This window comes from Lynx canadensis, chromosome A2 (assembly GCF_007474595.2).
Source record: "Lynx canadensis isolate LIC74 chromosome A2, mLynCan4.pri.v2, whole genome shotgun sequence".
NCBI lineage: Eukaryota > Metazoa > Chordata > Mammalia > Carnivora > Felidae > Lynx > Lynx canadensis.
This window is the reverse complement of record NC_044304.2, coordinates 162,839,027-162,907,428: the sequence shown is the minus strand read 5'-3', so window position 1 is coordinate 162,907,428 and position 68,402 is coordinate 162,839,027. Positions and strand designations below refer to the sequence as shown.

At 57.2% G+C, this 68,402-nt stretch overlaps 2 protein-coding genes across 2 annotated transcripts in view; one reads left to right on the top strand and one right to left on the bottom strand.

The window, feature by feature from the left end:
• The window catches only part of NOS3 (nitric oxide synthase 3), an 18,355-nt gene extending 13,271 nt beyond the window's left edge, over window positions 1-5,084 (bottom strand). The window contains exons 1-8 of the mRNA XM_030308823.1: window positions 4,885-5,084; window positions 3,477-3,579; window positions 2,982-3,130; window positions 2,610-2,772; window positions 1,247-1,338; window positions 1,005-1,146; window positions 668-807; window positions 386-560 (exon numbers count right to left, since the gene is read on the bottom strand). Of these exons, the coding sequence (XP_030164683.1) occupies window positions 386-560; window positions 668-807; window positions 1,005-1,146; window positions 1,247-1,338; window positions 2,610-2,772; window positions 2,982-3,130; window positions 3,477-3,579; window positions 4,885-5,048 (1,128 nt within the window). The 5' untranslated portion in view covers window positions 5,049-5,084. The remainder of the gene's footprint in view (window positions 1-385; window positions 561-667; window positions 808-1,004; window positions 1,147-1,246; window positions 1,339-2,609; window positions 2,773-2,981; window positions 3,131-3,476; window positions 3,580-4,884) is intronic.
• Window positions 5,085-17,854: 12,770 nt separating this feature from the next.
• Window positions 17,855-49,796, top strand: KCNH2 (potassium voltage-gated channel subfamily H member 2). The gene is made up of 15 exons (XM_030308824.1): window positions 17,855-17,955; window positions 20,720-20,950; window positions 35,304-35,468; window positions 36,556-36,999; window positions 37,562-37,773; window positions 42,147-42,575; window positions 43,030-43,417; window positions 43,714-43,913; window positions 44,356-44,608; window positions 45,743-45,936; window positions 46,215-46,314; window positions 46,920-47,192; window positions 47,267-47,453; window positions 47,768-47,945; window positions 49,243-49,796. The coding sequence occupies exons 1-15, from the start codon at window positions 17,880-17,882 to the stop codon at window positions 49,390-49,392; spliced, it is 3,480 nt and encodes a 1,159-aa protein (XP_030164684.1). The 5' UTR covers window positions 17,855-17,879; the 3' UTR covers window positions 49,393-49,796.
• The last annotated feature ends 18,606 nt before the right edge of the window (window positions 49,797-68,402 follow it).

Sequence of the window (68,402 nt, the reverse complement as noted above, 5' to 3'; positions counted from 1 at the left end):
CAGGTCCTTGCCTGCAAAGGCACCCCAAAACATAGAGGGACCCTGGGTCAGTTACTTCTCTGCCCCGGGTCTTAACTTCTCGTCTCTAAAATGGGTCTTCACGTTGTTTTGCAAGATCTGCTTTGAGAATCTGACGAAAGCTATAGAGCCATAGGTCCTATTCCCGGAAACACAATTCCATATTTGTGCCAATACGCATGCATTCCTTTGCCCCAAACTTGTGGTCCCAGAGCCTCCAAAGTCCTAATCTGAGAGGCAGCTGGGACCTTAGATCCTCCTCCCAGCTGCTGACAGTCTGTGGATCCGTTTGCGCGTCAAAGGCTCCAGCCCGGAGGGGATGGGGCGGGCAGCCCCCCGCACCCCCTCCCCACCCTCTGGTCCTCACCTCCAGGATGTTGTATCGGTGCGGGTCACACAGGTTCCGCGTGCCGATCTCAGTGCTCATGTACCAGCCGCTGAAAGGGGCCGCGGGGAACTCCAGCCCCCCGATTTCCAGCAACATGTTGCTCACCGCCGGGAGGGCGTACCAGCGCAGGCCCAGGGCCGCAAACCACTCCAGCCTGGGGGTGTCGGGGTGGGGATCAAGCTGCCCGTGGAGCCTCGGTGCCTGGCCACCCCACCCCCGGGCAGCCCCTCCACCACCTGACCCAGGCCCTGCCACGCTCACGTGGGGTGCTCCAGGGGCACCTCGAGGACCAGCTCGGGGGGCAGGGCAAAGAGTTCCGGGGGCTCGTCCGGGGCCTGGAGCAGTAGGGGCAGTACGTCAAAGCGGCCGTTTCCCGGGGTCCAGCCGTGCTGGATGCAGAGCTGCGGGGAGCGGGGCCAGAGGGGCGTCTGAGGGGCCCAACCCCCCACTCTCCTCAGGGACCCCCTTCATCGGCATCTCCCCCCGTCATCTCAGTGAGGGTCCCCCCTCCCTGCTTCATCGCCCACCCTTTGGACCCCGTGCCCCATCGCAGAGCCCTCACTGGCCGGCCTCCACTTCTCCGCCTCTCTGTGCCCACCTCAGTGATCTCCACGTTGGCTGGGTCCCCCCGCACGGAGCCGTCCTGCTGCCTGTACCCCGCGTAGCGCACCAGTTGGCTGTTCCAGATTCGGAAGTCTCCGCGGCCCGGGGCGCGCTGGGGGAACACTGTGATGGCCGAGCTGACATGGGGACGACAGCTGTCAGAGCCCCACCTCTGCTGGCACCTAGGGGAGGGATGCCATCTGGCACGGCGTTGGCGGGGGGGGGGGGCCCACTCACCGGAGGTTGCCCCGGTTGGTGGCGTACTTGATGTGGTTGCAGATGTAGGTGAACATCTCCTGGGCAGAGTTGCAATCCCGGGCATCAAACACCTGAGCCAGCCAAGGCAGGGGGACAGGGGGACACAGGGGTCTTGAGTATCAGCTCTAGGAGAAGGTAAGGAGGCAGGGGAGGGTGTCGCCACCTCCTGAGAAGCCTCCAAAGGCTGGAGGTGTTACTCGTCATGGTTCTTTCTCCTCCAAGGAGCCTCCCTGACCGCGTGCACGCACACTGAGCCCTTCCTGCCCTGTGCCCCACACACCCAACTCAGCCTTGTCTGCCTTTATCTCCTTGCTGGGACATCTCCCCACCCCTGCAGAAGCTGACTCAGTACCCGCCACAGAGGAGGGACCCAGTCATTACCAACCCGACGGCCAGGGAGGGGTGCCAACTGACGGGGAGGCCACCTAAGGGTGTGGGTGGTGAGTTCCCCGTTACCTCATGGTGCTCAAGCAAAGGCGGGTGACCCCAGCCAGTCATCAGACTGTCCCTGAGCACACTGCTGATGGGAAGGGGGGTTGGCTGCACGAGGTGGCCGTCCGGGAGTCTGCCTGTCCTGATACTCCTATGCTAGTAGAAGCCATCTTGACTGGCTGAGGGTGGGGGTGGGGGGGCCCGCAGGGGGCCGGGAGATCCCTTTCCTGCTTGTGTTAGTGACCGAAGCAGGGGGTGGCAGTGGCTGGCCTGGGGCCACGGGAGGGATGTAGCAGTGAGTGTGATCACATTTGGAAGGTCTGATGGGTTCAAAGCTCAGCTTTGAACAACTTCAAGGGTATGCAAGGTTCAGACAGGATGGTTCTTTTATTCGAGACTTCTTTGGCATTTGCTGAGCATGTGGCTTTATTCCAAATTCTTTGGTGGCCAGTTACAGCTGAGGAGGCCAAGGTCATGGGTTAAGTTCCCCTGCAGGTCAGCTCGTTTCTCTTAGGCTGTTCCAGTGGTGGGAGCGTGAAGGAGTCTGTGGGGCCCAGGCAGGCACTAGAGGGCTGGGCTGGGCAGGTGAGGCTGGCACGGAAGAAACAGCCAGGGGCCTCTTCCAGAAGACTGCTTCTGTTGAACTGATGATACCGCCCAGGGACCACGGCTCAGCTGTCCTCACTGACCCAGTGTATCTGGGTGTTTCTCCTCGCAGCCAGTCAAGACACTGCCTCTGGACTTAACAACCAGGTGGTGGCTACTGGACTGGGGGCTCCCCAGGGGTACCGATCTCTAAGTCCCCACTGCTTGGGACCCCCCCAGGGAAGCCTCAGGGGCTGCCCTCACTGCTCCTTTCCTTTCTCGTGTCCCCCAGTCCCCATTCTGGGTGCTTGCTAGCCAGCCACACCTGCAGCTTCCCCCACTGGATCCGGCCCACGCAGCGGGGTGCATTTCTCCAAGCCTGCTTAGCCCCGAACACCAGCTCGCTCTCCCGAAGCTGGTATGTGCCTGCGGCTGCTATCTCGGCTTCCACCTCCTGAAGCCTCTGCTCGTGGGCCTGGGAGCCACTCCTGTGGTGGAGAAGAAGGAAGTCGAGTCAGCGAGGGGTGGGGGGAGAGGTTCCCCAGGCTTTGTGTGGGTGTTGGGGGGAGGCTGGTGTCAGGGTGTGGGATAGGGGGCAGCTCCTGGGGAAGGTGATCATCATTTCGAGGCCTCGGCAGGACCAGGGCCCCAGGTCAGAGGACAAGGGTGGGCCGTGGGTCTCAAGGCACGGTGTCACCTCTTGATGGAGCTGTAGTACTGGTTGATGAAGTCCCTGGCCTGGCTCAGCAGCTGCTCAGTGGGTGGTGGGTCCTGGGAGGGCCGGCTCTGCAGTTTCCGTGGAAAAACCAGGGAGCCCAGGCAGCGTCTAGGGGTGCAGGGCCCCTCCTGGGTTGGGGTGGAGGGCAGAGGCAGAGAGAGCAGGGAGCACAAAGGTGAGGACCTGGTCAGGGTGCAGAGGCAGGGGAGGGGGCAGAGGGAGGGTGGGTCTGGGCAGGTGTGGGTTCAGGGCTGGGACCGAGACTGGAAGTAGGGGTGAGGTTGTGCCAGGTTATGGTAGGACTTGGGGCAAGGGCGGGAGGCCGGGAGTCACCAAAGTCCCCTGGGCGTCCCTTATCTCCTCTGGCTCTTCCCCAGTCTCTCTTGTCTTTGGAGACCAAAGGGCGAGTTCTAGAGGGGACTGGCCTTCGCCCCCCTGATCCTGACAGGGGACGGGGTGGGCTCCTGGCCTTACCTGCTGTGCCTGGGCACTCAGGGTGTCGTAAGTGATGCTCCCCACCTCCCAGTTCTTCACACGAGGGAACTTGGGCCCCTCCGGGGGCTTGGTGAGCGGGGGACTGCTGGGACCCAGGGGAGGGGTCATGGGGGAGGAACTTTTTTCCCCCAGAGACCCCTCCGACAACATTCAGAACCGCAGTGATTGATTGCTTGCCTGCCATGTGCTTTCCTACACTTTCTCTGTCAGCCCCCTCGAAAACCTTAGGAGGTAGATAATATATTTGTGTCCTCATTTACAGACGAGGAGGGACCTGAGGCTCAGAAAAGTTAGGAATCTTGCCAGGGGCCACATGGGAAGAACCGGTCCCTTTAAAACCCAGGCCCACCTGTCTCCCAAGTCGTCAGACCCTGGGCTGCCCAGGGCTGCGAGCACTGAGCTCCCGAGCCCCTGGCCCAAGGCTGAGTCTCATCCCTGTTCAGGGCCCACCTCACCCCTTCTGGACAGGGGGGTCCAACCCCCCCGGAGCTGTGATGAACCCTACCTGGAGGGGCATGGAACCCACCCTTGAGCTGAGGGAAACCCTGGGATTCCTCAGCCCAGATTTTCCTCCCCAGTCACCCCCTGCTGACAGTAACTGTTGTGTGAAAGGAGGCCTCAGAGGCCTTATCACTTCCTCCCAGAGGCTGAGGCCAGCCGAGGGGAGGAAGGGAGGGCCTCGGACCTTGGGTGCGCCAGTGCGGAGCCTTCCCCGTGGAGCTGCCTCCGGCCCTGCCACCCTGCTTGGCCTGGCACCCCACCTGGCCTTCAGCCGCCCTCTCTCTCTTCTCGGGGCTGAAGGTACCACGTTAGTTTGGGGGTGACAGCCGCTAGGAGGTGGGGCCTGGAGGAGAGGAATGCGGCCTGTTTGCTCTCTTCTCAGCCTCCCATGCCAAGGTCCTGAGTCTCCCGGGGGCCGACTCTCTCCCCTTCTAGACTGCCTTCTCACTCCCCTGTAACTACCCTCCCCGGCCCCTTTCTTCTCTTAAATAATCCTCACCGTTTGTTGGAGGCTTGTCGCGAGCCAGAAACCCGCACCAATCCCATGGAGTAATTACTGCTATATCCCTATTGTGTATAAACGCTCAGAGAGGTGAAGTAACTTGCTCAAAGTCAAACAGCTCTTGGCGGCAGAGTAGCAATTCAAACCTGGTAAACTGGCACCTTTACCTCCCGCTCTCACCTGTTGCCTGCTGGTCCTGACCCTGGTCTCTTCTCCGAACCTCCCTGATTGTCCTGTTCTATCCACACCGGTAGGTAGCCCTTTTGTGCGGGCGACTTGGTCCTCCTGGCCGGGCTACAGGCTCTAGCCCTTCCCAGCCTGGGGCTTTAGGGCTTGACACCCTCCTGCCTGCCCCCTGCTTCTCGCCGCCTCCAGGGCCCTTACCTGCGGTCTGGCGCGGGTGGGGGTGGGGGTGCGGGTGCCGGTGCCCTGCCGGGCTCTGCTGTCGGGGAGGCTGGGCCCTGCTTGCCGCACAGGCCCAGGCCCAGCCCCAGCCCCAGGCCGCAGGGAGGCCCCGGCTCCTGGCCCACACTCTTCAAATTGCCCATGTCAGCCTCGCCTCCGCTCTGGCACTCTGAGCAGAGCCCAGGCCTTTTCCTTAGGAAGGGGAGGGGGCAGTGGGAGGGGGCTCTCCGGTGCTGGCCCTTGCCCCGCCCCTGCCCCACACACAATGGGACAGGAACAAGGCAGGCTGGGAGGCTCTAAAGCCTTGGGCTCCAAGCCCGCCCAGAGGGTGGGGGGCCGGACGCCTGGGTTCCGCTCAAAGGACTAGGACTGATAAGTGGGAAGCCAGGTGTTCTTGGAGCCCTGGGGCAGGGTGGGAGTGAGGGAGGGGGTAGGGGTTAGGGGAGGAGTCGGCAGGGTGGACAACCAGAGGGTCAGAGAGGCCTGTCAGTGTTGTCTGGCCAGAGTGGAGGACTTGGCCCTTGCCCTTGCTGGCCTTGCCCCGAGGACTTGGGTGGGAGGCGAACGCTGTGTCAGTAGCAGGGGACGATTCCCGGACTCCTAGTGACCACGGGCACCCCTAGGGTCCCTCCGGGTGCTCTTCTTCCCCACTCTGTCTACAGCTAAGCCCTCCTGGACCCCCACCTTTGAGTGCCTTTGGCTCCTTGGGGATACAGGCTCAACAAGGATTCAGTGACCCTTTGTCCTTGAGTCTGGCATTAGGGTATCCCTTCCCCTCCCAGCCCCAATTTCCTGGAACCCCCGCCCCCCATGACTCAAATGGGGGACACAAAAGAGCAGGAAGCTGCCATCCAGGGCCTCCACCCCCACCCTGTCATCCAGTGACGCACGCTTCCCCGGGGGTGGTAGGTCAGCGGATAGGCCCAGCGGTCAGTGCTGAGGCAGGGCCTGCCCACCGGGAAGATCTCGCAAGAGTGCAGGGACGGGGAAACTACAATACCCAGGGTGCAGGAGGTGCACAGCAGCCCTCTTCAGGCACCTCGGGCCGTCGTGCAAACTGGGGTTTGTAGTTCTAAGCCACGGGGTTGGCGGGGGGCTGGAGAGAGGCTTTGAGCTGGGGCACTCCGGTCTAGGGGTCAGAGCCTCGTGGCTATGAGACCACAGAGACTCACAGAAGCTGTGGGAAAGAAACGGAAGGTGAGAGACCGGGAGAGGCAGAGACTGGGAGAGGCAGACAGGCAGACAAACAAACACGGAGATTTGTGTTGGCTGGGCTCCTCTGAAAAGCAGTGGAGGGTAAGGTTGGGGTGGGCCTGGGTGGGGGCCGGGCAGGCGGATCAGCCGGAAGGAACAGGCTGTACCGTGAGCTCTGGGGTCACACCAGGAAGGTAGGGTCTGCCAGCCTGGGGGGAGGTGGGTGAGGGGACCTTGTAAACACAAAGTGGCCTCAGCTCCTGAACACCTGGAGGGTTTGCTCCCGCTCTCTTGCAAAGGGGCAAGTGGGAGGCAGACGCACAAGGCCCAAGCCCAATCCAGACCCGCCCCCGAGGGCCCCGGAGCCCGAGGCGCCACCCCACTCGCCCCCTTCTCCCAGCAAGGCAGGAGGTGGATTCAGGCCCCTTTCCACTTCTGCTTCCCATTCTGCTGGGTCTTCACTATGCAGAGCCCCCGCTGGCCTGGCAGAGAGCCTCCCAGAGCTCACTGTGGTCTGAGCCTCTTCCTGGCTGATCCTTGTTCCTTCTCTCCATTCACAGATATCAGACCTGCATCTTGTTCTGGAAGCTTCCATTGCCTTCCCTTTCTTTTTCACAGACGTGACTCCCAATGGATGTCTTTGACTTCTAGCTCCTTCTTGCTGTGCTTCCTGAAGGACCTGACCACCACACAGCCCCAGTATGTTTCCTCTGTGAGGCCTCCCTCAGCACCCCCTCTCTCTGTGCTGCCCCACCCCCCCAGGCCACTCTTTGTCTCCCCTGCCTCCAGGCCCTGGGGATATCTCTTGCTCTGGTTCCTCCCAGGGGTGGCTCTTGGGCAGCTTTGCTGTCTGTCTTTGACTTCTCTCCCCCATGAACGTGTGTGCTCCGGAAGACCCAGGTCAAGTTCTTCTCATCTGGGATCCTGTTGGGCCTGAGTGCACTGTACCAGGTATATGCTTCACGAACATTGGTTGTTTAGCTGTGAGCGTGGGCAGCCATCTAGAGACTGGAAGCTGTGTTCCGGAGGCAGGGGAGAGGGGCCACCGAGAAAGGGGTCGGCTGAGGCAGGACAGGTTTGGATGAACCGAAATAAAGCGTCAGTCTTGTGAAAGGTGATGGGTCCCAAGGAGGGGCATTTTCTGGTCACGAGGCGCGGTGGCGCTGATGGCTACATTGACGTTGATCCGGGCAGAGGGAGCCATGGCAGAGGTTTTAGGAAGAGGAGACAGCGTCAAAGGAAAGACAGAGAAAGGCTTTATCTTTCGCCACAGGGAAGTTTTTCCTCTCCCACTCTTCCTGGGGCTGTGGCCAGTACTGGCCTGTGGGTCCTAACTTCCGGTGAGGGACTCTGGCCTTCCCGAATTTTCCACCCGTGGGCTGGGGCCTTTCTCTTCCCTCCTCAGGGCCCTGCCCAGTCATGTCTTTTTCCACTTTGCTCTTTGTCAGTCATCCCTGCTAGGGCATTAAGGCTTATGCGGCTCAGTGGACCGTTGCTCTTATTAGCAGGTGCATTTTAAAGAGTAATTTCTGAAAAGACAAAAATTTTAAGACCTGCAGGCTTGAAGTTCCACTGATAGGAAAGTTTTTAATTTTGGATTGTGGGACTTTAAGCTGGAAGGTCTTTGAAGAGAATCTGTTTGGGAGCCCAACCCCTGGATCCCTGGCAGTGGCTGTGTTTTCTGCCATTGAGAAGGCTGGTCCAGACCCCACCCCCATCTGCCCTGGTCCGTGCAGGTGACAGACCCTTCTTAGGTAGGTAGCCAGGCCTGTGGCTCCTCCTGCTCCCTGAGAAGGATGCAAACCTTGTTCTTGCCTTCCCTTGAGAGCAGAGCAATGGGCAGGGCTTGAGATGGGATGCCCTGACCTTGGGGGAGGGAGGGCTCTGGCCTTGAGGGGGGGTGTGTAGGGCTGCGGGGGCTGTTGAGGGTGGCGGGTGACGGGAGCGGAAGGCCCTGACTCTTTATAGCCCAACCCGGAGTTGTTCAGTGTGAGCTGGAAGTGCCCCACCCTCCCCACTATGAGCAGCTTCCTTCCTGCCTGCTGGCAAGGCCTGGGTGGGGAACGGAGGGGAAAGGAGGGAAGGGAAGGGAAGGGGGCCAACCCAGCAGAGGGAGGGGAGCACCCTTCTTCGGCTAGGAGCCTCCGTTTGATGTAACTCATGCTGGCTGGGTTGGGAGCAGAGAGGTTTGCTCAGCTTCCAGATTATACGGTGGAGGCTGGATGCTTGGCGGAGGGGCTTTGGGCCGGGTCTGGGGTGTTTAGGGCTCAAGCAGTGGGAGATGTTGCCAGTCTAAAGGGGGCTCCTGTGCTGGCACTGTGGAGCCATCGTGCCGCCCCAGCCCTTCTTGAGGGAGCCACATGAGGGCAGCAGAGAGCTGAAGAGAAGAGGTTGGAGAAACCGCCTGGACTCAGGCACCCCTGGTCAATGATACCCAGGATGAGCAAGGGCCAGGGGCACACACCTCTGGGCCCATCTGGGGTGCACGTCCACATCAATCTTCTGGAATCTTGAAGTGGTTTGTTTGCATAAAGCCTGAAGTTCCGGATGACGGCTCTGTGACCAGCCCACCCTGGGAGAACAGGGGTATCTTCTCTTGGGAAACCTCCCTGCTTCTGCACAGGCCATCCCAGTATGGGGAACTGAAGGTGCAGGGAGCCACGCTTAGCACAACTGGAGGCATGAACATCAGGTGCCAGGGCTCCTGAGAGAGGAGGCAATTCTAGCAGCTGTGAGAGTTGGGGGAAGGAGTTTGGGGCCTCCCGTCGTAGACGCTTGTAGATGCTGCCTCAGTTGCACAGGTGGGCTCCCTAGGGCACATTGACCCTGTTATGGATACTCTCATGTCTCTTGGCTTTCAGACTAATAGGAAAGTCAGGGGGTGGAGAGACCTTTGAGACTCCTAAGACCTTACTCTGGGAGTGACCCGTGACGGTCAGCTTTTGGGAGCTCCTGGGGAGTTGGCACTATCTTTGTGAGGGAAACCTGGGTATCTCCAGGCTTTGATTCTCTCTGAGGTTTAGACAGTTTCTTCTGAACCACAGACCTGAAAAGATTGTGTGTGTGTGTTTGTGTGTGTGTGCATGTGTGTAAGCAGGAGTGTGTATGTACGTGAGTGTGTATATGTATGTGTATGTGTACGTGTGTATATGTGTAAACACACATATGCATGTGCCCTTGGGCAAGTGTTTCCTGGAACTTCCTCCTTGACCTGCCTCCTCTTCTGGTCCTTGCCCCTTCAACGCTAATTTGGACTAAGAACATCAAGATGAATATGAATGTTTTCACATCCACGGGGACTTGAAATTGCCCTTTGTTCCTGGGATCCAGAGTGAAAATGAAGAGTTTTTAAGGGTCAAGCTGAGGAAGGCTGAATGACGATCATGGGGGCCCCTGATTCAGGCCATAGGGCCTCCACATAGGAGGCCACGGTTGTCAGGGACTGGTCTGACAGGCCTGCCCTCTTGCCCCCACCCTCCTCCTCTCTGTCTCCTCCAATCCTTCAGCCTGGCCCAGTTTCCTGGTGTGGTTGCTGTGGTGCTGGGTCTCTTGGGAACTGTGGCTTTGAACATCAAGTGTGCCCAGCATGGAAATTCCGTAGCAACCATCACGAGGATTGGCTAGGCGGAACCCCTTCTCCCTGCCTCTAAGGTGCTCTAGGGAGGGACCAGGCCCTCTCTCCAACCCAGGATGAGACGAGAAGCTTATGGATCCTGTAGCCTGATTTGTGAAATACAGAGACCCTGATCCCAAACCCTGAGACTCCTTTCTTTAGACATTATGTTGTCTTCCTGCCCTCCCAACTGGATTATAAGTCCCTTGACTCCCCATGATTATAGAACTAGACATTCCTGCTGTTGATGATGATCCAGTCCTTTCTTGGGGTTCCCATTCTGTTGTCTGGCTTCCTAAATTCCAGCCTAGGCTGCTGTAGGAACTGGCCAACCTCAGTTCCTGGAGGATCCGAATTTAGATATTGTTCTGCCCTGAGCATCCAGAAGAGGGAGCACCTGATCCCTTTCTTTTTCAGGGGAGAAAAACTGAATCCTCTCTTGCTGGACATTTGGGGCCCCGGCGCATAATCGGCCTCTGCTATCACCTTCACACCCTCATCAGCTCTATCTTCCTACAACAAGGCCCCACTCTGGACTGCTAATTACCCAGAGGGACAGCTATGAGGTGTCCTGAGCCCTCAGCCAAATTCTCCCTAACCCCTGCTTTGTAAAGCCTTCCCTTCCCTTCCCTTTCTAGCCTTAAAACCATATCTCCTTACTCTGAAGTCAAAGCATTCGTTGTTTGTACCACTTCTTGCCACATGGGATCTAGGACCATGTGAGTTCTCTTGTTGGATGCCATTAATTGTATTTAGTTCCTGTAATATATAATCTATTCACATGTGAGCATGTTTTCTTCCCAACTAATTGCAAACTTTTCAAGATCCAGGGGCTGGGTTGTATGTTCGGCATTTCTCTAGGGCTTTCTCACAGCATGGAACACATGAAAAGTGAGGGGTAATTATTTGTGAGTAGACTGGGGAGATGATGGAGAGGAAGACCTGGTGGGACCTGAGTTCTCTTTTCTAGTCCTTCATGTTGGTTGATGACTCATGGGATGGGGTAGCTACCCTTCAGGATGTGGAGTTAGTTTGGGGTTAGCATTCTCATGCTCATTCTCCCACCCAAGCTGGGGTAGGCTCTGAATTCTGCCTGATGAGATTGGCAGAATGAACAGGGAATAGTTATGAAGAACTGACAAAGCCACCTCTGTATCTGGAGTTGTTTGGGTCTTGTATCTTCTCTGTCAGTCTGTCTCTCTCATACACATACCCCCCAACACACACCCTCCCACCCACGCAAAGACATCTTGAATTCTTGATTTCTTTCAGCTCTTGTTATATGTGGTGTATAATCCCTGACCTGGTCTGGTGTCGGGGGTGGGAAATCACTTAACTAAGAACCAGGAGAGCTGCTTCTTGTAAAGCTCTGTTTCTAACTTGTGGCACATTCCTGAGAAAAAATCTGCACTGCTCTGAATCTGTTTTCTCATCTAAAGTATGAAAGTGTTCCCTTCTGGCTCTAATATTTCATAAGGCAACACAAACCCCAAGGGAAAGCCAAGGAATTTCAAATGTAAAGTTCAGGGGAGGATTCATATGTTTTCCTTGATGACTTGGGTGGAGATGAGGAAGGCACTTTCTGGACATACGTGAGACTGGAAGTGGTGCTTCTTAGCACCAATTGGCAAAGCCAGCTCTTGCTTCACCGTATGCTGCCTCCTGGAACTACTGGCCAGTTACTGAAGCATTTTCATGGTTTGGGGTGACTGTCTTATTCACTGTGTCCGTAGAAGGGCCCCTCTTTTGCTCACCTGAGCTGCCCTCCCTGGTTTCCTGCTGAATCTGGCATGGAAGGCTTTCAGCACCTTGGACAGAGACAGAGCTCCCGCCCAGCTGGACCTGTGCAGCCAAGAGAGCTTGGGATCTCTTGCCAGGCCAGCTTCCCTGGCAGGGTGGCATCAAAGCGTGATATGCTCCTTAATATTTTTTAGTCCTTCAGAACACCCAAAAATAACCCCCAATCTATGTCAAACAGTGCACTGGTTCTGCAAACTCTGAGGGCATTATTTAAAAACAACAACAATGAGATGCCTGGGTGGCTCGGTTGGTTAAGCGTCCAACTCTTGATTTCGGCTCAGATCATGATCTCATGGTTCGTGAGTTTGAGCCCTGCCTTGGGCTTGCACTGACAGGGCCAAGCCTGCTTGAGATTCTCTCTCTCTCTCTGCCCCTCTCCTGCTCTCTCTCTCTCTCTCTCTCAAAATAAATAAATAAACTTTAAAACAACAACAATTATATCCTAGAACAGTGTCAGGTACATAATAGGTGCTTAGCAAATAATTATTTTAAAGGAATACGTGCAAATTTAAGCCTCTAGACCAGTATCTTAGTGCCCTCTTTATAATCAGGTTCTCTCTCCCCATCAGTGCCTCCTATATCATAATTCTGGAGCTTCTACTATTCGATAAGTTCTGGAGCCTTGCTTAAGCCCCTTCTTGTGTCTGAGGAGGCTGAGTTCCATCCCTAAATAAAAAATACAGATGGCTATTAGGTTCTCAGGCAGAGGAAATTTAAGCTGACCTCCCCTCTTTGTCATTTGGGAGTAAGTAGATCGGTGGGGAGGACTCCACATCTGACTCCTATTGGAATTTTGCTTAATGAAAATGTTCACTCCCTCCCTCTGGGTACCCAAGAAAACCCTGCCCGTCCAGGAGGACCCAGCCTTCCGAGGGAGTCCTCCTGGTGCCCTAACCCAGTCAGAGCCCTCCCTCCTCTGAACTCCCCTGCACCTATTATCAGTAATACAGTGTCATACCAGATTGTTTTCATGACATTCATGCTCATTAGTCCTCCCCAGTTAGATTATGAACTCCTTGCAGGTGGAGTCTGTACCATAGGTCTATTTGTTTTCAAGAGACCCTACGGTGATGAGCACACAGCAGGGTGCAGTGGGAGACTGATGGGTTTGAGGGTCTTCTCACCTACCCTTGTGGGTCCCCCACTGCACTTATTTTTGGTTTGAAATAAATACGTAGGATGGACCAGGGTGCTATCTGTGGGGTCATCATTGGACTCAAGGGAGCTTGGATCAGAAAGCAAAGGCAGGAGGTGGAGCTGGAGTTGGGTGCTGGGGGAAAATAAAGGAATTGTTGATGGGTGGGGAGTGCAGTTGTGTAGAATTAAGGGAATCACTCACTGCTGGGGCTGGAAAGGATCTCAGAGATCAGCTTGTTTGGTCTCCTCATTTTACAGGTAAGGAAAGTGAGATTTAGTGATCCTCCTAAAGTTACACAGCAAACAGGCCTCTTTCCATCACCTCTGACCTGGTTCAAGTCTTTGACATCCCTCCCCTGGACTACTGCGTACCTTGCTGGGGAGGGTTATATTTTTTCAAGATGGTGGTGCCAATAGATACCATCACAAATGTTTTTCTTATAATATGTCAGTCACACTCCTCCATTGAGAAGTGCGGGTCTTTTTCCTCTCTTTGAATCTGATGAGCCACGATTATGGCAGAAGTTCTTTTATGTGACTTTTGAGGCTACGTTATTAAAGGTGGTACAACTGTTGCCTGAACCGCTCTTGGGACACTTACCCTTCAACCCAGCCATCATGGTATGAGGAAGCCAGGCAGCCACAAGGAAAGGCTTTTAGGTGTTCTGGCCCCAACCCTAGCTGACAGCCAGCATCATCCACCAAATGTGAGCAAATGAGCTTTTTAGTCCCGATATGAGTGGCGCAGACCAAGTGGTCCTGGCTGAACCTGCCCAAATGGCAGAGACATGGACAAAATAAACACTGTCATTGATTTAAGTCCTGGAGTTTGGGATGGCTCTTAGGCAGCAATCAGTAATTGAAACACCCCATGTTTGCCTCAGTTTCTCCAAACTGTTATACACATTTCATTAATTCAACAGACCTTTATCAGATACCGACTATATGTTAGGATCTTTACAAAGACAGATATGATTTCTATATTTGTGGGCCATACATGTCAGCTGCCATCATTGTTCTTGTGCACATAGAATAACATCCAGACTCCTCAGTCTAGTGCTAATGGCTCTCGTCTAATGCTCCAATGACACCACGCCAAACTGTTTTGTCCCCAGACCTAATCTTTATTCTCCAGTCTCGATGCCTTTGCTCATTGTTGTCTCTTCCACCTGCAGTGCTCCTGCCCTGCCCCATCTCGATCTTCAAAGACCTGCTCTGAAACCTCCTTCCCTTGCAGGGTCCTCCCTCCCAGACTCCCCCAGTTGAAGGTGAACACACCTCTTTGTAATCCCACAGCACTTAACGCAGACTGCACTGTTTCTTTCTGCCCTCTGCCTTTCTCAAGCCTCAGTAGACTGTAACTCCCTGGATGAGGGATCCTGGCTTATCCCTTCTGTTCCCCCCCCCCCCCCAACAGTGTCTGGCACCTAGGGCCCAGAATGTCAGAAGCCCCCAGTGGACATGTATGGATGTGACTGATAGAACCAGAATCAGAAGTCAGGTTTCCTGAATCCTAGTGTCCAGCACCTTCCTTGCTCCTTTTGATACCCCCATGGCAGTGGAAAAGTCCCACCGACAGCTGGTAGCAGGTTGGTGGGAGACCTTGATTATGGGGCGGGGTTGACAGGGGGATTTGTAGATGGCAGTGACTGGAGGGAGCTCTGGCTCCTTTGCTCCTTTGCTATGGGGCTGAGGTGGGTTGCCCTCCCTCCCCTCCTTTGACTCTCCCTTCCCTTCCTTCCTTGCTTTCAGCAAGCCCTGAGCCCCAGTTCTGGAGGGGCTTCTTTGACCTTATTCCCCTCCAACCCCAGTTCATATTTGAAAACATCCCGTTTCTCAGGACTCAGTTGTACAGAAAAATAAGACCACACAATGCAGCCCGAACTTCCCCTTGCACAACGAGGGACCTCACTGTGTTCTTCCCTGCACCCCCCCCCCGGGGGGGGGGTTCTGAGGAATCATTCCTCCATAAGCTGTCTTGCCTGCGCCCATCTGACTGGAACTGCTTCCCAGTCCCCTGTGATTGTCACTTGCTCTCTTGGGTCCTATTTTGTCTCTGTCTTGCCTGGCCTGCTCCTTGGGGGTCCACCAGCAAGCACAGACTTCAATTTCTTGCCTCGTTCCAGGATGCCCTGGCTTGACTCCCTCAAACTGAGCAGGAGCTCAAAGTGGGATGGGCAGGATGTTTTCTCCATAGACTTTTCTCCCTAAATTGTCTCTTTCTGGGAGCTGGGAGGAGCCTATGTGTCCCACTGTCAATACAACCTCTCCCTTCCCTCAGTCACAGGCAGATTTCGGGGAGAGGTCTTCCCTGGAACCTCTTTGCAAATGGCTCTGTGAGCCCAAAGTAGGATGGGTAGATTCTGGTTACTCTGGGTTTTAAGGTTGGGCACTTTCCTCTTGCTCCTTAATCTGGGGGTAATGGGGGTGGGAAGGTGGGGCAGGCATCTTCATCAGCTTCTCTGTTGCCCTATACCTCTACATGCCTTGGTACCTGTGGCCCCAAGAAGGATGTCTTTGGAGACACCTCACCCCCATTTCACAGCTCCCCTTCCTCATCCCCATCCTTGGCTGTGGGGGTGGCTTAGTGGGACTGCCTTCAGACTCTCCTCTCAACCTCCAGGAAGTCAGAAACCTGCATTCTGCTTGACTTCTGAGAGAGAGAGAGAGAGAGAGAGAGAGAGAGAGAGAGAGATTTGCCTCTCCTTAGCCTGAGGGAACAGCTCTCTTCACACCTGTATCTGTGCCCAGGAGGAAGGCTACTCTGTGCCTGGTCTTTTCTCTTTTGGGAGGATCAAGGGTCCCTCTGATTTCTTCATCCTCCCATGGGATGAGAGCACAGGCCTGTCCCGGGAACACGGGTACCGCAGCGGGAACAGCTGGCCAGGCCAAGTGACCAGCTCCCTTCCCTTCAGCCTTAGTTCTGGAGAGAAGGTAACGCCGCAGATGTCCTCCTCCATATCCTCTCTCCTGGTGCCTGTCCACACTGTGAACCCTTCCTGACTCTCTCAACCCCCCAGTCTGGAGGGGAAGCCACCCAGCTCCAATTTGAATCAGCCTGGACTTAGGGCAGGCAACCCAGTGTCGGGGAGGCAGTGGTGGTGGTGGTGTGGAGGAGGGGCTGGGCAGTAGTACCCAGATGGGCTGTTGTGCCTGACACCAGGTCACAAAAGAAGGGGAGGTGTGCTAAGGAAGGCCCCAGGCGTCTTGGAGTGCGAGCGAGGAAGCTGCCGGAGGTGGAGAGGGCCGAAGGAATGACTGTACAGGCAAGAGCCTCTGGTCTTTTTTAGCATCAGCTGGTGGAGCCACCTCCTTCTCTCCCACTGGCTGCCTCCCTGAGTCACTGCCCACCCACCAGCAAATAAAAAAGAGGTGTCATCTGCTGGCCAGTGGCCCCATCTGGCCCCGGTGTGTGCATCTTTTTTGCTCCTGGGTGGAAGGTGCGAGTCTGGCTAGGGTGGTCTCACCAAGACCTCTTCCTCTGGGCCTTTCTCCTTCCAGACTCCGCTTCCTTCTTTGCCCTTTGTTCCTCCCCTCCCCCTACATCCCATGATGGTTCTCCCCGGTGACAAGACCCACCCCCTTGCTCCAAGGACAGAGGCAGCTGCAAGCCCTCAGGGGCCCCCACATGGCCCCATCCATCTAGCGGAGCCTCAGATCTGGGCTGCCGGGGAGGGGACCCGAGGCTGGCTGCTCAGCTGGCGACTCCTCCCCACCGGCCAGTTCAGCTGTCAACACTCGGCCTCCCTGCCCTGGCCTTCGCAGGGCCCCGCCTGGCTGCGAAGGCCGGGGACACCGTGCCCCAGAGACCCTCACTGAGACCCAGGCAGGCGGTGGGCAGGCGGCGGGCAGACACCCTGCCTGCCCTTGAGCATCCTCGGGCCTCCTTGCCTAAATAAGGGAGCTGCAGCTGGAGCGAGCCAGCTGGCCCGGGGGGGAGGGGCCTGCGGCTAGGCCAGGGTTTTCCGAGGGGCTGGGCCGCCGCAGCGCCGCAGGGCCCCGAGCCCTCCGCGGATTGGGCCTGCAAGGCTGGCCCGCGCTGCAGAGGGAGGGAGGGCCACTCGCACAAGGGGATCCCCAGGCTGGAAACTCGCGCTCAGGGGCCTATCTTTGATCCCGCAGCTAGGAGGCCGTGTCAAAATGTACCTTTCTACCTCTCTGTTCAGGAGAGCCCCGAATAACCCCAGAGAGGGCCGTGTGTGTGTGTGTGTGTGTGTGTGTGTGTGTGTGTGTGTGCGCGCGCGCGCGTGTGTGTGTGTTGGGGGGTGGGGGTCGCCCCTGCTCTGGGTGCGTGCCCCTCCTAAATCTCACCCACCCTTATTCCAAATCGCGTCCCACCCGGGGCCTGCAGATCATCTTGCCCTTCACGTTTCGCTTGCCTCCCCTGACCCTGGGTTCATCCTCCCAGGGCCCAGGCCTCGGCCGTGTCACCTACAGCGGGCTTTGGGCGCTTGTTGTGTGTATCCAGCCTGTGCTTGGAGTGGTGGGCGACAAGGGCATAAGGGACCAGACCTCTCCAAGTCCTTCCAGTCCGGGGGTCGGGGGTGGAATCCCCAGGCCCCTCCCTGGCCGTCTGAAGGCCGGTCATCACACCTGCCCTCACTGTTCCCCTACCTAGGGGCCCCTTCCCCCTCTTTGGGGCGCGCGAGTCCCGGGGGCTCCTGGGCTGAGCGAGGGGCTGGGGTGGGGGAGCCCTTGACGCTGCTCAGCCAATGGGAAGGGCGGGCGCGCGGGGTGTGTGGGGGGGGGGAAGAGGGCGGTGCTGCGGGCGCGCGGCGGGCGGGAGGGGGCCGGGAGGCGGGGGCCGGAGCCCGAGGGGCGCGCGCCGCGTTAACCCTTCCGCCGCCGGGCCGAGCCGCAGGCGCAGCCGGAGCCGCGGGCGCCGGAGCGGCTGTCGGCGCGGCGGGCGGGAGCCGGGAGCCCGGCGCTCGGGCGGGCGGAGCGCAGCGCGGGGACGCGGCGGAGCGGGGCCCGTGGCTCGGAGGGGGCCGGCAGACAGGTGTGCGGGCGGCCGGGCGGCCCGAGCTCAGGCGGCTCCAGGCCCGGCCCGCGGTCAGGAGCCGGGAGCCGAGCGGGGACCCCGCGCCCGCAACCGAGTCCCGGCCCCGCCCGTGGTCTGCTTGGCCGCGGGGTGCGGGGATCACGGCCGGGCCGGGCCACCCGAAGCCTGTGTCGGGCCGGGCCGGGCCGGGGTGGGTGGGGGCCCGCCCGGCCCGCCCATGGGCTCAGGATGCCGGTGCGGAGGGGCCATGTCGCGCCGCAGAACACCTTCCTGGACACCATCATCCGCAAGTTTGAGGGCCAGAGTGAGTGGGGGAGGGGGCCGGCGGGGAGGGGGCTCTGGGGGCGGGCCGAGCGCTCCCGAGTGTGAATGGAGGGGCGTGCCCCGGCCGTGTGCTTCGGGCTGGTGCGAGTCCATGGGGGCTGGTGGCCTCAAGGCGCTGGCCAGGGGTCTCGAGGGCAAGGCTTGGTGCTGGGGGCCGTGGGTTTGGAGCCAAGGGGGCTGTATTGGGGCGCGGGGCTGGAGGCTCAGCTCAGGCTTCCAGGATCCGGAGTGTGTGTGACATCTCAAGTGTGCAGGTATCCCTAACTCCGGTGCCTGGATGTGGATGGGGCTGTGTGGGGGCAGGGACAGAACATGTATGGTCCAAACTGTGAGACACTAAGTACTGTGTCTCAGCCGTCTTGACTGTGTTTTTGAGAGACTGAGAGCCAAGCACTTAGAGTCAGTGCCTAACCTGCTCCTGGGGTGTGTGTGTCACCCATGAGTTCGGCCCTGCTTGGGCAGTGGGGAGGTATTTTGGACAGAGCTGCAAACTGTGGGCTCCCAGGTGACAGGGTGTCATGGCCTGAGACTGGGCTCTAAGGGTCTGACAGGCTCAATGCAGTGCCCCCGTCTTGTTGATTTTCCTGCCCTGAGCCCCTTTATGGGGACTACAGCACCCCTAAGCCTGGTCCAGTAGGGGAGGCTTCCAGAAGTGTCCCAGGCTAGGTGAATGTTCTGGTGTGGGTGTTTTATCCTCCCAGCATGTGTGCGTCTCTCTCCAAGGCTGCATGTGCCATGGTGGGTGTGACTGCCAAGGGCCCTGGGAGCAGGGAGCGGGTGACATTCCTTGCCCATGACCCTGTGAGCACAGGACAACGCGTGCTTGTAACTGTGGTGGGGGGGAGGGAGGGATCAGTTTGACGGGCAGCATTGTCTGAAGCCGAGGAACAAGATGATCCTGAGGGGGAGGAGACTGACACGGTGGAGGGCCACAAGGTGGGGTCTTTCCTTTTCAAAAGCTCCCGGAGGCTGTGTCTGCATGGAAAGAACCTGGGCTAGGATCTGGGGGCTCAGCTTCTGGCCCCACCTCTGCCACTGACTGCCATGTGACCTTGAGTGACTCTTCCTTCTCCGAATATCAGTTTCCACATCTGGAAAGGAGGGGGTGGCCAAAGGAGCCTTTCAGATCCCTTCTGTGGTGTATTCCAGGAGCTCGGAAGGGGTGGGGGTAGGGCCTGCCTTCGAAGAAACTCGCTCTTCTCTCTCTGGGCCTGGGAGCTGGTTTCTCTTCTCCAAAGCTGGTGTGTGTGGCTGGCACTCTGGACTGCCTTGGGCTTAGGTGGAGGTGGAGGCCAAGTCAGGGGTCTTTTCGTGTGACAAGGAACCCTGACTCCTGGTGGCTGCCTGGGAGTTGTGGAGGCCTGGTGAACTGACCTAAAGATGACCCAACTTCAAAAACTAACTTCCCGGAGACAGGATAAGGGATGGCTTTAGGCAGCCTGTGTCGGGGAGCCCTTGCTGCAGCAGCCTGGGCCTTGTCCATGGGATTGCCCAGAGCTGCAGACTGAGAGGGCTGTGCCTGCTGGAAGGCGAGGGGGCAGAGTTCCAACTGCTACCCAAAGCCCCAGCATTAAAGGCCAAAGTGGCCGGAAACTTCTGTGTTTATAAAAAGCTCTTATCCCCGAGTATCTTCCCTGGCACCAGCTGGGTCTGCCGCCTGCCTGCGGCTCACCTGCCAGCTAGCTGGGCCCTGGGGGCAGGTGTGGAGCGGGTGACCCACGTCCAGCTGAAATGGGTCCATTGGGGCACCTCAGCTTGACGGGGTCAAACTGAAGAAGGCCTCCCTTCCCTGGGTCTGTCTTCTTACAAGCGGGCCACTGTCTCAGGTCCACCCCTGGCTCCCGGTATTTTCCGGGATTGAAGCCTCAGGTCCCTTTCCTTGCTCCCTATGACCTTGGGCTTCTGCCTGTGATCCTCCTTTTATTCCTTCTTCTGTCAGACCTAAGTTCAAAAGCTAGCTCTTTTACAAGCTGCAAGATGTGGGCATGGCTCTGAACTTCTTTTGAGCCCCAGTTTCTTCATCTATAAAACAAAGCTAATGATGCCTATCTTATGGGGTTGTCAGAGTATTAAATGAGAGAGGGCATCGTAGGTGTTCACGTGGTACTTCCCTCGTCCCCTTTAGAGTGCCCACTGTCCAGCCCCTGACTGCCCTTAAGGGGCGCGTAAGTCCCGGGAAGTACTGACCTGGTAGGGTCCCCGGGTACTTGGGGGAGTGATATCCTAAGGATCCCCGGGGTAAGGAGTGCCCAGTGTGCGCCCCCCACCCCCACCCCCGCCCCCAGTCTAGAGAGCAGAGGTCAGGAAGAGAAGCCGGACGACCTGATGCAAAGGGAAGGCTAGCCGCCATCTCTGGCCCTTCCCAGGCTCCCTCTCCAGGCCCAGTGTTTATCCCTCCGCCGCGGCTGCTGACACGCGTTGCTGACACCCGCCCAGGCTGGCCTCGGCCCCGGGCGCGGAGGGGGCGGGGGGCCGCTGGCAGCCTGCCCGGGGGAAGCCATGCAGCCAGCCCCGCGGGCCGGGCGGGGGAGGGGGCGCGTCGCCGGGCAGGGCCGGCGGAGGCACCTGTGTCGGGCCACACAGCTGCATTCGCCCCCTGCTAGGGTCCCCAGTCGCCGCTGTGCTGCCTGGAGCGGGGAGTCCCCCGGCGGGTGGCTGTGTGTGACAGGAGAATGCGCGGAAGGGCTGGGGGCCCCCGAGGCAGGGGTCCCTGCTCACGTGCCTGCTCATCCCCGCCCCCCCAGGCCGCAAGTTCATCATCGCCAACGCTCGGGTGGAGAACTGCGCCGTCATCTACTGCAACGACGGCTTCTGCGAGCTGTGTGGCTACTCGCGGGCCGAGGTGATGCAGCGGCCCTGCACCTGCGACTTCCTGCACGGGCCGCGCACGCAGCGCCGCGCGGCCGCGCAGATCGCGCAGGCCCTGCTGGGCGCGGAGGAGCGCAAAGTGGAGATCGCCTTCTACCGGAAGGATGGTAGGCGCGGGCCGGGGCGGGGCCGCGACGAGGGGGCGTGGTCGCGACTAGGGGGCGGGGCCGCGAGGGACTGGGGTGGGGGTAGGGACGGCTGGATCGGGCGAGGCCGGAGCGTGGCGGGAGACCCGGCGAGTGCCCTGCGGTGTGTGACCCCCAACTGGGGCCACTGCTGTGGGTCAGGTGGCAGGCGCCGGCTGGGCATTGGGGCTGCCGGACGGAGTGGGTCTCTTCACCTCATTCATTCTGGCGGGATGGTTTTCGGGGTGACCAAGGGGCTGTTTGGCTGTGGGTATGGCGCCTTTGGTTTCTTCTTTCCCTGGGCTAACGTGGGCAGGTTGAGGTAGGTGGGCTGGAGTTTGACGGGGCCGGGATGGCAGGTGAGTGGAAGGAGTTGACAGAAGGTCAGGTTGGTGGCTGGGCACTGACTTCCGGCCCAGGCCTCTAGCTCCCCTAGGGCAGCCCCTGCCAGGTGGTTGGTCTGGGGAGATGTCACTGAGGGTGAGGCAGGGGGCCTGCAGGACTCTGGCTCTCTGCTGTCCTTCTCCTGCTCCTCTCTCTCCTGTACTTAGGCTGCACCTGGCAAGAGGTGCGTGCCTCTCCCCACAACCTCCGTTCCCTTTGTCTCATGGTTTGAGTGCCCGCCCATCACCCATCACCCCTTCCTTCGCCAGGTGTCTCTGCTCAGCCACCGCCTCCCAGCCCAGCTGCTCTGGGCTTCCGGACAGTGGATAAACAGAACCCTGGGCGGGGCTGCTCTCGCACTGTGCCTGCCCTGGTGGGCTGGGCTCTGCTCAAGGAGGGCAGTGAAACAGGGCTTTGGCAGGCCTGCAGGTATTGGAGGGCTGGGGAGGTGGCTCCAGAAGGTGCCACTGGACTGGCCATGGATGCCCAAACTCTGCTACTCACTGGTGTGTATCTGATGAGCATTTACTGAACCCCTGTGAGCCAGGTGCAGTGCTAGGGTCCTGTAGATAGCTCAGTGAACAAGACAGATGAGGTTACTGCCAGATGGGAGCTTACCTGCTGTAGATAGCACTCTCCGCTTTCCCCTGTGGGTAGGCAGAGTGAGCCAGCGGTCCTGTGTGCACCTGGCGCTGTCCCTGGAATATCCCCTGCATGCTCAGAGTCTAGCGAAGCTGCCTTGCATCTCTCGATGGCCCCGCTTTTGCAGGCGTGCACAGCCTGTGAGATCACTGGACCGCGTTAGAAGGGGCGCTCTCACTGGGGTCCTGTGGAAGGGAGTTTGCTTATAGAAAATGGGGTTCTGGCTGGGAGGCAGGGGCCAGGAGAGTAGATGCAAACTCTGAAGCCTTCTGTTTTTTCGCTGAAGTCTCCCCAGAACCTGAATCAGAGCAGATCTGTTTTTCTATCTGCCGGGCCATCTAGTGCTAGCACGCATTGGTGGGTGGCTTCTATGTGCTGGACGCTGGGCTAAATGCTTCACTTAGCTTATCTCATGGAATCTTCACAACAGCCCTGGGAGGTAGACACTATTTGTATCTCCATTTTATGGATGAGGAAACTGAAGTTCAGGGAAATTAAGAAATTGCACCAAAGTCGCACAGCTAGAAAGTGGCAGAGCTGGGAACGGAGCTCTGTCTGTCTGATCCGAGCCCGACCCGTCCTGCTTTGCTGTCACCTATTAAAAATGGCCCCACATAGGTACAGGCATATCTGTATCCTGCACGTGACTTTGTGTACAATTTGATTCTGAAAGTTTGCAAACCATTGGTGTGATGAAAAGAATGTTGATACGAAAGTCCTGGGATCAGGTCTAACACCAGAAATTAGGTAGCTTGAGAACTTGGTTCCTGCCTTGAGCCTGTTTCTGCTTCCAGGGTAAGGTGCTCACGCAGCCCCTTGGCAACGGGGGCCTGGGTGCTTCCATCTTCCCCGTGGTGCTCGGGGAACTGGCCCTCCCTCTCGTCCCAAGATGGCTCCTTTGGGAGAAGATGGCCATGGGACCCCTTCTTCTGAGGTGCTATCGGGAAATCTTGGTGACCTTGAGGATCACTTCATCCAGCCCACTTGAGTTACAGATGGAGAAGCTGAGAAGCAGAGGTCCAGTTACCAGTTAACCAGCGGATGAAGTGGGACTAGAACCCAGGCCCCCTCCCCAAGTGCACGTTCTTTCCTCCCTCCGGCTACTCTCCAAATGGGGATGCCATCCAGAAAATCGTGTGCCAGTCCTCTCTGCCTGCCCTCTTGTCTGCTCTCACCTAGTTTCTCCTGTTGGCCAACAGGCTGGCCTTGACCCTCGGGTCCTATGGGTCCCCATTTGTCCTGGCACTTGAGGCCCGGGATGCAGACAGATCTCTTCTGCCTCCCTTCTCTCTGCCTTGAAATGCTTAGTCCCTCGGGCAAATGCCTGTGGCCTGCCCCGTGCTGTGTATGCCGTGTATGTGTATGAATAGGGAGGCAGAGGTGAGGAAGGGCAGTGCCGCCGCTCGCTTCTGTCCAGGCCCTTTTCTGGGTCTCTGCCTGGGCCAGCCACCGGAGAGTGGGTCCCCGGGCTTCAGCTCCAGGGAGGTGGGTGGCTGGGAAGGAGGCGGGGCCTTTTGCTGGCAGGCGCCACTGCGGACAGCTGTGCTGTGTCGGTGCCTCAAGCCTAGCTCTGTGCAGTGTCAGGGCCTGGAGCCAGACAGCCCCATTATTTAGGTGCTGGGACTGCTGGGAGGTGGGGAGGCCAGACTTGGGGCGGGGGGTGGGTGCGGGCTGGAGGGAGAGACACGAGGTGCCAGGGCTCGCCGGCCCTGTGTCCGTGCCCCTTAACACGAAGCCCAGGATTAAGACGGACCTGGGAGTAGAGCCAGCAGCTTGGGGTCGGCAGGCAGTAGCAGCCTGGGGGGCCCTGGGGCCACGTCTTGGCGGCAGGTGCTGCTGGTGCACACCTGTGTCCCTCCACGGTTGGAGGGGTGGGTTGTGGGTCCTTTGGCGGCTCTTCCTCACTTGCTCTGTCCTCTGCCAGGCCTCAGGGAGGCCCCCTGCTCTCTGTCCCTTTTGTTCTCTGCTCTCTGTTTTCATCTATCTGCGCCCCGCCTCCCACCGAGTTCAGCCTCTGCTCAGGGACTCTGCTCCTCTTCTCTCCCCAGGTGGCCTCCCTGCCGACTCCTGTCCCCTTGGTCTTTATCTCCTCCTCCTTACACCTGTCTCCCTTCTTCCCTCCCTCCAGCACCCCTGAGCCTTCCTCCTCGCCTCTCTTCCTCTGCCCCTCTGGGCTCTATCTGGAAGTCTCTCTCTCTGGCTCCCCATACCTCTGCCTGTTCTGGCCTGGTCTCCACGTCCCTGTGTCCCCGGGGGCCTGTGCGTGGGTGGGGGACGGGGGTGTCTCTAGAGAAGAGTCAGTCGGCTTCTCCACTCCAGCTGCAGGCTGGTTGCCATGGCGACAGGGTCAGAGGGCCCCCACTGCAACAGCTGAGCTGTGGGCTGGGGGAGGGGTGGGGACCACGGGGCCAGCCTGCTCCCCGGTGTCCCTAGTGCCCACGGGGAGCCAGAGCCCCAGTGGTGGCCTCACACCAACTGCTGGGTGGTTCCCAGACTCAGACTACAGCGTCTCAGGTGCTTGGGCAGACACTTCGGGCCCCAGCAACCCTCCATATACACCGGGCCACTTCCCCGTTTCCTCCTTGTCCCCTGATCAGACTCCTCACTGTGACACTCTGAGACTCCTCCCTTTTCCATCGTGGCCGACCTCTGCCCAAGCTCAGACGCCCACCTCCTGTGTCCCTGCCCAGGTCGCGATCCTCAGGCGCCCAGGCCCTCATCAATCGGGCTGCTGGTGAAGGAGCCCCTGGGTATACTGAGGCCAGGCAGGCAGGTGAGACAGAGGTGGGGGTCCAGGTGTGTCCTGTGTCCCTGAGATGGGAGCACACCAGAGCGATTCCTGGAGGAATGAATTTAGACGCAGGCAGCACCTGTCTCAAGGGCGGAAGCCTCACGGGGGCTCCCTCCACCTTGGGCCTCCAGTCAGGGCCTGGGTGGCTCGGATACGTGGCATGTGAGAGCACGTGCACGTGCCCCTGCACGGTAGCCAGGAGCAGGACCCAGGGGCCTGGGGGGCCCTGCTGCCCCCAGCCAGCATTTCTTCTGCAAGGCCGCTAGGGAAGGGTCATTCCTGAGCTAGAGTAGGGTGCCCTGGCCTGCTTGGGAGCTTCCTGTCCCAGCACCACCCAGGGGTGAGGTAGCCTGCCAAGACTGAGGGTGTCAGCCACTTCTGGCCCGCTCTGGGGTCTGGAGAGTGTTGGGAGGGCGGCTCCTCCGTGTTGTGTCTGCTGTAGCCCCCGGAGAGGAGCTATGTAAATATTTGTGCAGAGCCTTCGTCCACAATGAGAGCAGAGTTTGACGGTGGCCTTGGGCTCCGGGGAGGGGGGCTGTGGGCATCAGGAGGTCCGGCATGGGTGTGTGAGATGGGGTGAGACTCAGCCTCTTTGCTGCCTAGAGGTGGCTTCCAGGGCGATGTGACTTGAGAGGTTCCAAGAAAGCCCTTTTGCACTTAAATATCCCCTCTGAGGATGCCCCAGATGCCTCCACTAGGGAAAGTTTTGCTTGGATGGAGAATGAGCCTTGCTTTTGAAAAACATGTTCTCTCTCATCACCTGCCCCTGCATGTAGGGGGGAATGTGGAAATATCAGCCCTTTAGTGCGATGGACTTTGACAGAAACTTTCCTCCCTGATATGGGAGCAGGGCTAGAAGAGGTGGTCATGGTGGGACACCTGGGACACGAGACGAGAATGGGTGACTCGGGGCACCTGGGTGGCTCAGTCACTTAGGCGTCCGACTCTCGATCTCAGCCCAGGTCATGGTCTCACGGTTCATGGGATTGAGCCCCGCATCGGGCTCTGTGCTGATAGCATGGAGCCTGCTTGGGATTCTCTTCTGCCCTCTCTCTCTCTCTCTCTCTGTCCCTCCCCCCCCCCTCTCAAAATAGGTACATAAACTTAAAAAAAAAAAAAGAATGGGAGAGGCTCTGGATGAACCGCTGCCCCCCCAAATCCCCTGCAGGCTTTAATCTAGGGGCCATAAAGCTCTCCATGCTGTGGACTGTGGGTGGCCTCACACAGGCCTCTCTCTGGTTTGGTCATCTGTCTACCAGACAAGAAGTGTCTTCTCCTTGGCCCATATTCTCCCTCCTTCCCAGTTCTGGATGAGATTGCCGTGTCTGACCTCCCCCGCTAGATCATAAGCTCCACGAGGGCAGAGAGCAGCCTGTCTGTTTTGTTCTCTGTGGTATCTGTGTCTAGTCCACACTGGAGCTCGGTACAAATGCATGAAGGAAGGAAGGAAGGAAGGAAGGAAGGAAGGAAGGAAGGAAGGAAGGAAGGAAGGGCTGGGCAGTGTGCTGTATTGTAGAAGCCCTATACTCGGAGTCAATGACTTGGAACAATTTCTGGCTCAGCTAGACTTGCACCTGCTTGGCCATCGGCCATGTGTCCCCAGGTCCTGGCCAGCCGGGGGAAGTGAGCTGACCCAGGGCCTCAGCATCTCTGTCCCCTACGGTGCTCCCCTCCTTGCCTTGTGCCCTGCTCGCAACCCCTGCTCGCCTCTCCCCCTCCTTCCCCAGGGTTCTGCCTCTCCCTCAAATCACTGAAACCGTATTTGTGTTCATGTTTCTTTTTTTTTTTTTCTTTCTCTTTCATTTCATTTTCCTTTTTATCTCACTCTCCAGCCCCATTACCCTCCCCTTAGGCAACCATTCAGATGTACTTACTGTGAATGTGTTGCTTGCATATGTTCTTGCAAAATGTGTATTTTGTCTGGATACACACAGGCTTAATTTATGTAAATGATATGTGCTATATATTATATTCTGGTGTTCACTTGACTTGCACAAGAGTATGCCTTTCAGTCCATCCAGGTTGCTACTTAACATCTAGTCTGTAGCCTTGTATTTTGTGGTGTGTACCCACCTCAGTTTACCTGCCCGCCCTCCTGGGCAGCCATCTCCAGATTTCCCGCATAAATAACGCCGCAGTGAACATCCTCAGCCATGGTCCCTTCCGGACTCGGGTGAGGATGTCTTTGGGATGTATCTGCAGGGATGGGATTGCTGGACCACAAGGTTTGTGGACACTTAATTCAACTAAGCACTGTCAGACCGTACCCCAGCATAGCTACCCCCATCACCACTTGCCTAAACAGGGTACCAGATTTCTAGTCCCTCATATCTCTGCCACACTTGGCGTCATCCACGTTTATAATTTTTGCCAACCTAATAGGTGAAAGTGATAACTGGCTGCCTTAAATTTGCATTTGTTTGATATTGTGTGAGTCCTGGCATGTCTTAGGCTCCATTGCATTTTGTGTCGATTTTCCTGTGAGTTGCCTGTTCATATCCTTGCTCAGTTTTCTTTCTCTCTCTCTCTCTTTTTTTAATGTTTATTTATTTTTGAGAGAGAGAGGCAGAGAGAGAGAGAGAGAGACACGGAACACGAGCGGGGGAGGGACAGAGAGAAAGACACAGAATCCAAAGCAGGCTCCAGGCTCCAAGCTGTCAGCACAGAGCCTGACGTGGGGCTCGAATCCAAGAACCTTCAGATCATGACCTGAGCTGAAGTCGGATGCTCAACCAACTGAGCCACCCAGGCGCCCATCTTTGCTCACTTTTCTCATGAGGCTACTGTCTTTTGTTCTTAGTGATTTGCAGGAGTTGCTTGGGTATTCTAGAAATACACATGCTTACAGTTAAATACTCAATATATGGTTCCAGACATTCATTCCTGTTGGATGGGGATATTGCACATATCTTCTCCCGTTCAATTATTTCTCAACTTTATCCCACAAAGACACTTTGTGTTGATACAAATTAACTGACTTTTAGCTTTGTTTGTGCTTTTGAAGTTTTGTTTAAGAAATTGTTCACCACCCTGAGGTTGCAGAGGGCTCCATTTTCTTCTATTAATTTAATTGTTTTACCTCTCTCGGTTGGCTTTCATCCATCCTGAGCCTCCCTCTGTGGTGTCAAGTGGGGATCAAGTTATATTTTTTTCCGTGTAGTGAGCCAATTTTCCCCACACACCTAGTAAACAGCCTGTTCTTTTCCAGCATTTGTGGGGCCACCTTGATCGTAAGCTAATTTCCCATCTATCCATGGGTCTGTCTTGGAGCTCCCTGTTCTGTTCCAAACATTTATTTGTCTCTTCTTGCATCAAAACCACACTAAAACAACTGTGGCATTTAGTACGTCCTAGTATCTGGAAAGGCGCATATTCCGTCTTTCTTCTTCTTTTTAAAGATTGACTCGGGTATTTGTGGACCTCTCTTCTTCTTTATGAACTTTAGAGAAAGTTTCTCGAGTTCCTGGAAAGAAAACCCATACTAGAATCTTGATTGGAATTAGATTAGTTTTACAGATCAATTTGGGGGAGAATTGACATCTGTATAATATCTGTCCCATCCTAGAGGCTGGACTATCTCTCCATTTATCAGATTGTTTCTGTACTCTTGATTAGTTTTAAGTACCCCCCCCCCCCCGCCGCCCCCGCCTCCCCACAGAGGTCCTGTGCATTTTTGATCAATTCCTAGTTACTTTATAGTTTTTGTTGCTATTATGAAAGAGACCTTGTTTTTGACTACCTGTTCTAATAGTTTTGTGCTGGCGGAGAGAAATACTGTCCATTTTGGGGCTGACCTTGCATCTGGCAGCCTCATTGAGCTTGCTTTCTTATTAGTTCTAATTGTTTCTCTGTTGATTTTGTTGGTTCCGTGGGGAGATGATCCTATCATCTGCAGACAATGCCGGTTTTCTATGTCTTTGTTTGGGTCATTGCCATGTGTTTTGATGGTCAGAGGTCCATCTGACTCCTCAGGAGGCTTCACGGGTGTCTGCATTTGTACCTGCATTTGTTCTTTGGAGCGTCCCAGCGTCCTGTGAACTGGGAGAGTCCTGGAGGGAATACAGCTCTTGCTTTAATGATTGAGAAGCTGTGGCCACCTGGGCGATCGATGAGCGTGCTGGAATTGGGGTGGGTGTTCTCAAGGCATCCCCTGGCTCTCTGGGGTATTCTGGGAGCTAAGATGGGCATGTAGTTCTGAGGCTTGCAGACAGTTGGAGGCAGGTAGGGACCCCAGGTTGTTTCCTGGTGGACTGTGGCTGTTTGCCCTCGCTGCCCAGCGGCAGGCTGTGCGGGAGTCACAGGAAAGAGCACTGGTAGGGGTCTGAGGCTCAGAAACTCCGTGCCTTTGCGGCTCTTGCTCTGGTCCCCTGCCCTGGTTCCTGGGCTGCCGGCCTTTATGTTCCACGCTGTTGATTAGATTTAATAGCACTTCAAGAAAAGACACCTCGATTCTCATGGTGGTTCCAACAACTGTCTCGACTCAGCACGGGTTTGAAATGGGCAAATTCTATCATGAAAGGCCAGTTGGCCCCCCGGGATCTGAAAGGGAGTTTAGATGGGAGGGGGGATGGCCCTGTCTGCACCCACCTAAGTGCAGGTCACCACCCTGACGACCAGTCCTTGGACACCTGCTTGCCCAGCACTTCCTGTGAAACCAGCCCAGCCCTGGCCTCAGGGCTCCAGCTTGGGTAGGGGGGAAAGAAGGAAGCTCACCCCAGAAGCCAGTGCACAATTACCTCCTACATTAGGGATATAGTGTTAGAAATTCTCAAAGAGACATATCACGTGGGCCAGTTGGAGCAGTCAGTAACATTTGTAGAGGGGAGTCCTGCAGGTCCTGGAGGGATGGCAGGAGCTGGCAGGAGGAGGGGTGGGGGCTGTGGAGTTGGAGTACCAGGCGAAGCTGGGGTGCCCTGAAGGGGCTCTGAGGGAGCACCCGGGACCCGGCAGGCTGGGAGGCCCACCCGGGAGGGCGGGCTGAAAGGTCTGAGGTGGTTGGGATCAGGGATTCCGGAGGATTCCAAGGTGGGGGCAGACTCCAGGAAGTAGGAGGGGGAAGGGAAAGCTTGGAGGAGGGGAATGAGAACGGAACTGGAGAGCAGCCTTCCCCACGTGAACATGGCCTCGTTTCACCTTCCCAAGGCTCCTGGGGGCAGGGCAAGGTCGTGGCTTCCAGATTACATAGACACGTGGCTGTGTCCCTGGAGGTGGATGGGGCTTGGACCCAGGGCTTGTCTAGAAAGAACTCTTCTCCTGAGGCTGTTGCATTGTCCCTGGGGAAAGGTGGCACAGGTTTGCGGGGGAGGGGTGGTAGTCCGGCTCGCAGCACAGAAGGCCCCAGAGGGCCCTATAAATGACCCTATAAATCCCTGGGAAGGTGTCAGGCTGGTGGAGGTGTCTGTCTGGAGATGGGAGATGGTCTTTCTGAGTGAGTCGGGGGCCGGATCATGGCTTCCCAGCTCCTGCCCTACAGCGGTCATTCTGCATTGCTCAGCTCCTGGAGGGAGTCAGGGGCAGAGGACCCTCCCCCCCCCCCCCCCCCCGCCCCACTCACTGGCTGACCTCTCAGGGTTCCCTATTCTGTCCCCTTAGCCTGCAATATCCCTGGCCTTCCCTGGGCCCCCAGCTGCCCATGAGAGCGGTGTTAGCGACACGGTGGCCCCTGGCCAGGAGCAGTTCCTGCTGCACCTTCCTGTCGCCGCCACCAGGCTAAATATAACCTGACACTGCACAGCCCTGGGCTGCCGCCGACAGAGACAGCCTCTCTGCCTGGGGGCGGACGGGGAGGACTGGAGCCCCAGCCTCCTGCCCTCAGTGTGACTTTGGGCCCAGCTCCTCCTGCCGAGAGCCAGGCAGGGAGGTGATCCGGGTGAGGATGGCTGCCTCCCCGAGGTCACCTTCCCTGCAGGGACCCGGCACCCTGCCTCGTTAGAGCTCTGGATGCTTCCACAAGGCCATCTGTCATTTCATCTGGCACCCAGGGCAGGAATCACTTGTCCCTGCAGTACTTACAGGGAGACCGAAGCCCAGAGAGGTGGGTGGCCTGCCTGCAGCCACACAGCAATTGCCCACTTCTCCAGCTGACTGGGGCAGGTCAGCTCAGCCCTGTAGGCTCTTCCCTCAGCCTGCGTTACTCTCTCTTACTCCACCTCACGCTGGGCTCTCAAATGGGGTCCTTTTGACTCCTTGGCTCAGTGAGGCCAGGTGCCAGGCCTGTCCTGTGCACGGTGCCCCCAGTACATCATGTGGGTGCTCAGTGAATGTTCGTGGGGGAATGAAGAGACACGTTCAAAGGAGCAGTGATGACATCTCATTTACGGATGAGCATCTGGGGACTCTGACCTGAGGGGCTTGCCCAAGGACACTCCGGGTCACCTCAGCCCTCCCTTTCTCTGCCTGCTGGGGGCTGCCCTGAAAGATAAGGCCTGTCCCTGTTGAAGCTGAGTATGGCTTCTGCCTGGAGCCCGGCCAAGGCCAGGGGTGCCCAGAGGTGGGAGATGCAGTTCGGGACTGTGGGTGGGGTCCCAGGTCCCTGGCTGGGTTGGGGTGCCGGGCAGGGACCCTGCCTCTGGCTGCCCGGCTGGGTGTGGTTGGCACCAGATGAAAGTGGGCCGGGCCATGTGTTCTGGTGGGAGACAGCAGGGGGTCGGGAGGGGCTGTACCTGCTGAACTTGGAATGTGTTCAGGCCTGATTCTCCCCCAGGACCCTGCCCCCTGCCTGTCCCTTCTCCCCTCCTTAGTGACCTGCCATCAGCTGCATGACCTCTGTTGGCTATTAGGATCCGAGGCACAGAGGAACCTGTCAGTGTATGGCTATTAATCAGCCGTGGCCTCCGCTTTCATTGTGTCCATCCCCACAGGGCCCGGGGTGCCCCGAGCTCCGGGAGGTAGGCAAAGGCTGGACACCCAGCCTTCAAGTATCTTCAGCTGGGGCTGGGGGTTGTGTGTGGGGGGTGGTGGTGTGGTGGTGGTGAATGGGATATTCATTCATCCCTCAAGCCCTGCGGGGTGGGCGTGATCCCCCCCCCCCCCCCCCCCGCCGTGTTACCCATGAGCACCCTGAGGCTCCAGGAGGGTAGGTGATTTGCCCAAGGTCATCCTGGAGCAGTGAGCAAAGGCCAGCTGACCTCACAGCCTGCAACGCCCCCCCTCCTTGGCACTGGGGAACCTCACAGCCTTTCTGTGGGCAGTGTGGGGTTCCTGCTGCTCCCCTCCAGGCTGTCCCTTCCCGGAGCGCTCCGCGCTGGTGGCCTCGGGAGAGTTGGCCGTGCCTGCCACAGAGTGGCTTTCCACGGAACTGCAGCCTGGCCCGGCTCTGGCCCAAGTCAGCCTCTGCTCCAGGGGGAGCTGCCCTGGGGGCAGGGCAAGGTTGGAAGCGGGGGAGGAGCGAAGTGCAGGGTCCAGGGGTAGGTAGGAGTGGGTCTAGGGGAGGGTGAGGCGCCCTTCTGTGTGTGCAGTGCCAGCCCTGGAGGCAGCTGAGCCGTGGACTCTCTGCATTTCTTTGCTGGGAAGTTGTGTGAAGGTCAGAGCCCCACCACCCACAGGCTGCAATTTGCTCGGGCTGTCCCTGGGCCCAGCCCTTGACCTGTCTGAGCCTCAGCTGCCCTGAGGGACGCACGCTCGCCATAATCCCAGCCCGTGATGGGATGGGGATCGCTGGCAGATCTGGCGGAAGAGCTGGGGAATGGGCGGCCTGACAGCCCGTGGGAGACCCAGCCAGCCCAGCAGGGTGGTGGGAGGAAGGTAGAGCCTCAGAGAGCCCTGGCTGACTTGGGGCCCCTAGCTTTCCTTCCTTCCCTGTCCCCTTGAAAATAGCAGCTGGAGCCTCCCTCCTCACCCTCATCCCCGCAGCCCTCAGGCAGGGCTCCAGTTCACATTTTTGGAATAACCAGGGCTTTGACAGGGTTATTTGAAAGGAAAAATTCCTTGAATGTCGACCAAGGGAGAGGGCCAAGGGGGCTCTGCACGTCGATGTCTGTCTAGAGCGGGGAGCGGCTCTGTACTGTGAAGGGGCTTCTATCTGGAGTTTCGGCGGCCTGGCGGGCGGTGGGGTGGCGATTTGGGATGCCACAGTCCTGGGCTACCTGAGTGACAGCATGCAGTTCTGGCTGCCTCTCTTGCAGAGAAGCCTGAACTGAGTGGGCGTGGGGTATTGAGGCCTTGGGTTCAGACTCCCGAGGCTCTGTGTTGGGGGCAGAATCCCCAGGCCATTCTCGAAGGGTTGGGCTCATCTCCATTTCAGACTTTGGACTTCTCTGAGACGAGTGTCCCCGGAGGAACCGAGGAATGAGAATCAGGGGCCTGGATTACTGGGGTCCCAGGGATGGGTGTCGGGGGTCTTGAGGGCTCAGGTTTCCTGGTCTCTGGCCTCTCCTTAGTCCTGATGAGGACCAGTCCCTGTTCAGGCCGCCGGCCATCACCATATTAGGGCATAAACTCTAGCCGGGCTGCCTGGGTGCCAAACGGTCTCCAGCTGGGCCCGGCCCCCTGCGGCTCGTGACACCGCAGTGGGGCTTCAGCCAGGCCATGTCAGAGGCCAGGGGTCAGGGGACAGCTGCTGGAGGGAGACCCAGACAGAGCCCTCAGCTCAGGTCTCCCAGGCTGAGCCGTGAGGGCAAGGATGCGGTGAGTGGAAGGACTTCGGGGTGGGGTGCGGAGAATTCCTGGCCAGCACTTCCCCTGGCCCAGCTCTCCCCCCCCACCCCCCACCCCTTATCCCAGTGCTGTCCTGTTCTGGTTGGTTTCAGAGGATGGCGTCAGGAGTGCTGATCTGTCTCCCTCTCCCGGCCTTGTCCCCAACAAGTCCTCCCCACACCGGGAGCATCTCCCAGGACTTAGGCCCTTTGTACCTGGCCTGCGGGAGGCTCAGCCCTCAGGGCCTTGTTGGCAGGCATCTAGCACTAGCCCAAGTCCAAGTCTGGAGGCTGCGGGGGTGGGGGTGGGGGTGGGGTGGGGTGGGGGGGCAAGTTTGTTGGCTTCTTCCTGGACTCAGTTCACCACCCACACTTCCTCTCCACCCTCCTCCTTCCTGACCTCACCCTCACCACCAGCACTCCCCCATCCCTCACACCTGCTTCGGGGCCTGCTCTCTGGTGCATTGTTTTAGGTGCTAGGCCCTTCAGAGGGGACAACCTACCGTGGGGAGTTAGGTAGGCCCCTGCAGTTCAGAGAAGACAGATGGATCACGGGGGAGCCAAGGCAAGGAAAGAAGTTTGACCCAGAATGAGAGGAAGATGAGGAACGCGTCTGGTCCCTGTTGGGTCCATAAAGAAGGAGGAACAGAGTGTTTACGTGCCTTCCTGTTTCATCCAGGATCGCTTCCTGTGGGTGGGAGTTCTGAGCTGGGCCTCAGAGGCTGAGAGTGGTCACTCTCAGAAATGAAGAGAGAGAAGGGTGAGGGGTGGTGCCCTGGACAAGGAGCAGAGGAGGACTGGGTACACTGGGCCTGGTGCACTGACCTCACCTGGTGTAGGGGCTCTGGTGGGCAGAGAGACAGAGATTGGGAGGGGAAAACAAAAGTCAAGGGACAGAGAGAACAATGAGAGACAGAGAGGAAAGGTCTGGAGGCCACGCTTCTCAACTCTCTGCCAAAGGGTTACTTTCCTTTATGTCTACATGTCATAGACCAGCCCTTTTGTGAACTACAAAATCACACGCGTGGACGTTGTGGGAACCCCACATTGCTGTAATGGTTTTGAAGAGGGTAAACTCTTGCCCTCGACTGGTGAACGCAGCTTGTGGGTCGGCATAGCACTTGGGGACTCATGTTGGGAGAGCAGAGTCAGAGTACCTGTTAGTCCCTCACCGTGTTCGGCACGTGTTGACTTACTTCCTCTTTACAGCTCATGAGAAAGGAATTACTATCATTCCCATTTCATAGGTGAGGAAAATGAGGCACAAGGAGGCTACATAATTAAAGATAAAACAAAACAAAACAAAACAACTGGAAGCTGGATGCAGAGATCCTGGGCCTGAAGTCTGCGGGCTCACCTGCTGTGCCGGGCTGCCTTGGGCGAGGGAAGGCAAGGATACATCGAGAGGATAGGGAGGGAGACAGAGAGAGGGCTCCACAAGAAGCGGCGAGCACGGGGCGCCTGGGTGGCTCAGTCAGTTAAGCCTCCGACTTCGGCTCGAGTCGTAATCTCACGGTTCATGGGTTCGAGCCCCACGTGGGGCTCTGTGCTGACAGCTCAGAGCCTGGAGCCTGCTTCGGATTCTGTGTCCCCCTCTCTCACTGTGCCTCCCCCACTCACGCTCTGTCTCTCAAAAATAAATAAATGTTAAAAAAATTTTTTTAAAAAGCAGCAGTGAGCTGGAGTGGACAGATTGAGGGAGGGAGCTCAGGATGGCAGGCCCAGGGCAGCAGGAGGGGTCGGCGCAGGAGACACTGGAGAGGATGGGCCGGGAAATGTGGCTGAGGGCCGTGGGGGAGGCATGGACTGGCCCCTTTGGGTCCCGCTCTGCTGTGCCCACCTGAGGGGCCCTGGGGTCACAGTGGCCACGTCCTCCACTCTGCAGGGAGCTGCTTCCTGTGCCTGGTGGACGTGGTGCCCGTAAAGAATGAAGATGGAACTGTCATCATGTTTATCCTCAACTTCGAGGTGGTGATGGAAAAGGACGTGGTGGGGTCCCCGGCCCATGACACCAATCACCGTGGACCCCCCACCAGCTGGTTGGCCCCGGGTAAGTGTAACCATACTCTCAGGTCCCTTTCCTGAGGCCTTGAGGTTACCCAAGGTCAGTGCTCTGCAGGAAGTGGTGTCGGGGTGCCCCTTTCAGAGGTTGGGGAAAGAACACCAAGGATCTGGCCTAGGCCCATCTGGTTCAGGATGGACAGACAGGGCTGGGGTGACAGACTGAGCCCAGATTCACAGGTCTTTGGGACAGGACGTACCTGGTTTCCTAGCCTTACCTGCTTGGGTTCCTACCACAGTGTCTCCTGGGAGTGGTCCTCTCTTCAGCCCCAGGAATGAGGGATTCACCCTTCCCACATGGCCTTGACCATCTTGGAGCAGCTCTCCTGCTCGTCAGAAGGGCCCTGTCTCTCAGGGATTCAACTCCCTCTCTGTGTCGCTTCTGCCCCCTGGGCCTTGATCCTGGACTGGCCAGCTCCCTGCCCTGGCCTTGGCTGACTGAGGATTTGAAGGGAATGCTCACCATGGCTGGAGACACAGAGGCCTCACCTCGTGCTCCCATAACACAAAGGCTCCCCCCCTTCTCCATGATGTCCTTTTTGGGTTTCATTTTAATTTTTCCCCGTGGCAAAAGATTCCACCTCTTGGCTTCTCAAGCGCTGGGAAGGCAGTGTTAATAACCCTGGCTTTACCTGTTCTGCAGGTACTGTCTGCAGGATGGCGGGGCATGGCCGGAAGGCATCGCTCCTCCATGCAAATGCAGGCTCTGCCCTTGACTTGTGAGTTGCACAACTCACGGATGCCTAAATTTCCTCAAGTCTAAACGGGGGATAATGATACCCACCGGCATTGTGAGAGTCAGGCAAAGTGTATGTGGAGCCCACTGTGACCTGTGAGGCTCAAGAAACGGTAGTTTATTATTGTCAGAGCCTTAGATAAGATCCTATGCCGCAAGCTGTTTGAGACTTGAGTTCTGTGCAGCGGGAGTGGGGGTGAAGGTGTGCCGGCTGCCTGGGGCTCCCCGCCTCCCTCCCCTCGGTGGCTGTGGCGCCAGCTCCCAGGCCTCCCTGCCTCCCGGCTGCCCTACCCCCCCCCCCCCCATCCCCCGTGGCCACCCGCCTCTCTTCTCCCCGCAGGCCGAGCCAAGACCTTCCGCCTGAAGCTGCCCGCGCTGCTGGCCTTGACGGCCCGGGAGTCATCGGTGCGGCCCGGCGGCGGCGGGGGCGGCGCGGGCGCCCCGGGGGCCGTGGTGGTGGACGTGGACCTGACGCCGGCGGCGCCCAGCCGCGAGTCGCTCGCCCTGGACGAGGTGACGGCCATGGACAACCACGTGGCAGGGCTGGGGCCAGCGGAGGAGCGGCGCGCGCTGGTGGGCCCCAGCTCATCGCCTGCCTGCGCGCCCGACACGCACCCCTCACCCCGGGCGCACAGCCTCAACCCCGACGCCTCCGGCTCCAGCTGCAGCCTGGCCCGGACGCGCTCCCGGGAGAGCTGCGCCAGCGTGCGCCGCGCCTCGTCCGCTGACGACATCGAGGCCATGCGCGCCGGGCTGCCCCCGCCGCCGCGCCACGCCAGCACCGGTGAGGGCCGCAGCACCCGCCGGGCCTGCCCCGTTCGGGGCCCTCAGCTTCCTCTCTCTCAGCCTGGTCCTGTGCGCCTGGGAGATGGAAATCCCATTAAGCACTTACTTAATCCCATTAAGTGGCCTTTTACTCCATTAAATGTCCATTCATCCCATTACATTCTTCCACTGGCAGAGCCTTTGCTGGCTGGTGGAGCTCGCTCTCCCAGGATGGCCCGGAGCAGGGGTGGCCATGGGGAGTGTGAAGGGCAGGAGAGGCCTCTGGGTCCCAGCTACCATCTGGCCCTTGGGCGGGTGCCCAGGGCCCACTGAACAGACGTTTACGGAGGACCATCTTCCTCCATCACCTCACTGCTGTGCCATGGCATGCTTCCTTACAGTGGCAAGGACTCTGGCCTTGTTCTCAGTGACTGCCTGTCTCCTGAGTTGGCCTCACTGACTCACTGTACCCCACGGCCTAGTCCACACCCGGCCTGCCACCCTGACCCGGCTCTCCCCTCCACTCCGGGGGCCATGCACCCCTGCCTGCCACCCTGACCCGGCTCTCCCCTCCACTCCAGGGGCCATGCACCCCCTGCGCAGCGGCCTGCTTAACTCCACGTCAGATTCCGACCTCGTGCGCTACCGTACCATTAGCAAGATTCCCCAAATCACCCTCAACTTTGTGGACCTCAAGGGGGACCCCTTCTTGGCTTCGCCCACCAGTGACCGGGAGATCATAGCACCCAAGATAAAGGAGAGGACCCACAATGTCACTGAGAAGGTCACCCAGGTACGTGCCTAGCTCCCTGGCTCTCCTCTCACCCTGGAGGAGCTTGGAGGGGGTGGGAGTGGGCTGTGGTCAAAGGGGGGTGGTGGAGGGGCCTGGTCCGTGAGGGCCTCTGGAGGGTGGGCAGACCCCCTGGCTGGGGGTGGGGTGGGGGATTGCAGAGCTGGGGTGAGAGACAAGTCTGAGAGGTCCTGAGGAAGAGAGACTTCAGGGGAGAGGAGGGGAGAAGAGGGGAGGGGAAAGAAGGGGAGGAAAAGAGAGAGGAAGGGAAGGGACCTTGGGATAGGGCAGATACAGAGAACAGGTTGATGGGGCACGGGAAGGACAAGGCAGTTGAGACAAGGTGGGCTGGAGAAGGCAGCCACAGGGACGCGATGGGGTCTGCTCACTGGGTGTGGTGAAGGAGGTATGGGGTGGGCTAGGGGCAAACTTACAAGAGACTTCAAATGAGAAGGGGCCACGGAGGTCAAGGTCAGGGGTCTTGATTCTTCTAGGCCGACGTGATAAGCTAGAGGGAGGTGGGGGGGTCCCGTGCTAGGGCTTGAACGGCTTGGAGGTATGCATCCCTGTCCCCAAACCACGGGACAGGGGAGGGGAGGGTATGATGGTGGGTGCCCTGATACAGAGGGATTAAGTCCCAGAGAAGACCACCAGCCTTTTGGGGGCACTGCCCAAGACCGTCCGGTGGCAGGACCAGCCTGGTCTCCTGGTCCCCCGGTAGCAAGGTTGCTGGCACCACCCCCCACCGCCGGGTCCATGCCAACTCCTTCATATTCTGGCCTTGGGGGTGGGGTGGGGGAGAGGGTCCTGAGTGGGGATGCCTGCAGTAGGTGACGAGCCCGGGATGGTGGGGGCTCCTGGGCCGCACCTGCTGAGCCCCAGTCTCTGTTGCCCCCTCCTGCGCCTTCCTCGGCAGCTCCTTGAGTTGGCCCGAGGGAGGGAGCTGCCCCCTTTCGCCCGCTGTTGTCGCTGCCAGCCTCCTCGGCCCTCCTCCTGGCCCTGCTCCCGCTGCCTCTGGCTCTCTGGGTCCCTGCCAGGTCTCCAGCCCCTTGGCCTTGACTCCAGAATGTTCCCCCTCACCCCAGGCCCCATATCTGGTTGCCTGCCCCTCTCCCCCTCCTGCCTCTGCCTCTCGTTCCCACCTGGAGCCCCGGTTGTCTGCCCTGCTCCTGCGCCCGCAGCCTGTGCCTGTCGCGTTGTGGTCTGTGCTTTTGGTCTATATGTGGCAGCGTGCGTGTGTGTGTTCCTGGCTTTGCCTGTCACCGGGCGGTCTCTCCATCTCTGGGTGTCGGTCTGAGTCTGGCTGGCTGGGCACTGGACCGGAGGGGCGGGGGTGTCGGGGAGACCATTAATCTGCGGTGACAGGCCTGGCTGCCGGGGGGAGGGGGAGGGGCGCGGGCTGCGGGAGCGGCTGCAGCAGGAGCCCTGGATCGGGCCGCGGGGGAGGGGGCCGCTGGCCAGCCCAGGCAGGGCGGGGGAGCCCAGTGTGGCGGGGGTGGGGGTGGGGGCCTGGGAGGAGGGGCCGGCCGAGGAGCCGAGGTTCCGACCGCGGAGCTGCTGCTGGGCTGGCGGGCGGGCAGGGCGCAGCACGTTGGCAGCGGGGGCCCCGCACCGGGGGGCCATGGGCGGCCCGAGCCAGGCAGGCTGCTGTCCACACTCACTGCCAGGGTGACCCCAGCCCCGGGGCCCAGCCCCAGCGACCCTGGCTTCATGCCAGAGACGGCCCTGGGCGCCAGGCCGCCAGCCTCTGGGGCGCAGCCTGGGCTGGGACTGCTGCTGGGGCGCAGGTGGGGCCCTGGCCAGGCCCTCGGGCTCCAGGGCGGGCAGGCTGGGGGGAGCCAAGTCCTCCATGGCGGCCCCAGCAGGGAAGGCGAGCGGGACAGGGGCTCTGCAGCCCAGGGCCCAGAAAGGCCGGGTGAGGCGGGCCGTGCGCATCTCCAGCCTGGTGGCCCAGGAGGTAGGTGACCCTCCCCACCCCCCCCCCCCAGCCACTCCCCCCCTTCCCTGGGCCGGGGCACTGAGGCAGGCGGTGGCGAGGTGGCAATTTGGGTGCGGCCTGGAAGGCTCTGGCTCCGGGGCCGGGCCGGAAGAGGGCTTCTGAGAAGCAGGATGGTTCGGGGGAGCCGTGGGGGCTGCTGCTCTGCTCAGCCCACCGCTGGCCCCTTGCTCGCTCTCCTCCAGACCGGCTGTGCCCGGGTGGACAGTGCTTCTCTTGCCAGGGCTTTCCCTCTGCCATGGCTTCCCTGGCCCACGGTCCTGACTCCAAATGCAAAAGGAGGAGAGGGAGAAGAGGAATGAGATGGGTGCCCAGAGACGATGACGGTGGGCGAAGGGGGAGGAGGAGGAGAGGAGCACGGTGGGACACCGGCGCGGCCTGGCGCTGGGGCTCTAATGCTCCCCACTGTGTGCCGGGGTGGGCCCTGAGGTGGGGGAGGGAGGCTTGGGCTGCTTCAAGGGTCTGAGGAGGGTGGGGGTCAGAGGCCACTGGATGGCAGTGAGGGCAACCGGAACTCAACCACCTGGATCACCTCTTCCCTGGCAGCCTGAGGTGCTGGTGGCTGTGCTGTCTTCCCCCAGGTTGATGATTCTGTAGGCACCTCCTGGGAGTCACCTCTCTGCCCCCAGGGGCTTCTGTCAGCCTGGAGCAGGCTCAGGGCAGTGGGAGGCGGCTGAGGAGTGAGGCTGAGAATCCCACCCACCACCTGCACCTGACTCTGCTTTGGCTCCTGGGCTCCTCCCAGCAGGGGAGCAGGTGTGGGTGGGAAGAAGCCCACCCACAGGTGAGGACCCGGGATTTGGCTTAAATAAGCTTCAGTATTCTGTGGGACCACGAGTCAAGGGGGGTTACATGCCTGGCCCAAGGCCGTATGGTAAGCTGGTGGTTGCAGAGCAAGGCCAGGCCCCTGTAAGGTGTGGGTTCAGGCCGTGAGTCCCAGGCTTGCCCCGTGTGTGTGCGGTTGTGCACTGGGCCTTGCTATGTGTGGACTCTGGGGTGGGGGTAGGGTCACTGCTGTTGGCCTCTGAGGCTTGGGGATGAGCCCCATCCAGGGGCAGGCACCTTCTTCCACCCGTTGTCTGTGGGAGCCCTGGCTGGTTCCATTTTTTCAATCCTCATGTGACCAGTGAAAGGCCACTGCTTCATGCTCTCTGCCTTAAGGAGCAAAGCAGCTAGGGCTGAAGGCAGGGCAAGACACATGCTTCTTCCCGTCCCCCAGCCCCCAGCTGCTCCCCCCTGCCCACATCATACGTCTCTGGAGCTGCCCATATCTACTTTAGGGTGGCCAAACCCCTAACCATGGCCCGTCTTACCTTCCAGTTACTTCCTCTAAGGGGATGGTCTCCAAACAGCCCATCTGGTGATGGTGGGTCCAGGGGATCCCCAGCTTGAGTATGAATGGGAATCTTTGGGGGTTCCATCCACCCCAACTGTCCCCAGCCCAGAGGCCTGAGGATGTGGGGCCCCAGCACTCAGTGCTTCTTGGAACAGGGCCAGTAACCTTGGTTCTCAAGGGGCTGGCTGAGGCCTTGGGTTTGGCTCCCTAGGGTTGGCAGGGCCAAGGCTGGAGGGCCTAGTGGGGGGGCTCTTGGGTTGAGTCGGATGTCTGTAAGAGAGGATTCTCGGGGGCAGGAGGGGGCAACGGGGGACAGACAGGCTCCTGGCCCATTGTGGGAAGGCTGGCCTCAGTCCTTCCTAGTTTGGCTTGGGAAGAGAACGACACGGCTGCTGCCACCTGGTGTGGATGGCAGGCCTGCCTCTGAGAGGGCAGGATGTGAGGTGAGCCTGTGCAGGACTGGGTGTGACGCTTCTGAACATTTGCCTGTGTGCGTGTCCTTCTGTGTACCCGTGGGCATGAGTATGGCTGGGTTAGGTCTTCCGTGGGCCTTTGTAGGTGTGTGGGAAGGCAGAGCTTGAGGGCTGCCCTGGGTCTGGGGAGTGATGTGTGTGTGTGTGTGTGTGTGTGTGTGTGTGTGTGTGTGTGTGTTGTATATGTGGTGTCTGGGGGCAGTGGGCAAGGTCACGCGCTAGAGTTCTAACCATAGCTATGGGTGCGCTTAGCTGGTGGGGAGTAGCACGTCTGGGTATCACTGCATGGTGCTCCGAATTCAGGTATCCAGACAGCAGGTCCGCGTGCCCCGTGGGGAAGTGGAGCGCCTGGGTCACGAGGTGGTCACTGGCTGTGGCCACGTGGCCGAGGGGTGGGCATTCCGACTGGAGCTTGTCGGCTCTCCCCCTCACCCTGCTTGGTCTCTTCCCTGGAGGCCCAGCAGAGATGTCATCTGCTGCCACCCTGGAGACCTCTCGCCCTCCCCTGCCCCGGACTCCGGTGGGACGTCATCTCCTCACCCCTGCCCCCCCACCCTCCCTACCGGTCCAGGTCCTGTCCCTGGGGGCTGATGTGCTGCCAGAGTATAAGCTGCAGGCGCCGCGGATCCACCGCTGGACCATCCTACACTACAGCCCCTTCAAGGCCGTGTGGGACTGGCTCATCCTGCTGCTGGTTATCTACACGGCCGTCTTCACACCTTACTCGGCCGCCTTCCTGCTGAAGGAGACGGAAGAGGGCTCCACGGCCCCTGACTGTGGCTACGCCTGCCAGCCGCTGGCCGTGGTGGACTTCATTGTGGACATCATGTTCATCGTGGACATCCTCATCAACTTCCGCACCACGTACGTGAATGCCAATGAGGAGGTGGTCAGCCATCCCGGCCGCATTGCCGTCCACTACTTCAAGGGCTGGTTCCTCATCGACATGGTGGCCGCCATCCCCTTCGACCTGCTCATCTTTGGCTCTGGCTCTGAGGAGGCAAGTTGGCAGGGAGGCCGAGGCCGGGAGGGCACCGGGAAAAGGAGAGAAGGTGAGGGGGTACAGGGGGTAGCTGCCCCTTGGCCACTGTCCCTCTCCAGGTGAGCCACTCCCCAGGCAGAGGGCCAGAGAGGCCGCCTTTTTGTCTTTGTCCATCCAAAGAGGCCGCCATGTTCTAATCACACAGAAGCGGCCTGGGAACTCGTGGGGGTTCTAGGCGGGCGCCTAAGGGTGGGTGTTGTATCTTCCAGAGCCCCATTCTCACCGGGGGGACCGTGAGCCCCCCTTTTGTCACAAAGCTAGGACAAAGATTAATGGGACCGTGTGCCGGGCTTAGGGAATGGGAGCTTCCGTCATTAGGAGGCCCTGGGAGGAGGTATTTGGGGATTTTACTTCCAGTGCCCCCTCCCTCCTCACTTGTTCCCACACTGAACGTCTGTCCCCCGCCCCGCAGCTGATCGGGCTGCTGAAGACGGCGCGGCTGCTGCGGCTGGTGCGTGTGGCGAGGAAGCTGGACCGCTACTCGGAGTACGGGGCAGCCGTGCTCTTCCTGCTCATGTGCACTTTCGCGCTCATTGCGCACTGGCTGGCCTGCATCTGGTACGCCATCGGCAACATGGAGCAGCCACACGTGGACTCCCGCATCGGCTGGCTGCACAACCTGGGCGACCAGATCGGCAAGCCCTACAACAGCAGCGGCCTGGGAGGCCCCTCCATCAAGGACAAGTACGTCACGGCCCTCTACTTCACCTTCAGCAGCCTCACCAGCGTGGGCTTCGGCAACGTCTCCCCCAACACCAACTCGGAGAAGATCTTCTCCATCTGTGTCATGCTCATTGGCTGTGAGTGTATCCTCGGGGGCGGGGTGGCCCGGAGTCTGGGAAGAGCCCGAGATGGGCCAGAGCAGGGCGGTGGGGGGGGGGGGGGGGCCCTGAGACCACGAGCAGAGCATGTGTGGGGGCTGGGACACCAGGCGGAGACTCAAGGCAGAGCCCAAGGGCACGTGGACCTGGGCTTCTGTGTTTGTGCGTCTCTCGTGCGTGCTTCCACTGAGATGTGACTGTGTGTGTCGTCGACCCGGCGCAGGGGCGGGCGGGGTCCCTCGGATGCTGATGTCCCCACTCACCCCCGCCCCCAGCCCTCATGTACGCCAGCATCTTCGGCAACGTGTCAGCCATCATCCAGAGGCTGTACTCCGGCACTGCCCGCTACCACACGCAGATGCTACGGGTGCGGGAGTTCATCCGCTTCCACCAAATCCCCAACCCCCTCCGCCAGCGTCTCGAGGAGTATTTCCAGCACGCCTGGTCCTACACCAACGGCATCGATATGAACGCGGTGAGGCCGCTCGGCTTCGCTGGTGGTGGGCTGGAGGGAGCAGGGTCACAGTGAGACTTCCCTGGATGCGGTGAGCACGTCTAACGGCATCACGTTCTTTGGTTCAGGCGGTCACGGTGCTAGTGCCTAGAAGGACCCTGAGAAGTACGTTCTGCTTTTGATAGCGGAGCTCGTGGACTGGGAGAACTCTCACTGTGGGGCGGGCCCAACCAGGCCCTTCCGTACAGGCAAAGCATTTAATCCTTACAACGGCCCCAGGCAGGAGCTGGTCTCTACACTTTACACTAGAGAATGGAGGCTGAGAGCAGGGAAGCATCGTTCCCGGAGGGCGAGCGAGGGCGCCCAGCTAGAAGGGGTGGACTCTCTGATGCTCCTCTCAGGGTCTCGGGGTGGGGGGTGCGGTGCCTGAAGACAGCGTGCTGAGCCAGCCCAACGCCCCCAGGTGCTGAAAGGCTTCCCCGAGTGCCTGCAGGCAGACATCTGTCTGCACCTGAACCGCTCGCTGCTACAGCACTGCAAGCCTTTCCGAGCGGCCACCAAGGGCTGCCTGAGGGCCCTGGCCATGAAGTTCAAGACGACACATGCACCGCCAGGGGACACGCTGGTGCATGCTGGGGACCTGCTCACCGCCCTCTACTTCATCTCCCGGGGCTCCATTGAGATCCTGCGGGGCGACGTTGTCGTGGCCATCCTGGGTACGGGGCTAGGTGCGGGGGACCGGGTGCTAGGTGGAGGCCTGGAGAGCTCTCAGGACACGGTTGTTGGGGCCGTGGACCCACTCCTGCCTGCAAGTAATTCACCTAAGCTTAGACCCTCCACGGGGGGGCAGTGGAGAGGAGCCCCACGTGGGGCGGGGCTGCTGAACTCTGAGGCTTCTCAGACTCTGTTCCCTACAGGCTCTCCCACAGGCAGCGACGCTCTTGCTTCCTGAAGGCAGGACCAAATCCAGATACTCCAAAGTGGGCAGTGGAGGGAGGTTATGCATCTGATTTTACTAAGGAAATTTACTCAGTTCCCTGCGGCCTCAGGTGATACAGCCCAGCCCAGCCCTCACCATCTTCAAAGCAAAGGGAGTCTCACCCCTCCTTCCCTCCCAGTTGTGCCTGGGCAGGGGGCTTCCTGTCCTCTGCCTGTCCTTCCCTTGGCCATGTGCCTCAGGGCAGATGCATCACAGGGGGCCATGTTAGATTTTTATTTCTCAGGTCAGTCAACACCTATACTCACTCCACAAACAGCCCGAACACAACAGACAACCCAAGTTTCACTATGTAACACTTAGCTTTAGTGCGTGTGATACATTCTGGTGTCTTCTGTGCTGTGATCAGCTTTGCTATCCTATTTTCTTTTGGTAAACAAAAATGCTGGTCTTGTTTCGCTGCTGTGTTATGACCTATAGCTTGAAGGGCCCTGTTTATGAGGGTGCAGTGATTGGCCAGGATGGTGTTTGGGGCATAGGGTTTGGAGGGGGGTAAAAGTGGACTTAGAACCCAAGGAAGCCAGGGCCATGGGCAGAGAGGGGTGTATCCAGGCTGGTCCCGCTGGCCGGTTCCAGTTGTTGGAAGGCAAGGAGGTCCAAGCCCTCTATGCCCCCACGGCACTGATGGCCATGCTGAACAAATCCTGCTTTGGGGGGCAGCGGGGAGATGGGGCTGGCTAGTCCCTCCCTGGCTCTGGGGGCGGGGGCTGGGGCTGGTGGGTAGGTGGCCAGCCCAAGGGGAGGCCCCCAGCCTCCAGCCCCCAGCCCAGGCTGAGAATGCCGGGAAGACAGATGCCTTTTCCCTGTACTGCTGCGCAGGGGCTGAGCCCCTACTCTTGGTGTCCTCCTACAGGGAAGAATGACATCTTTGGAGAGCCTTTAAACCTGTATGCTCGGCCCGGCAAGTCCAATGGGGACGTGCGGGCCCTCACCTACTGCGACCTGCACAAGATCCACCGGGATGACCTACTGGAGGTGCTGGACATGTACCCCGAGTTCTCGGACCACTTCTGGTCCAGCCTGGAAATCACCTTCAACCTGCGGGACGTGAGTGGGCTGCCCTGAGGAGGCTGTACCCTGGTGGCTGCCCCCGACTGGGGTGACCTCGCTGGGCCCGTTTCCCTGCCTGTCAAACGGTATCGGAGCTGGAGGAGGTCAAAGGCCCGGCCTCAGCTCTCTTGGTGGAGCAGAGCATCTGCGCGGGGGAAAGCTTCCTCACGGCGGGTGCTCCGGGCTCCACGTTCTCTACGTTAACGAGGGGGTTGGGGCCGACCCTGGCAGGGCAGGTGGGCGCGGAAGGGCCCTGACACCGCTTTTGGTTCTAGACCAACATGATCCCTGGGTCTCCCGGCAGCGCGGAGCTGGAGGGCGGCTTCAACAGGCAACGCAGGCGCAAGCTGTCCTTCCGCCGGCGCACCGACAAGGGTGAGGCGGGGGCGGGGCGGGGCGGGGGGGGGGGGGGCAGGGTCCAGGGGAGGGGGACGGGGCGCGGGGGCGGGCGGTAACTGCGCGTAGCTCTGCAGACTCTCGTGCCCCTACCTTCAGTGTTCCCCATTCTCTCGCCCCTACTGCCCCAACGCTGTCCACTTCCCTTTAATGCCCACTTGAACTGGCACCTCCTCCGGGAAGCCCTCTTCCACCCTCCTGGGTGCCGACCTAAGCTTCTTTGGGCCTCAAGCGGCTGGCGGCTTGGCGCTGCCTTGAACTCATGAGGGCAGAAGAGAAAGACAAAGGAGGGCGAGGGGGCCAGCGCAGGGGGTCCCAGAGAGCCCCGCCCAGCAGTCAGCGGTCGGAGTCGACCTGGTCCCGCCCCCCCCCCCCCCCCCCGGGGGTTCTCATTCCGCTGGAGCGTGGGTGGTGGTGGGGGGCGGGGTTGGAGGGGGCCGGGGGTAAGAAGAGCGGAGGAAACAACCGGGGACAAACCGGGACGTCCTTGGCGCAGCCCTCTCCCAGGCCTACTCGGTCCCCTCCCCTCCTCTCCCCTTCCGTGCCTCCTGCCTTCTCTGAGGCCCGTTCTCTGTTTCCCACAGACCCGGAACAGCCAGGGGAGGTGTCGGCCTTGGGGCCGGGCCGGGCGGGGGCAGGGCCGAGTAGCCGGGGCCGGCCAGGGGGACCGTGGGGGGAGAGCCCATCCAGCGGCCCCTCCAGCCCTGAGAGCAGTGAGGATGAGGGCCCAGGCCGCAGCTCCAGCCCCCTCCGCCTGGTGCCCTTCTCCAGCCCCAGGCCCCCCGGAGAGCCGCCGGGTGGGGAGCCGCTGACGGAGGAAGGGGAGAAGAGCAGTGACACTTGTAACCCGCTGTCAGGTAGGGTGAGGGCCCGGCTCAGGTGGGTGGGGCGTGGCATCTGACCTGGCCTCAACCCAGTTCTCTGGCTCCAGGCGCCTTCTCAGGAGTGTCCAACATCTTCAGCTTCTGGGGGGACAGTCGAGGCCGCCAGTACCAGGAGCTGCCGCGCTGCCCTGCCCCCACCCCCAGCCTCCTGAACATCCCCCTGTCCAGCCCCAGCCGGAGGCCCCGGGGCGACGTGGAGAGCAGGCTGGATGCCCTTCAGAGGCAGCTCAACAGGTGAGGGCGGCTCTGTGTGTCGAGGGGGCGGGGCCTGTGTGTGTGTGTGTGTGTGTGTGCGCGCGCGCGCGCCAGATCTGTGGGTTTCTGGTAGTATTATAGCCTGAAAGGAGGGTGTCTGCTCCGTGTGGGCTTGTCCGTGTGGGCCACACCCTGACCCCCTCCTCCCGTTCAGTGCTGAGAGAGGGACCGCACACATAGAATGGAGAGGGAGCCTGGGGTGGACCAGCTGGCTGGTCCGTAAGGTGGTTCCGAAATCACCCGGTGTCTCCACATCCCCGAGAGCCAGAGCATCCTCCTCCTTCTTGCCCCAGGCTGGAGACCCGGCTGAGTGCAGACATGGCCAGTGTCCTGCAGCTGCTGCAGAGGCAGATGACGCTGGTCCCACCTGCTTACAGTGCTGTGACCACCCCGGGGCCCGGCCCCCCCTCCACCTCCTCTCTGCTGCCCGTCAGCCCCATCCCCACCCTCACCCTGGACTCGCTTTCTCAGGTAAGTTCCAGAGCCCTCTGCCTGCCCGAGGCACCCCAGCCCTTGCCGTTTCTGCCCCCGGCCCACTCAAACCTGCTTTGCCGTCCTTTTCCTGAAACGCGGGGCCTCAGCTTCCTCCCACCCCCGTTTTTGCCCTCGTCCCGGACTGGACTTTTGGAGGAGGACTGCCTCGGGAGCTGCAGGCACAGGGCGAGGCAGGAGAGCCCCCAAAGCAAAGCCCCCAAACAGCAGGACCAAGGAAACCAGCGGGCTGAGAGGGGTCACCTAAACGGCTAGATCTCCTCAGAGGGACTGTGTCATGGCCAGGAGGGGTCTCCGAGGCCTGGTGGTGGGTGCTGCGTGCCAGTCCACCCTCGGCACGGGGTCCCTGCTGTGACCAGCCGCTGCTCGGCTCTGGCTCCGCTGCCCACCTGTGGCTCTCACGGTAGCCACTCTGCAGGGTTGTCGCGATGGCCTTGGCTGGGCCCCAAGGTGGCGCTTCTGGCCCGCATCTCTCCCCTCCCACGGGAGTGGGCCTCTGTTGCCCTTCGTCCTCTCCTGAGTGGACTTGTGCGCTCCCGGCCCCCCGACAAGACAGCTGCGTCTGGGCCCCAAGAAGGGGGTTCTTCTGGCTCCCAGAGGTGGCCTGGGATCTGCTCCCCCCTTCCTCTGGCATCCGCTCCCCCTCCCATATGCTGCCTGCTCCTGTTTGCAGACACCAGGGCCCACGTCAGCAAATGTGCCAGTCTCCCTTCACGGCCTCCCCCGCGGAGCTCTCACAGCACGCTCGTCAGCATCCACAAACCCCTCCCGCCTGCCCTGGCACTCTCCCTGGCCTTCCGGGGCCTGGCCGCCAGCCTGCCTCTGCTTCTAGGCCCCTGAGTTCCTTCTAGGTTGGAGGAAGGAGCCTTGTTTCTTTTCCGGTCCCCACTCAGGGCCCCTTATTCTGGGTTGGGTTTGGATTCGTCTGCCATGTTCCCTGGGGGGAAGAGGGGAGTGGCTGCAGCCTTGGGCTCCCCCTGTGTCAGGGGCCACTCCCAGGGCTCCCGGCTGCCCGCTTTGGCTCCTGCCCGCTGCGAGTGCATTTCTCCTCTTCCAACCTCAGCGCTTGCCTGTTGTGCTCCAGGTCCCGCCCTGTGTGGCTCGGCCCTTGTCCTTGTCCCGTTGAGCCCTCTTCTGTTCCCCAGTCCTCTGTCACCGAATTCTCCTGACCCTCTCTGTCGTTTGACCCTCCTCTCTATTCACCCGAAAGCCCCCTCCGTCCCCTCACTCCCCTTCCACAGCCTCCTCGTCTGCTCACACTGTGTTCTCTCTGCAGGTTTCCCAGTTCATGGCGTTGGAGGAGCTCCCCCCGGGGACCCCAGAGCTCCCCCAAGACGGCCCCACTCGACGCCTCTCCCTGCCGGGCCAGCTGGGGGCCCTCACCTCCCAGCCCCTGCACAGACATGGCTCAGACCCGGGCAGTTAGTGGGGCTGCCCATTGTGGACATGTGGCTCACCCAGGGTTCAGCGCGCTGCCTGGGCCGCTCCCCTCAGAGGCCCTGCCCGGGAGGCCCTGGCCAAGAAAGGGGAGAGGAACATGAAGGCACAGCCCCCTCCCCCAGCCCTTGGGCCCATCTCTTCCTGCAGTCCCCTGGGCCCCAATAGGAGGGGCAGGGGCAGGGACAGGGCCGGGCAGTGGACGGGGGTCTGTGGTCTCCCCACTGCCCTGGGGGCATTAGCTGGTCTAACTGCCCGGAGGCACCCGGCCCTGGGCCTTAGGCACCTCAAGGACTTTTCTGCTATTTACTGCTCTTATTGTTAAGGATAATAATTAAGGATCATATGAATAATTAATGAAGATGCTGATGACTATGAATAATAAATAATTATCCTGAGGAGGCTCCAGGGTGCTGGACCGTGTGGCCCTGGGCCGGCTGTAGCGTGCGTTCACATTCACACATGTGCGCATGCGCCGGGCTCCGTGGGACTCTGGGCGTATCTGTCTGCGTGGGCAGGGTCTGCAGGGGCTGCCCTGATACCTGGGGGTGGAGCGTGCGCAGAAGAGGTGTTCCCTGGGGTCTGCCGTGGGGCATCTCCAAGGCCTCCTGACTCCCACAAGGAGTTCCCGATAGCCAAGCACTGCCTGGAGTGTTGTGAATAGAGAGGCAGTGCTCATGCGATGCCAGGACCGGGTCCAGCCCCTCAGGGTCGTGTTTCGCTGGGTGGCATACTGGCTCCCAGAGCTGACCATACACTGGCTTGTCCCCTTACACGCTTCATGAACCCAGCCCACACTGACCCTAACCTGGGGCTGTGTTGGTTAATTCTGGACCATGTACTTGGGCCCCTGACTTGTACCCCCTGACTTGGCCTTACCTCGACCCTAACCCAGACTCACTTGGGCTCTGTACAGTTGGGCCCCCACGGTGACCTGACTCTGGGCACACTGGTTTTCTCAGTCTCGACCAGAGCTCCTCAGGTGTGTGGCTGCAGATGGGCCTCGGTCACTATGATCTCTTGAGCACCTGTGATCTTCGATCACAGAGTTAATGCCTAGAGAGAGTGGGAGATTTTGGGTGGCTCATTCTCGTCACTGGGGGAATGAGTCAGAATCTACATCCTGGGGCCAGGGAAGGGTTGTGCCCTTGTGTGTGCCTGCGTGTGCGTATGGTCTTGTGAGGACACACGGCCCCCTGGAGCCGTGGCTGGCAGTGACCGTGGCAGGGCACCTGCTGACCAGCAGGAGGAGCCAAGGGGCAGGAGCCAGCTAGTGCTGTCCAAGGCCTCCAGAGCTGGCAGAGCAGTTTCCCGCTTAATCCCCACAACCCCTGACCCTTTGAAGTGGGCTTGTTAACCTCGCCTTTTAAAAAAAAGTTTGTTTATTTTGAGAGAGAGGCGGGGGTGGGGGGTAGGGCAGAGAGAGAGAGGGAGAGAGAATCCCAAGCAGGCCCTGAGCTGTCAGCACAGAGCCGGGCGTGGGGCTCGATCCCACGAGAACCATGAGATCAGGACCCGAGCCGAAATCAGGAGTCGGATGCCCACTGACTGAGCCGCTCAGGCGCCCCAACCTCGGTTTGAAATCAAATGTGGCTATTCTCACGGCGCATGCCTCGGATGGGGCGGGAGACCCTGCTCTCTTGAGAGTTCTTGCTACGCCCAGAGCAGGTAGGAGAGAAGGGAGAGAATTTCTCCTGTCCGCGTGATTCTGCACCAGGGCCCTGGCTCCCCTCCCGGGATTGCCGCATATGCTTGTGACTTGGGAGTTCACACGCACGACTTCCTGGGGGGTTGATGTATGTGACGTAGGGGGGGGGGGTGGTGAGCAGAGCCCCTCAGCACAGGGCAGAGGCAGACACAGGCAGAGGTGACCGTGAGGCTGGCGGGGAGAAGTAAAATACAGACAGCTCAGTGCACCTGGCACGCTGGGCCTGTGTGAGCTGGGCCAAGTGCCTGCCGTCTGATGCTCGCTCCATCCGTGTTACTGTCCGCCCTTGGCCTTAGAGTATACTCGTGGGACTCAGCCGCAGTTCATACTACTCTGCCCCACAAGCGTGGGGGCTGGGGGAGGCTGGGGGAGGGGCTGGGGGCCACCCCGGTGAGTCAGGGCCTGGTGTCGGTGGGCACCTGGTGGGGAAGGAGAAGAAACCTTTGCCTGCACTCTCTAGGCTTTGTATCAGGTGGATGCCGGCCATCCCTCTGCGGCACCATAGCAGCCCCCACAGCCGGTCACTGGCCCGGTGTGGACTCTGGTGCTTGTCTGAGACGAACTCCCATGGGTGTCCCAGGGGTCAGTCCGCTCAATCTGTAGCGGGAGAGCGGCCAGTGTGGTCAGGATGCCCTGGGCCAGGTCCTTGCCGAGAGCCACCTGCTGAGGGTGGGTGGAAGACAACAGTGACCGCGGCTTTAATTACTGGATCAGTTCGCCTGCACAGCTGCAGCTAGGTGCTCGGAACCTGCATCATTTAACCCTCAGAGGGAGGAGTAGTAAGTCCAAGTGGGCAGATTAAGGCTCAGGATGGTAGGTGACTGGCCGGTGGTCACACTACTCACAGGTGGCAGTGCACAGCTTCAGACTGCATGGGAGGAGCGATAGTGACCTTGAGGGCATGACACTGGGGCTGACACTCACCGGCTGCAGGGCATAGGCTCGAGCCTGGGCCTTGCGGGCCTGAAAGGCAGGTAGGGTGCTGCGCTTGGGAGTGCAGCCCGGTCTGAGAATCCAGCATGGAGACTCCCCCGGCTCCCATTCCTAGCCTGCTCTGGCCTTCCCCTCTCCTGGCCAGGTGACAGCCCCCTTCCTCCTGCCGGTCTGGGGTCATGTTCTGCCTAGCACACATGAGTGGCGCTATAAAGAATAGCTGTGCCCACAGCCTTCGAGCTCTCCGTTGGGCTGGTGAAGGTCAAGTCTGCCATGACCACTCATGGTGGGCCCTAGGCCCCAGGGTGCCTGCACCTGACGGGATTTCCTTCACTGGCTTGAGGCAGTAAGATACAGAGCAACAGGGGTACCCAGGCGGTTCGGTCGGTTAAGAGTCCGACTTTGGCTCAGGTCATGATCTCACGGTTCGTGAGTTCGAGCCCTGCGTCGGGCTCTCTGCCATCAGCACAGAGCCCACTTTGGATTCTCTGTCCCCCTCTCTCTCTGCCCTTCCCCTCTCTCAAAAATTAAGAAAAAAAAAGAGAGTAACGGCCCCATGGGGGTGTTTCTGTGGGACCTAGAACAATGCCCGGCATTGGGATGTGGTGTGTTTCCTGGACGGACGGACAGACGGATGGATACAAACACTGCCCTCCCTGCTGGGACAAAGACCCTGGGGTTGGACAGGCAGGGGCCGGGGAAGGTCTCATGTGGCTGGTGGAAGCAGAAGGAGGACGTCTTCCCAGGGTTCAGCCCCTCTCCCCGGCCGCACCCTCTCCCCCCGTCCCCGTCACCAAGTTCTCCTCCATGCCAGTCCTCATGTCTGCTCTACACAGCTCTGTGGCAATTGCTCACTGCCCCAGACCTGCTCCCTGGCCGCTCCTGTCACCTGGGCTCCCAGAGCCACAAGGACTTTGGTGGAGGGGGAGGCAAAAGTGAGGATGCGGTCCCCTCCTCTCCTGCAAGCCGGGCACTCAAGTGTTGGGGATTTGTTGTCCAGAGCTGAGGGTTCTCCCAAACCCAGAGGGCCAGAAGGGTGGGGCGGGGGCTGAGGAGGCTGTGGTGGGCAAAAGGAAAGTGATCCGAGCAGTTGCCGACACCCAGGAAGGCAGGGAGCTGAGCCCGGAGCTGGGTCAGGACTTGGGGATAGGACCCCATGAAGGGACAGAACCAGGCGGCCCGCCCCACCTTGACCTCTGCACCTGACAGTCCAGGAGCGGAGTGAGGCCCTCGTGGTGTGTCCCCGCCTGGTGACTCAGTCACTGCTCTCGGTCCTGGTGCACCTGTTCCTTCGTGGACTTTCACCCCTGCTCAGTGCAGACGGGGGCCGCTCTCACATTTCATCGACACATAAGAGTAACTGATACTCACTCAGCTCATCCTCTGTGGTGACCATTATTCCCACTGCCTGAAACCAAAGCCCATGAGGCTGAATTAACTTGCCAGACATCCGCAGCTCCAGGGAGTATAAATCCAGATGGGCCAAGCCTCCAGCTGCCGGCTTAACTTTTGGGCACACTGCTGCCCTTGCTCTAGGGACAGTGACTAGGAGACCTTTGCAAGGGTCTGGGTTTCGAGAAGCTTCCCTGCCTTGCAGACGTTTGTACCTTCTGCTCCTTTGACTGGAGGACCCTTCGCTTGGTGAATTCCTATCGGTCCTCAGGTGATTCTTGTTTCCAGGAAACACTTGGAACACCCCCTCTCTGGGGGCTGGGAGCCCCTTGTGCTCCCTCTGCTTTCCCTGCCCTGGATTGCCAGATATGGGGGTTTACTGCCTCTGTGCCACACTGTGTCCCTGTCTGTGTCCCCTAGCCCCAAGCACAGCAGTTCCCCCAGAGTAGGCACTCAGCAATTCACTAAAGGAACATTTCTGCATTTGGGTAGTGATAAGCAGTAAAATTCTTACATCAAAAGGGACTGCGTGCTTGACTTTGGGGGTTGTGTCTTCCTGTGCAGCCAGGCTTGAGGCATGAGGGTTGAGCAAGCAGCTCGGGCTTTCTGGCACTCCCTGAGTCTCTCTTGACGATTAGCAGACATGGGTCTGGTACCTTGGAGATGGCCCCCAAGGGCCCACGTTCTTTACATCTTCCATACCATTCTCTTGGCTCAGCTCAGCACATAGGGATGGGCCCCCGCCCTGAGTTACAGTTAGGGACCTTGTCTGGTGCCCTCTGGGGCTGGAATCCCTGCTGGTGGGCATCTCTGGGCACAGCTGGACATGCTGTGGTGGCCACAGCTCACCTGAGCTTTGAGGAACCCCTGCCCTGCTTCCCAGCACCACCCTCTCAAATGCCATGTCCCCAGTCTGGCCAAACCTTGAGAGGTAGCCCTTCAGCCTGGCTTTTTCTGGGTTCTGGTCTCTGCAGTGCGGGGGAAGGAGGTCTGGTGCCAGGCCTTTTCTGCTATTCACCTGCCCACACTGCATAAGCACGTCCTAAAGGGAGAGACGGCCTTCTCTTTGCCTGCAGGATAAAGCCCTTTGTGTCAGTGTGAGTGACAGGGAAGGTTCTCTTCCTCCTTTTTGGACTCGCCTGCGTTTATACTTCTTCTGCCACGTGCCCGACACGCCAGCCACATGAGATCGTGTTCTGTGAACCGCGCTTGTGTTCTCCCTGTATCTGCTCCATTTTCCCCTCTTCTTGGAGTTCAAACTCTGTCATTCCTGGTCTGGAGAAATCCATCTATCCTTCAAGTCCTGGCTCAGATGGCGTCGGACCTCTCCGGGCTTCTCTGTTGATCTAAACCTCCTTATAGCACTCTCCCCAGATCTTGTTTTGCTTTAAGTTTTTATTTTTATTTTTTTATTCTGAGACAGAGAGGAAGCTGGGGAGGGGCAGAGAGAGAGAGAGAGAGAGAGAGAGAGAGAACCCCAAGCAGACTCCTCGCTATCAGCGCAGAGCCCATGAACAGTGAGATCATGACTTGAGCCCAAGTCAAGAGTCAGATACTCAACCAACTGAGCCCCCCAGGCGCCCCGCTCCTTAAACCTTTGTTAGTACCCCTGCCACACCCACCTGTTGTTTTCTCTGTCTTCGGAAAGGGTGCTGGCTGAGTATTGGTCATCTTTACCTCTCCTCCAAGAGCCCTTCGCTGTGGCCCTGGGGGGACTTTGCAGGCACTTTGCCAGCGTGCCTTGCTGCCTGTCTCCGGCTTCCCACTGTCCAGTTTCCAGCTGGCCTCTGCGTAGAGGGTTCCCACTACTGCCTTCTGTTCGTTTGTCTTGTGATGGTCAAGGCTGAGAGAGAGTCCTCGTAGGGCTGTTCAGTTCCAGCTTCAGGTCTGTGGGGCATATCCCCCAGGGGCTGGACAGTCCAACGGGAACTGAAAGGTACTCTGCTGGGCCGCTCAGGTGAGACTTCACCCCGCTCGTATGGTATGAGGCGACTTCCTCATCGGCGTCCTGCTGGTCTCACCATGGGGACCGTAAGCAGGACACACGGCGGGTCAGTCTATCTCAAGTACTCAAACACACTGAAACAAATTCGAAGCACAGACACTTCTAAGATGGGTATTTTGAGACACTTTTAGATAATTGTATGTCATAAGTGAGTGGTTGGTGTGAAAATTAATGCTTTAGTAAAAGATGGAATAGTAATAGTTTTCTTAAAGCTGCATGGTGCGTGATATTAAACCCAACAAGAACTCGGTTTATCCCGATGTATCAGCGCAGGAGCATGGCAAATACAGCGAGACTTGATACTTTATTTTCTGATCCAAGTACAGTTCAAGTTTTTGTTGTTGTTGTTGTCGTTGTTAACTTTTGTCTTCCAAAAGAAAAAAAAAAAGAGGAGCACATATTCGGAGGCATTTGTTTAAATAATCAGCTTCATTATTTTATAATCATACCTTATAAGTGAGTTGGAAGTCTGTAAGAGCCATTGCTAAGAAACCAGAGCAGAAGAATTTAGCACAACTGTCTTACCATTATTTTAAAATTAGCAATAGCATAAGGTCTGGCTGCAAAAGGCTTAGATGCTAACTGGCAAGAAAATCAGTCATTAGGGAAACAGTCTGGAGAGGGCTCCCGCAACCAGCCACCATATGTAATGGCTTTGTTTCCTCTTTCTGCCCCACCAGCAGCTGACAGCCGGAGAATCAGAGGGAACTTGATGATTAGGGACACGAGGAAGGTCAAATGAGGCTGTTCTCGTGGTCTTAAGCAGCCTCAGTGGAATAAAACTCTTAGCAGATGGGAAAATGACCATGGAGTGCTTTATTTTAATGTCAAACTGCCCTAGGCGTCTCGGAATTGTGACCGACCTGCGGGGAGGGAAGTTGGTTTTATGTGGGGCACTGAGTGTCCATAAAGAAGAGTTATTCTCAGGGCCGGTGCGGGGAGCGTGGGGAAATGAGGATTGGTTAAGCAACAATTTAGTGACACGACCCAGCTGCCCTCTGTTCTCCAGCCCTTGGGGAGCCCTGGCTTTAAAATGGTGAGAAATGGGTCATGCTGCATCCCATGGAGAGAAGGATACCCTTCTCAATGCCTCACCACATCCCCGTGGATGTCCAAGGGGTGAGGCTTCTGCTCTGGGTTAAGCCCCCTGTGACTTGCGTCTCTGCAGGCACCTGTCTCGTGAGCACGGTGTAGACCCCAACGCCTGCTGTCATCTCTCCTCCGTGCCACCCTGACTCAAGCTGGACACTCCCTCCACCCGCTTCATTGTCCCAAAGCACCACTAAGCAAAGGCTGCTGTGGGTAGCCGATGATTACTGAAGATGCGGGGTTGCTGTGGGTGCTGGCGGGTGACCTCCCCACACAGCCCAGCAAACAACCGACAAGACGATGTCAACCTTTCCAGCTCTAAATTCTTGGCTGCCTCCTTCCCAGTGCCTTTCTCGCCAGCTGACCTCCTTCCTAGTCCTCCCAAGACCCTCTTGGTCGGTTCCCATCTTTCTGAAGACACTTCTCAGCCTCTTCTTTTCCCCCTGCTTCTCTGGCCTGCCCCCAGACACTCAGATTTCCCCTCAATGGTCTGGGCAGATCCATTGGAGTTGCTCCAGACTCTTCTCAGCAGACATTGCCTAAAGCTCTACCCCTCTCCTTCCGAGAGACCTTTTCAGGCTATTTGGACGTTATCCAGATTTATATCAGATGGACCCAGAGATGAACTAACTATGGCCCTAGAAGGGAGAGGTGGCTGCAGGAAAGCTTTCCTTCCTTCCTTCCTTCCTTCCTTCCTTCCTTCCTTCCTTCCTTCTTTCCCTCCTTCCTTCTTTCTTTCCTCCCTCCCTCCCTCCCTTCTTTCCTCCCTTCCTTCCTTCCTTCTTTCTTTCCTTCCTCCCTCCCTCCCTCCCTTCTTCCCTTCCTTCCTTCCTTCCTTCTTTCTTTCCTTCCTCCCTCCCTCCCTTCTTCCCTCCCTTCTTTCCTTCCTTCCTTCTTTCCTTTTTCCCTGCCTTCCTTCCCTCCCCCTCTCCTCCTTCCCCCTTCCTTCCTCCCTCCCTCCTTCCTTCCTGATTAGCAAGCAGTTTCCCCACAACAGTGATTCCTAACGAGTCTAGCTCTAGAGGTGGGCACTTAGAGAGGAGGTGAGGAACAGGCAAAGGACACAGCACAGCGGAGGCAAAGCGTGATCCAGATCTGAGGATGTCTCGGCTCAGTCCAGTGGCTCCTGTCACTGTCCCTCCACACAGGCAGTCCTGAAGGGCATAGAGATAGTGCTCCATTTTAAGCCAGGCTATCCAGCGTGGGTCTTAGGAAAATTCGTTCATGAATCAGTTAGCTTCCCTCCTTCAGAGGCACACACTCCAGCTCCAGCTGAGGCCACTCTCTTGGGACCTCAAGCGTTTGGTGAAGGAACTGGGTCTGGCAGGGACCACCAGTGCCATTGCTGATTAGACACCCAACTTGCATCAGACCCGTTCCCCGGGGGGAGGTGGGGCTAGGGGCAAAGCCCTGCTGGCCGAGGACTGAGTCCTCATGGTTTCCCACTAGCTCTTTGCCCGCTGACTGGCAAACATTGAGTGTTCTGGGTAACCATCACATTTGTGGCTTGGAAATGAGTAAAATGCAGAAAAGCTCCCAGTGACTTTGGTAGAGAGGCGGCTCCTTTGACTAAATGCTTGGCGATTTGGAAGTTACGGGTGCCAAGGGGACGGACACTTCTCTGTCTGCACACCGCCCTCACTGCACAACACCAGCAGCTGCCTCACTCTGAGAGGACCAAACTGGACCATCTGCGGGGGTTGTCATTACCCCAGGCTACCCTGTCTTGATTCTACAGCTCAACCAAGAGCAGGATAGTTTTCAATTAAAATATTTTTCTTGAGCTCCCCCTGGAATGGCAGAAAGCCAGGAAAGACCCTTAGATTGCAGAGTGCCCCCACCCCAATGTTCAGTGGAGGAGAATGGGGCCCAAAGTCGTCAAGGGCCGGAACGTTGAGGGGCAATAAGGCTTCCTGACCTCTAGCCTGCCACAAGTCAGGAGCTGTGTGGGACACAAGGGTGGTTGTGTGAGACCCAACCATGAGTGTCAGCCACCCATAGTTCAGTCACAAACACAGGAGGGAAACGCAAGGGGATGACGAAGCTCCCACTTCTGTGAGGGCCCAGCAGCCCTTCATTTATTCCGAGTCAAGTCCTTCTCGTCCTCCAAGACTGGTCTTCCCCATGAAGACTTGTCAGTGATGCTCTGTGACATTTCTGTGACATACTATGCTCCTCCGTGCTGGGACCACTCTTGGTTGTGATGCTGTGTTGGCCAAGCAGACCTGGAACTTAGGAGAGAGCCTCCCTAATGTGGATGGGGGTGCTCTCCTCAGTAACGACAAGTCCGCTGCACGACTTTTTGGCTGTCTTTTCAGCCCTACAGCATAGAGGGGTTCCCTGTGGGGTTTCCACGGAGGCAGACAGGGGCTAGACATCTAGAATGTGGCAAGAAAGAGCTGGAACCCCTCATTCAGCCTATCTGCAGTGTGACCTGTTCCCAGTTTTCACAGTTCCTGGTTTCCCCCCTGGATGCAGGATGCCTCCTGTATCAGAGCCTTGCCCCTTGTCCAGCTCTGTGTTGGTCAAGTACAGCTTGTAATTGGGGGGGGGGGGTGTTCAGTCTCCAGTATTGGAGGCTCCCGCTGACTGTGATGTGTCTGGTTCCAGTCCTCGCCATCCTTTCTTCCCACAAGAAATCTGGAAGCTGCCACATGCTGGACTGGGGCTCTGTGTGAATTACAGCCTGGGACCCAGGTAAGCTTGAAGTAGAAGCAATTTCTGCACAGAGCCACTTATGTGCCATCTGCTTACCTGCGACCCCGATCTCACCTGTGGCTGTGCTCCCACACCCAGGTGGTGGGCCCCAGATGACTCTCGAAAGGACTGACCTTGCATTTCTTGCTGTCAGTCTGGCCGGGCAGAAGTTTTCTGGACTGATATTGCGTTCTCTTTGCTGTAAAGGGGAGCTTGAGAAGGGGCTTTAGTAGACATCACAATGGTAGGCCACTCTCTGAAATCTTTCTCACGTAGGGGAGGAATCCACAAATTGAAATCTGAACCTGGCAGGGTCCCATTTGCTCCCCCAGGTCCTCAGACAGGGCCGGTCTGATGACAATCCACCGACGCATGACAGCAACCATCACAGTTGTGATGGCAAGGTCTATTAGCTGTGGCTCGGGGCGGGGGTTCTGGGAGAGAGAGAGGAGTTTCCAACGGGAATTTAGGCTCCAACACACGGGGGAGTATGAGGTACCGGAGGAGTCTTAGTCCCTTTGGGCTGCTAGACAAAAATACCACAGATCAGGTGGCTTATCAATGACAGAAATTCATTTCTCAGTCCTGGAGACTGACAAGTCCAAGATCAAGGCATCAGCAGGTTCTGTGTCTGGGGAGGGCCTGCTTCCTGTTCACAGAGGGCCGTCCTCACATAGTGTAAGGGGCATGATCCCCTTCCTGAGGGCTCCCCCGTCACGACCCAAAGGTCGCACCTCCTCATACAGTCACCTTGGGCATTAGGATTCAACATATGAATGTTTTTTTGGGGTGGGTGGACACACACATTCAGTTCATGGCAGAATGGACCAGCCTTAGCAGGACACATCTACATGGACCCATGTAGGACATGCGCTCCCTGGCCAGAGAACAGAGTCCTGGGAACGAGCTCTAAATGATGGATTTGTTCTTTTTGTAGTTTAGAGTAGAATTTATTTTATTTTATTTAAAAATTTTTAAAAAAATGTTTATTTATTTTTGAGAGAGAGACAGAGACCGGGTGCAAGCGGGAGAAGGACGGAGAGAGAGAAGGAGACACAGAATCTGAAGCAGGCTTCAGGTTCCTAGATGTCAGCACAGAACCCAGTGCGGGGCTCAAACTCATGAACCGCGAGATCTTGACATGAGCTGAAGTCAGATGGTTAACCGACTGAACCACTCAGGTGCCCCTATAGTTTCGAGTAGAATTTAAAAGCCCATTTAAGGGTTAAAAATTATGAAACAGACCTGATATAAACCAGGTTATTTTGGGGATACGTTTTACCGGTTGCTGTTGTGGAGAAGGTGGCATTTTTCACCTTTGGCAAAATAAAACCGAAATCTGTGTTAGTCTTGTCTTCCTAACACGACTATAAATTCCTTGAAGAGGGGGCTGAGTCTGAAGCTGACAAGAAGTGAAGGGAAGTCTGTCACCAGAGGAGCATGTGAAGGCCAGCCACAGAGCGATGCTTCCTGTCTCCTGCATCCCCTGTCCTGAGTGTAGGAAATAGAAGCCCCATGTTTTCACGGTGTCCATCTTGTCACTTGTCACCGAGCCTGGCACAGGGCTGGGCTCAGTACAGGCTGGTTGGCTGATTGAAAAATGCCAGGGTAGGGGACATCTGGGTGGCTCAGTCAGTTAAGCATCCGACTTCGGCTCGGGTCATGATCTTGAGGTCCATGAGTTCAAGCCCTGCATCCGGCTCTGTGCTGACAGCCTGGAGCCTGCTTCAGATTCTGCATTTCCTTCTCTCTGCCCCTCCCCAACTCTCTCTCTCTCTCTCTCTCAAAAGTAAATAAATATTAAAAAAAAAAAAAAGAAAACTGTCAGGGTTGGAGGCTCCTGGGTGGCTCAGTCGGTTAAGCGTCTGACTTTGGCTCAGGTCATGATCTCGCAGTTCATGGGACTGAGCCCCACATCAGGCTTTCTGCTGTCAGCACAGAGCCCGCTTCGGGTCCTCTGCCTCCCTCTTTCTGCCCCTCTCCCGCTCATGCACACACACTCTCTCTCAAAAATACATAAACATTAAAAAAAAATGAAGGGGTTCCTCGGTGGCTCAGTTGGTCGGGTGTCCAACTCTTGATTTTGGCTCAGGTCATGATCTCATGATTTGTGGGTTCGACCCCCGTATCGGGCTCCACGCTGACAGTGTTGAGCCAGCTTGTGATCCTCTCTCTCCTTGTTTGCCTCTCCCCTGCTCATACTCTATGTCTCTCTCAAAATAAATACCTTTTTTAATTAAAAAAAAGAGAAAACGAGGGGTTGGAAAAGTGGGCTGCGGGAAAGCCCTACAGGTGGTGGAGAAGGAGCTGGGAAACACATGGAAACAGTCTCATGGGGCCAGAGCTGGAAGACTTTTGGGGGAGCACTTGGTTCCATCCATTCATGACAGAGACTGACTGAGTCATTGAGCCCCAGAGAGAACATGGGGCTTGCCCAAGGTCACACAGATAATCAGTGTCAGGGCCAGGTCTAGAACGTAGGGCTTCTGGCCTCTCTATCCTGCCAGATGCCCAACTCATGACCTTCCAACCTTTAGGACAAACCCTCATAAAACCCGGGCTGTCCTTTGGGCCTGAAGGTAACACACTAGACTCCCATCAGACAGCCTGTGTTGGGAGCCTTCCTCTGGGACGGGGGCGGGGTTGTGCTGAGCCTCCTCTATAGGTGTTGCTATCTTTGAGGAGGAATCTGTTTCAATCACCATCACTCGGATAATCCACATGCCGCCCTCGTTCTACTGCCTCTCAGGCTCTTTCACTGGCCACCTCTCCATTTCTGACTCCCTGGCCACAGGATCAACCTCAAGGGAGCTGTGAGAGCCTGGGGTCAGAAGGCATAGAGCAACGTGACCTTGCCCTGCCCCTTACCCTGGCAGGTGCATCTTTCCTCTGGCCCATGGCTCTCGATCAGGGGTGATTTCGTCCCCAAGGATATACCTGGCAATGGCTGGATACACTTTCGGTTGTTACATCTAGGGGTGAGGGGTAGGTGGCATCTAGAGGGTAGAGGCCAGGGATGCTGCTAAAAGTCCTATGAGGCACAGGACAGCCCCTGTGACAAAGAGTTATCTGGCCTAAAATATTGGTAGTACCGAGGCTGAGAAATCCTGCTGTAACCCTACCTGCCCTTTACAATTTATTGGGGAAGGGGTTTCACAGCCCTCTTCCTGCCCCCCCCATCCCAGTGTGGTGAGCCACTGTTTACCCAATATGACTCTTTACTGCCATGTGTTCCCACTCAAAGTGAAGGCAGACTTTCTACCTGTAGCAGGCGAAATATGTTAAAAAGCAGACCATAGTTTGAGCTGGACGTCCTGGGAGAAAGTCAGAATATTCCCATCAGGAAACAAATGGCTTCTTTATTTAGACATACCTTGATGGGCCTATTCGGTCATTAAAGATGAGGTCCCTGGAGAATGGCCTGGCTAAGTGAGCTGGAGGTAGAGACGAAATAACAGAAATAATGTTTGAGATCTTATGGGCATCTTAGGAGAGGGGGAGGGACGCAGAGGTGAGAGGGAGAAGGAGCCGGAAGACGTCTAGGGCCTGTGTAGACACAGTGGCAGTAAGAAATTATTCTTTGGCAGGAAACAGTCGGTGAATTTTTAGGAGGATTGACGTTTGACCTTCAGTACTGGGTTACTTCCTACTCGTGGTAAAATTAGTCCCCGATGCTCTGCAAGTCTTTAGTAGAAGTTCATTACACACATCGCTGTGTGATAGAGGTGCTTTGGGGAGGGGGGAAAGGGGGCGTCTCTAGGAAGACACGGCTGCAAAATGGACGAGGCAAGAGCAGAGAGAGACGGTTAGGAACCAGGAGACACCCCAAGACTATGGCTGCAGCATGTTCGACCCCTGCCCCCCAGATCTACGAGTGAAGGGGACTTTTTAAAGGGGTTTGCTGGGAGGGATAGGGGATGACAGGTCAGTCCCGTTACTGTGGTGGGGCCTCCAGTCACATGCACGGTAACAACCCTTCACGGCTGAGGCTGCTAAGTGCCTGCCCTGACATTCAATGGAATCCCTGCTTTTGAGCCAAGCCCAGGGCTTCCCAGAAGAAGGACCACGTTGCCCAGCCTCCTCTGTGGCTGAGGTGGGAGTGAAAGTGTCCTGTGTAACTTTTGAAAGGTGCCTTTCAAGAGGAGGAGAACTCCCTTTTCACCACTCCTCCTTCCTCTCCTTCCTGCTACTGGAGTGTGAAATGTCCAGTGAATGGCGCAAGACCTATAGGACGAAAGACCCCAGGTCTCTAGGGATGGAAGGGGTTCCGGGCCAGCCCTGATCGCCTGTCCCTGGATCGATTTTACAGGAGAGGATGGGGTGTTGGCCGCGTCACAGCCAGAGACAGGCAAGGACAGGTGGGGAGAGGGAGCGCGTGAGACCGGCCGCGGATGAGCTCCCCTGTGCCCAGAGCAGAGGAAGGCCAAGTTTGCTTCTCTGTGTCAGTCCCATACCCCTCTCCTAATCGTCTCCGGCTCTGCAATGGCCACCTCCTCGCGTGCTGTCCTGTTGTATCTGTCCCTGTCCACTCCTAGCAGCACACGCTCTTCTGGGTACTTCAAGCCAGGGGCGGGGGGGGGGATTTAGTGCCAGGAACATTGGCAACATGGGTTACAAATGTGGAAGAGGGAATGGGAAAACAAAAGGGAGGAAAGGGTGATGATCCCAGCAGGTCAGGGAGCTGTGGGTGCCCTGGGAGCGAGCCCGCCAACTCACGCCAACCGCGGCTGCTGCAGGAGCCACCCCTGTGGCGACAGAGACCGCCAGCAACCCGACAGCCGCCTGCAGGTGTCTGCTGCCTCAGTGCGCAGGGAGGAAAGGGATGCCTCCAGGGCCCAACTTTCCAGTAAGCCTCAGTCCTAGTAGTTTTTCTTTTTTGAATTAAAATTTGTTTTTATTATGGAAATCTTGTTTTTTTTTTAAATTTTTACAAGTTTTTATTTATTTATTTTGAGAGCGAGAGGCAGCACAAGCCGAGGAAGGCAGGGAAAGGAGAGAGAGAGAGCTCCAAGCAGGCTTTGCACTGCCAGCATGGAGCCCCGTGTGGGGTTTGAACCCATGAACCACGAGACCGCGACCTGAGCCGAAACCAAGAGTCGGACACCTAACCGACTGAGCCACCCAGGGGCCCCTTATTATGGAAATGTTAAACATGTACATAGCACCAAGCATATGAGAATAATCCTCTGTGTACCTATCATCTAACTTCAACAGTCATCAATTTCTGCCCGATCTTGTGTCACCCGTACCAATGACTTCCCTGACACAGATGATTTTGCAAATCTGGGATGCAAACCCCAGAGACCATATAATTCCATCAGAAAGTATTTCAGTATTTCTAAAAGCTGAAGACTCTTTTTAAAAAGCCCACAATTGCATAACCACACCTAAAATGTAATAATTCCTCCATATTATCCAATACCCAGTTAGTGATCCAAGTCCTTTAGTAGTTTCAAACATTTTTGAAAAAATGTATTTATTTGAGTCAGAAACCAAATAAGGTTCATACCTTGCAGTTGGGGCTTTGGGACACTTAACTACCTTTTAATCCAGAGGATCTGTGTCCAGACGTTTTCCTTGCTTTTTTGGGTTTTGATCAAAGGATTTAGGTTGTCCATCTTTTAGAGTTTTCTACAACTGGAGTTTGCTGATTTCATCCATGTGATGTAGCTTAACATTAGGGTGACAACTGGCCCGGTTTGGCCAGTGCTAAAACGGAGGCGATTCTGAGCAAACCAGGATGGTCAGCTCACCTACATTTTCCTCTGTCACTTATATTTCTCATAAGTTGGTGGTTAAACCTACAGTCGTTATCAGACTCACATTTAATTTTTTGGCAGGATTATTCCCTGGTTGGTTGTGCGTTATTCCAACAGGAGACACATAAATGACTGATTGCTTCTCTCTCTCTCTCTTTTAAAAATTTTTAATGTTTATTTATTTTTGAGAGAGAGAGAGAGAGAGAGAATCCCAAGGAGCCTCCACACTGCCAGCTCGGAGCCTGATGTAGGGCTCGAACTCACGAACTATGAAATCATGACCTGAGCCAAAGTTGGATGCTTAATCGATTGAGCCCCCCAGGCGACCCTGGGCACGTTTTTCTATTCCTTGATTTTTTACTTGCTATGTGGGAAACACTCCACGCTAGTGCAAAGAGATCTTCCTTGTTACTTTTCATAGCTGTATATGACTTCACCATGTGGCCATACTTTGTTTATTTAACCTGTCCTTTGTTGTTATTTATTTCCAGTCCTTTGTTGTCATTATAAAGTTGTGCTACAATAAATGGCCTTGTGCATATATCTTTTCATATGTTTGCTAGTTTGTCTATAGGATAAATTCCCAAATATTCTGGGTCAGAGGCCACCGTGTATGTAATTTTGTAAGATATTGCTAAGTTTCCCACCAGCAAGGTAAGACTACTTTTATCCCTAACCTTGCAGACAGAGTACGTTGTCACACTTTTGACTGTGTGCCTAATTTGGTAGGCGAGAAATTGCATTTCAGTGCATTTTTAATGTGTATGTTTCTGTCACGAGTTGAATTCCTGGGGAGCAGGCTCTGAGACAAAGACTAGCATGTAAGACAAAAGAATCTTTGGATGAACACCTGTGGAAGGGATGGGAACAAAGTAGGATCAGACAGAGGGACAAATTGAACAACCTCAACAGAGTGCCCTGCTACCCCTTAGGGAGACCTGGAGCTGGGATGGAGGGATGGGAAGGGCTGCTCTTGACTCTCGTTAACCCAGCATTGGATGTGGGCTGCTGGGAGAGAGGTGTGACCTTGGATGAGGCAGTTTTCTGCAGCTGAGGCAAACCCACATGAGTGCTGATAGCTGAGGGCCATCATCTGATGGCATTTGCAGTAGGGTGGGGGATTAAATCTTTCTTAGATTTCCTTGGGGGAAGGAAAAAGGGTGGTACATTGTAGCATCTGCCTTTGTCTCTTATCCATCTATATGATCTACCATCATTATTTTGTTTTTTAAATTTTCTACCTACATCTATCTATCTATCTACCTACCTATCATCTATCCATTCAATCCATTCATCCATCCATTCATCCATCCATCCATCTGTTAGCCTATTTGTATTGGTTTGAGATACTAGATATTCTTGGTATTTAAAAATGTGTTTCTATATATTTTTCCTGTCGTCTTTACGACACTTTCTGCTTTATGAAAGTTGTTGCTAAGACATTGTGTGCATAGAAGTATTACTGTTAAATCTTCATCATGAATTTTAGACTTCAGACTTCAAAGTATTCAGTGACCTACTTTGGTTCACTTAATGCTCTTTGGCCCCAATTCTACCTTGCTAGATATTGAGATGGCAACTCATGATTTCTTTTTTATTTGTAGTTGCCTCTTCTATCTTTTACATACTTTTAATTTTCTTCTACCCATTTTTAATTTTTTTAATTTTTTAAAATAATGTTTATTTATTTCTGAAAGAGAGAGAGAGAGAGAGAGAGAGAGAGAGAGAACGAGTAGGGGAGAGGCAGACACAGAATCCAAAGCAGGCTCCAGGCTCTGAGCTGACAGCACAGAGCAAAACACGGGGCTCGAACTTGCAAACTTCGAGCTCACGACCTGAGCCAAAGCTGGACGCCCAACCGACTGAGCCACTCAGATGCCCCTTTCTACCCATTTTTTAAACATCTCTGCATCCCTTTGTGTTAGGAGAGTCTCTGACATGTAGTATGATATTAGATTTTGCCTTTGAAGCCAATCTGAATATATTTTTTTCTTTTAGTAGCTAAGTTAAGCTCGATTGCATGTATTGATATGACCAATAGGCTTGGCCTCAGTCCGGTCACACTGGTTTACCACATGTAGGTCTCCATGGGATCTATTTTATGTGATCTCTTTTGGTATTTAGGAAGGTTTGAATTATTGTTCTAATGATGACATTTATTCAATACTGTTACATGATACCTTCAGTGCCCTGTTTTTGCCTATTTTTCTGTTCGTTCTCTACCAGGAGCAGTATTAAAATCAACCAGTAACTTCTCTTTGCTCCCATCTCCCTCTCCCAGAATATAACCTGAAGCAACATACTTCTACTTCCTGCTCTTACCTGTGAGGCCATCGGCAAGCTGATTCTACTTTTTATGTCCTTTCCCTGCCCTCTCCCTCTCCCCGTTTTTGACAGTTGTATTATATTTACGGCATCTGGACCCAGGCATTGCCTTCCCTATGGCCTCCCTTACAGTTGGTCATTTAGTCTTGGCACCTAGCTTGCTGCTTGCCCTTGCGATGTCTTTCCAGTCATTTTGTCGTTCGAAGCTCGTTCTCTAGCAGATTCTTTAGGAAGAGCTCTTGAGAGTGATGGTCCCCGAGCTCTTGAGTATTGATGGCAGTCTGTCTATGGTCTTTATACTTCATGGTTGGCTTGTTCACTTTTTATTGCCTTGAGTGTCTTACATATTTTACTCCACGGTCTTCTGGCATACAGTGTGGCTGAGAAATCTAAACGCAAGCTGATATTCTCTCCTTTAGAGGCGACTTGGACTTTGTAGCCAATGCACAAAGGTAGGTTTCTTTCTGAAGCACAATAGTTTCACGAGCCCACGACTCAGAATACAGTGTGCTGTGCTAGGTGTAGAGCGTGCCCATAAGTGCAGGTGTATCTTTATTTTAGGAAAAGATGTTCCATGCTTTCCTTTTGAGTATGATCCTGTTTTATAGCTTTGTTTTCTTCTTGGTAATTCCTGTTTTATAAATATTTCATCTTGGCCTAGCTCCTGTTACTTTCTCTACAATTATTTTCATTTTCTTATTTGTTCCCTTTGAAGGGAACTTTTTCCTTTTTCATCTTTTATTTTACTGGGGACATCATCCATTGTTTGTTTGCATCCGTGATTCTCCTGGCTTGGGTTCATTTCTACAATGGTTTTTGTTTCCTCCTTGCCTTCGCCTCCCCCCTCCCTCTTCTCCCCTCCCCCTCCCCCCTTATCTCTCCCCCTCCCCTTATCTTCACACTGTCCCTTCCATCACATCTTCTCTGAGTTTACCTAATTCTGAGTCATGATGTCTTTTCAGAGCTTCCAACATTTTAATTGTTTCAGCTAATTTCGAGACACTTAAAAAATTTTTAAATGTTTATTTATTTATTTTGAGAGAGAGCGCGTGCACACACACACACAGGCGGGGGAGGGGCAGAGAGAAACA

Bases quoted from the DNA above. Each gene is read 5' to 3' on its own strand.
- KCNH2 (XM_030308824.1), top strand. From the start codon at position 17,880: ATGCCGGTGCGGAGGGGCCATGTCGCGCCGCAGAACACCTTCCTGGAC. The intron at 20,951-35,303 runs GTAGGCGCGGGC...TCCACTCTGCAG, and splicing joins CGCCTTCTACCGGAAGGATG to GGAGCTGCTTCCTGTGCCTG. The intron at 43,914-44,355 runs GTGAGGCCGCTC...CAACGCCCCCAG, and splicing joins ACGGCATCGATATGAACGCG to GTGCTGAAAGGCTTCCCCGA.